Source organism: Raphanus sativus, chromosome 8 (genome assembly GCF_000801105.2).
Source record: "Raphanus sativus cultivar WK10039 chromosome 8, ASM80110v3, whole genome shotgun sequence".
NCBI lineage: Eukaryota > Viridiplantae > Streptophyta > Magnoliopsida > Brassicales > Brassicaceae > Raphanus > Raphanus sativus.
The window spans coordinates 23,210,261-23,271,208 of NC_079518.1; the positions used below are offsets into that span (position 1 = coordinate 23,210,261).

The following is a 60,948-nucleotide window of genomic DNA, read 5'->3' on the forward strand; positions in this document are numbered from 1 at the left end:
TTGAACCAGGAGGAAGCTTGTGTGTGCTTAGAAAAAGTCACAAAATTCTGGAACAGAAAACAGCAGCCTTCAAGCTTGATTTGCAGAGTTCATTCACTCTTAAAGAACAAGATTTGTGGTCAAATCTTTTTGAAGGGAGAGAGGATGGAGTGATCTTAACTAGCTGCAGTAAGCATAGAGGAAGAACAGGAGGCAACACATCCTCTATCAGCTTCATAACTGATCAGAACAAGCTGAGAAGGGATAAACAGGAACTGGTGGTGGTTAAAGAGAAGCCAGAACTGGAGGATGAGTATGGGGACAAAACCACACGACCACCTGACCAGAAGAAGGATAAACTGAGAGTACATGGTCTCATGTTCATGTGCAGGACGTATGTAACATCATCCAGGAGAGAAGAATACAGCTTTAAACTCAACAAAGTGGAGGAATCATATACCTTAGAAGCTACATGCCTTGAGAAAAGTTCCAAGATGTTGTTGAGACATGAAGAAGGATTGCAATACTTTGTGTTTGACCCTGGAGAGATTAGAGAAGTGATCATATCTCCCAAGGCCAAATCATGCAATCTGTTGTTGAGCGATCAAGGTTCCATCATCCTACAGAGCTTGGATTTGAGGACAAATCCTTTTAAAGGAGGAGGGGATGGTGTAGCCATGACCAGAGAAATTGGAGAGCTGAGTGAGTCTGATGAGGAAGTGCTGATTGAACCTGACTTAGAAGAGGAGCTTGAAGCTGATGAACCTGAACTGGACCTGAGAAGAGAAGAACCAGATGAGCTAGCTAGCTTGTGGAATGGACCAGTAACCAGATCAAGGCTGAGAGCACAAGAGGAGAGTCTCCTACACTTCATCAAAATCGTGGGAGATGGATCAGAAGGAGAGAACCAAGATAAACCAGCCTGTTGGGTTTAATTTAATTGCAATGTAATTGGGCTGGGTTTATTTGGCTTTTATTGGTTTTCATTTAATTCAAACCAAAGACAATTAGGATTAGTAAACCAATTTTAATTGGGATTAGAAGGGGATTTCGTTTTTGGCTAACCAAATTGGTTAGGTTAGACCTTGTTTTTGTTTTAAAACTCACGGCAGCAGCCAAGAGAGACACAACTTTGAATCTAATAATTTTACAGCAGCTTTGCTTGCTTTGTCTCTTGCTTTCTCTGTTCAGCTTAAGAACATTGACCTCACTTAAAGGAAGGAATTCCTTGTGAATCCATCTTAGACAATACAGGGTGATTCTGTGTCTTTGAGTAGCAAAACAGCTTCTGAGCAATCCATAGCTCTTTAGCAAAGTTCATCATCAACATCTATCATCTATCCACAAGCCTTGAGGCAGATTGAGTCTTTGATTCTCTGTTTGCAAGGATTATCAAAGCATCTACCCACCTACAAGAGATCCAGGGAGAGACAGCCATTCCAGGGTTGCACCAGGGATGGAGGATATCTCAAGGGAATACAAACTCACATTAAGTCAAAGCTAGGCTTAAAGGAGAAGGAATCAAAGGTCATCAATCTCACATGGACTGAAGGTTTTCAAAGATCACAAGGAATGCATGATGTCTTTGCGAAAGATGATCAACGGATCTTGCAGCTGCACAGGTTGGTTCTGAAGCTAACTTTGGTTGGTTAATCCGATCAGTTGACAACAATGTGACGAAACAGAGGTGATTCTGTTTTGGGTCAGTACAAATCAGGCTCGTGGGTGCATGAGAGGAAAGGTTTTCTGGCTGGTAAAAGAAAGCCAGAGAAGTCACCAAGTCAGTGTGACAGGAATAAGTTGTACCTCCACGAAGAAGAAACTAGAGTATGGGATAAGTGTGTAAAAGCCTACACAAGGGTATGTTGGAGCAAATGGCTATTTGTGGTAACAACATGCAGAAGCTTTAGTGAGTCGTGTGAGTGACGGAGAAAACCTAAAGATAAAAAGGTGATTCAAGGTTAGACTTAGCTTGAAGATTCTGGTCAAAGGCAGAGGAAAATGCGCAGGCGGAATCGGGTTGAATAGGTTGTTACGACAGGTTGTAATCCTGAGGATAAAGGGTATAAGACAACAGTCATCAACACTTGTTCAAGAATCAGAAAGTCGCTACCACAGCTAGGAGAAGCGTGTGTGAGTTATACCTTAGAGGAATCGTCATGGATGTCTGAGTCGGCAATTCCAGATGAATAGACTCAGAGGAGAAGTAAAGGACGCCGGTTTTGGTGTCACGACCACAGTGGTCAAGGTGGAGCTCTCGGATAAGAATTGAAGCTCAAAGGCAAAAGGAGAAATTTGCAGACTTGACCAGGTCGGAACTTCGTGCTTGAACAAGTCAGGGTTCAAGTATAGCTACAGCTTGAGAAACTCGTCATGGGTTCGAGTTTGATACGACATAAGCTGTAAGGGAGTATCTCAAGAGCATCACATGCATGTATGATGAGAGATATGTTCAAGGGCCGACATGAACATTGAACAGTTGCAGAAACTTAGTTACAGAGACATGGTACTTCTAAAGGGTTATTTGATTCAGGTGGAGCCACTGAGATTATATAAGGATTGATGCATCAGGGGTATATATAATCTGATTCTAGGTGGAGTGAGTCACTGGTTTAGAAGATGTCTTGATTGGTTCAGCTGAAAGGTAAAAGTTTCGGGTTAGCAATTTCGTCAGCTCAAGGGAGTAAGAGCTGAAAAGAAAGGTTATCCATGATAAGAGGCTCGTGGATATGTTCAGAGTGTCACGGCCAGGAGTGTCAGGATCAGTTAACAAGTACAAGGCGCATCATCAGGAGAGTTGTAAGGGGAGTCTTACATAAGTAACTTGTAGGCGAGACAAGTGAAATCGGCATATGTATCAGGAATACACTGCAGTGAGGTTGATACAGAGGACCACGAAATCTGAGCCGAGTAGGATGCAGGATAATACGTGGTGAGGTACTTAGTTAAACTGAAGGGAAGCAAGTATCAAGAGATACTGAAGTATTGAGCAGTGAAGATGAAGATTGGTGAGATGAAGCAAAGTAAGAAACTGTTAGAAGACATCGCAGGGATTGCAGGGAATTGTCTTACAGTTTGTTCATCTCAGGAAGGGTAAGACTTGTTCTCCACAAGCAGGCTCATCTTAAGCTCAAGTCGTGGAACTGAAAGAAGTTTCATGAAGGTTTAAATGCAAAGAAAATCCGATTGCATTTAAGGGAACATAACAAGTGCAGTTCTGGAAATATGGTCGCATCACATGGAGTACTGAGGAAGTTTTCTTCAAGGAAGTCCATTGGCTAATGGCAGGTTCAATGACTAACAGGCGTGTTCAAGTCGTTGATGGTGATGCACAAGTTTCGGTGTTGGATACATCTCAGTACAAGAAGGGTATTGAGGAAAGTAATTCACAGCTGAGGGACAAGGGGATATCAGGCATTCTAGATAAGATATCACAGGTAGCTAGTGAGGAGAGCCAAGGCGTATCATGGATTGGATGGTATGAGGCTCAGTTCATTTAACTAGCAGTGGGGTCTAAATCTGTTAGTGGGGTTCTGTTGTTGCAGAACAGGTTGATCAGATGGTGGAGCAAAGATGTTTGTGTCGAAAGTCTTCCTAATCAGGTGGTGTTAGGCGGCGTGTCCTGCTTGTGCAGCGGTACAAAGTGATGCTCAAGTGCAGTCTGTTCAAGAACATCAAGGGTAAGTCAAAGACTGTTTCAGAGATATGGAGCATGAGTGACTTCAAGGGTTTGCAGTTGATTCAAGGAGGACTATGTGGTAGCAATGTTTGTTAACAACATAAAGGGTGAACCAAGGTTGTGTCGAAAGTCTGTCCAGCAGTGATAGTTGGATGGCGGGTCCTGTTCAGAGCAACAGCGGTACAAAACGTGTTCAAGGCTGGAGTGTTTTAAACAAGTAGAGAATCTGAGGTTGTTTCAGGTTTGAAGCATATATGGTTCGAAGGTAGCTGCACAGAATTCTGGCAATTTTGGTTCAAGGCTCAGTCCACATGAGTGGAATCGAAAGGCCAAGGAGAAAATCAATTTGCAGAAAGATGTTCAGGTTTCTTAGGTACTACATGCACAGGACTAACCCACTTACTATCAGAGATCGCATAGATCACACCTGCTTCTAGAAGTTTTATTATCTCTTTCTTTACAACATCTTTTAGATTTGGGTTTAACCTCCTCTAATGTTCTACAGAAGTCATCGATTCATCTTCCAAGTGTATTCTATGCATGCACAGATCATGTGAAATGCCATGTATGTCAGCTAGAGAATAACCCAATGCCTTGCGATATTTTCTCAGTTCACACAAAAGCAGAGCAGTCTCTGCATTGTTCAGGTCAGCATTCACAATGACAGGATATGTGGAGTTGGGTCCAAGAAACGCATACTTGAGTCCCTTGGGAAGGGATTTGAGCTCTACCTTTGGAGCTTTCAGCTCGCTCCATGAGTCGTCGGTCTGAGCTGCCGGAACAGAGGGGTTCTGAGACGCGGTTGTTCCAGCCGATATGCTGGACTCACTGTTCTCCCCCAGACTTAGATTTGCCACCATCCTTTCGATACTCCTGGCTGAATCCAGGAATTTGGCATAGGCATCAGCATCAACACTCTCTAAGCTCTGCTCGGCTTCAGCTCTGACTAAGGCGAGTTCAAGTGGATCCTCGGTGAGAATCTCCTCGATCATTCCCTCATGCGGCTCTAGCGGATCACCATCTTCTTGGACAGTGAAAGTTTGTCCATCCAGCATCGGTTTCTTGAGCATCTGATCCATCTCAAACTTCATCACAATATCTCCAAGGTGGAGATCGATCTTCCCCTGTCGGACATCAATGATAGCTCCAACAGTGCAGAGGAATGGTCTGCCTAGGATCAGGGGATCATTGGAATCTTCCTCGACTTCCAGAACAACGAAATCGGCAGGAACAAGTGTGTTCCCAACCAGAACTTGAAGATCTTCGAGGATTCCAACCGGTGACTTCACAGATCGATCAGCAAACACTAGTGACATCATGGTAGGCTTGAAGTCCATGTATCCAAGGCGCTTAGCCACTGTATATGGCATAAGGTTTATGCTTGACCCTAGATCGACCAGTGAGCATGAGAAAACTGTTCTCCCAATCTGAACCGAGAGGACAAATTTTCCCGGATCACCCAACTTCTTGATCCTTCTGTTATGGAGCACCGCACTGCACTCCTTAGAGACAATCATGAACTCGCTGTCATCAGATATCTTCCCAGAGATCAGTCCCTTAACAAAGCTACGCATGGATGGTATCATCTGGATCGCACTCATTAGAGGGAGCTTGACAGTTAGGTCTTCCAGCATCTTCCTGCACTTCATCTCTTCCTTATCCTTGCGTGTAGCCTTAGCTGGAACAGGGTAAGGTACTTTTGGTACATACTGACGAGCAGGAGAAGGTGCTGCAGTCGGTGGAACAACCCCAGCGGGTCGCTCTGCTTCAGTCGGAACAGTCTCAGTAGGTTGTTCTGCCTCTTCCTCATCTGTGGGTACATCTTTAGGTGGCTGATCCGACTCCTTCTGTTTCCCTTTCTCAGCCGATGTGAATCTCCTGGGGTCTAGATCAGGCAATTGCTTTCCACTCCTTAGACCTACTGCATTGCACTCCTTGGGGTTCTTGTCTGTTTTTCTAGGGAGAGTTCCCTGCTGTCTCTTCACACTCTCAGCAGTCTGAGCAATCTAAATATCCATCTGTCTCATATGGCTTGAGACATTGTCATATTTGGCACTCAGGTCATTGAACATATGATTCATCCTGGTGTTGATGTCGCTTGTGACCTGGTTCAGTGCCTTCCCTTGGATCTGCTGTCCTTGGAGCAGTTGGCTCATCATATTGGCGAGGCTCTTCATGTCATCATGCAGAGCAGTCTGAGCCGGTTGTGCAGCCTGCTGATTAACCGGCTGTTTCTGGCTGTGGAACTGGGCATTCTGAGCTGGGTTGAGGACAAAGGTTCTTCCCTGATTGCCATAAGGCCTTCGGTATCCACTGTTCTGATCCTGATTTCCTTGAGCTTTATCGTCTGGTTTAGGGGCATTGAACAGGTGGGGATTGTTCCTCACGTTAGGGTTCGGGTGATAGTTCTTGAACTGCCATCCTTACCCATTCACATAGCTCACTTCATGCTGATCATCAGCCGACTGATCTGCCTCTGATGTGCCTTCCGCGGTAGCTTTATCCTGAGGGGATTCTTCCATGATGAAGATATAGTTCTGGTTGCTCTTAATCAGCTGATCGACCTTGGCAGAGAGCTCATAAATCTTGCTGTTATCAATGCTCTTCACTTTTTGAGTGAGATCAGTCTCGCGGTTATTATCAGCTGAGCTTGAGGCCATGTTCTCAATCAACTCGAAGGCACCTTGAGTGGACTGGGTCATGAAATCACCCTTACTGGCTGAGTTCAAAGTGTTCCTGTGCTCCCAGCCTACTCCATCGTAGAACACTCCCAGCAGATAGTCTTCCTCAAAACCGTGATGCGGGCACTCTCTGTGGTAGACGTTGAATCGCTCCCAAGCATCGCAGAATAGCTCGTCCACCAGCTGTTTGAAGGTCACGATCTTCTGTCTCAGAGCTGCCGTCTTCGATTTCATGTAGAAGTGGCTTAAGAAGGCCTCTCGGACTTGTTCCCAAGTGGTGAGTGATCCCGTGGGTAGTGAATCAAGCCAGCGAGCAGCTTTCCCATCAAGAGAGAAAGGGAACAAAGTATACTTGATGTAATCGGGTGGTACTCCATTCGCTTTAGTGAAACCACACATCTTCTCAAAGTGCTCGATGTGGTCCATCGGTATCTCAGCAGGAAGTCCATTGAAGATCTTCCTTTGCACTAGACTTATCATTATCAAGGCTGGCTTGTTCTCGAAGTCTTGCCTAGTGCACGGTGGAGGGGTTATGGCAGATCGCGTAGCAGGCAGATTGCGCAGTAAGTTTCTCTAGCCGATCTGGACAACTTCCTCATGTTGGTTCTGCTGGTTCGCAGCATTCAGAGCAGCTTGCTCGGCAGCAGCTTGCTGCGCTTGGATCCTCTGCTGCATCTGCTGTTGCATGAGTGCAAACGCAGCAGTGAGATCATCTGGATGATCACCCATGTTGGTGTTCGTTGATCTCGGCTGTTGGCGGTTCTGTCGTTCCAATCTCGCCAGTTCCTCGTTGGTAAGCTGATGCAATGGTCCTTGTGCGTTGCTCCGAGTATGTCTACTGGTCATGCACCTGGATCATCAGCTGCAACAAAGAAAATAACACGAGTTAGATATCTTAGACTAGATATGAAACCGAAAATTAGAGGTAAAAAATCTGGTCCCCGTCGCAACGGCGCCAAAATTTGATACACTAAAAATGAATACTTGCTACTGCCAAGTTAACAGTTGTAATTGTAGTACTTGAGATTCAAATCCAGAGGACCAGTCTACACTCTAGTTCTATAGGTTCCGAAATCAAGCTAAAAGGAAGATATGGATTTGGTTATAAAGTGACAATAGTAAACAAGCAAACTAACACGAGATTGATTCAATTAAACAAGAGCTAGCCTAGGGTATTTCATTGGGTGTTGAATTGGAGCCAAACAATTATTCAAGCGCGATGAAGTGCTTTCTAGAACTCGGATCACTCAGCTGGAACACTCCACTGTCGTGGCAGTGATCGCTTTGCAGATCGATCTCACCACCTAACTGTCGTTGGGGTGAGGATCGATTGCAAGCTTTAGAGAACAGGTCCGATCAGTTCACTTACCACCCTAATATCTACTTTCGCTGATTAGGGATACTAAGCTCATTCAATACATGTCAAGTTATCTCCTAAGCGGTTAACTAGGCGATGAACTAGTGATCTAACATCAAGTGATCAGGTTAATGAAAGCAGTAAGAACAGTATGAATGAAGAACAATTATGGATCGCTTATCTATGTTTAGCTCATGTCTCAACACCCTAAAAATCCTAGGCGAGCAAGGTCACTACTCGATCATGATGCAAATAAACAAAGACATAAATCCTGAATAAAATTGCATAAGAACAGAGTATGAAACAATAGGGTTCAGATGATCTTCTCTATGAGAGGATGGGTTCTTCTCCCATACAAGTTGCAGATCGTAAAATACTCAGTGTTCTCTTGTAAAACTAGCGTTAGAAAAAATAGTAAAAGATAGATGGTGTTTTATATGGAGGCGCCAATCAGAAGAAAAGAGATTAGGGCAACAGGGCTTTAATTCCCGAAATAAAGAGTTTCCATATTCGTCGGGAACAATCTCCGGATCACTCCGTCTGCTTGTTCCGCTTGAGAGAGAACAGTCTCGGGACTGTTCTACTTGAGTGTTCTCCGCAGGATTGCTCCAAAAGGACATCTTTTCATCAGGCACCTTCTCTTCTCTCTTCTACTAACTCCAGACCTGTAAAAGGTCAAAAAGGACTAGACTGACACGAATTAGTGACTTGAAACAAATGAAAACATATATACAATGATGTGAAAAACACCATATATCAATAGCGACCGAGCCTCGGGTACGGCTCGGTCGCTATAGCGACCGAGCTCCGAACAGAGCTCGGTCGCTATAGCGACCGAGCTGCGGACAAAGTTCGGTCGCTATAGCGATCGAGCATTCGTATATCGATCATTCTCCGAAACGTCCGAAGTCTTCTGAGACGATGATACGACGTAAAACTATGCATTCTCGACCATCCGTATAGCCGTTCTCCGCAACGCATGACTATCCGTTTCTTGATCTCTCGATCAAATGGAATCGTTCGTTTGGTTTACGATAAAACCTCAGAAACTTAACCTTATCGGAGAAATCGTAAAAACGTCTCAAATAAAAAAACACGGCCCAATGAGGTCCTAAACTTGATTCGAGGCCCACTTACGATTTCTTAAAAACCCATAAACCTTATGATGGTTTATGCTTGGAGGATAAGCATCAGTTTCCGTGGATAAATGGAAACTTTCTGCAGATAATCATGAAGATCGGAAAAATGGAATATTCTCATTATTCGACTATGACGGCTTAAGGGCAAAAGGGGGAAGCGTAAACCGACCTTGGAGAGAGTATATAAGGAGTTCAAGGCGAAAGGCATAGAGGGCATCACTTCTCCAGAGCAACTTAGCACTTAGAGCATTTTAGGCAACTTTCTGTTTTTTTTTCGAGCTGCGACTCAATTAGGTTTAGCCACCTTTGGGTATTAGAACTAGGGATCTCCCCGACAGCTCTCGTAGCCGAAGCACGTTACCTTGTTGTTGTTACGCTCATACGCAGATTCGAAATAAAATCCTTCTTACTCTCTTTTTACGATTTTTATTTTTATTTTCCGTTATTGTCGTGTTCTGATTGCTTGACGTGTGGTTTCTCAGAAATACGGGACCTCTGGGAAATTAGGGTTTTCCTACTTTCCTAAAATATACGAAATATTGACGGTGCGAATTTCGATTCCCACAATTAACATGTACAGCTCATAAATTTGTTACATGTATCTGTTCATTGTATATAACAAAGGATAAGCATATAAATGCATTACATATAATTGTTCAATGTTTACTTAGATGATATGTCTGCCGGTGTACAAGTGTTAAATAGAATCTGAATGTACACATAAATCTTGTTGTCCACATGTACATCGGGTCACATGTACACTGGTTTATGTTAGCATGTTATCCATGGCTTCTTGTCCAGATCTGTTTATTGCATCAAATGGAGCTTCTTGGTCTCGTGAAAATAGAATCACCAATTGTAGTGAAAACTTATTAAGAAATTTAGTACAACAACACTAGAAGTATTGGGGTAAATTTGTGAATCAATTTGATCAGATTGGAAGTTAGAGACATATTGTGAAAGAAGCATGAAACTAGAGGACCAAATTGAAAAAGATGATACTCCTCCATTGATATTGCAGATCGCACTTCTCGCCGGATCTCATTGTCATCAACGGCGAGTCGGCTACGACGGAGAAGAGACACAACAATGAAGGTGTAGAACACGATCTGGAGATGGAGAAGTTGTGGACATGAGACGTGGAGAAGCCGATGTTGATGCGACGCGACGAAGAACGATGACCACCAGTTGACGAGACCTCAAATCGACGGCATTTTGGACGGAGGAACTGAGCACAGAGAGGAGACGAACTGGAACTCTCCGACTTCACACCTCGTTGGAGAATAAACCACAAGCTTCTTCACCACTCCACAAATTGTCTTGATTCTTATTTTGTTTTGTTTTCACGAATTATTGTTCATCAGAGAAGAAACCTGGGCAGAACCATGGTTGAATTCGTTAATCTTCTATTATCGGAGCTGTCAGAAAAAAAATCTATCAGATTTTTTGTCAAAAACCTAAACGTTTTTTAATCTATTAAGAAAAAAGAAGAGATTTGAGAAAGAAGATAAATATTGAAAAGAGATGGGACCCATTAATTACAATTTAGGTTTGTTTTAATGATTAAGTTAGAAAAAATATTTTAGGAATGCAAAGTGTCAGATTGGACATTTAGTCGTAAAAATACAGACGACTTTTCTCTCTCGGACATTAAAGTAGATCTAAAGCTTCTCCTCCGATCTGGCACCGCGTGAGCGCGCGTCCAGCATCGGCGGGGCCTCCTCTTCCCCTCCTTCGTTTTCTCTTTAGATGCTCGTCGTGTCCATGTCGGTCTCTTCCGCCTTGCTCGTTTTCTCTGGGTTTCTAAGAGCTCTCTCCGGCGAAGAGCCTGTGCGCAAGGCTCGTCTTTCCGGTTGGTATTCACGTTCTCTGGAGGAACGGCGCTGTTAGCAGCGGTAACTCGTGGGTTGTCGGCTTTTAGGGAGGGAGTAGATCGATTGTCTCTATTCGATTTTCTCCTTGTGTTTTAGTCGTTGTCAGGGTCTCTGGTTCAGTTTTCCTTCTGGCCATGGTGGTCTCTGCCGTGTCTGGTTGTTGATAGTTGCTTTTCTTCTGTTTTTTTTTTGGATCGTGGGCTCGGCATTTGGAGTTTTATGCCTTTTGGTTGCTTGTCGGATGACAAGGCTTCTTCCTTTTTAGTGATTGGGTGAGATTCTTCCTTTGTTTGTAGAGTGCGGACCGAGTTTCGTATTCCCCTACTCGAGGTATGAAGTCTCTGGTTTTGAGTGATTGGATGGGTTTCCTTCATAGATTGTAGAGTGTGGATCGAGTTGCGTGTTCCCCTACTCAAGGTTGGAAGTCTCCGGTTCTTGGTCTTATCGTTTGGCGGACAAGGTAGCTTCGATAAGGTTGGTCTCGGTGTTTGAGTGGAAGGTTCCGGGTGTTGGCTTTAGGCAGCAGCAGCGTTCTTCCCAATCATTGGCGTTTTCTCCTTTCTTAAGTCTGCTAAGTTTTATTATATGGTTCTTTCGTAACTGGTAATCGTTTCAGGTATTATTGTTGATTTTTCTTGTGTTTGTATTTTTTTTGTTTGCTTTAAGTCACTCATGTGTGGGTTTGAGTTGCTCCAGTGTGGGCCTATGCAGCCACTTCTTATGGGCTATGTTGTTGTTTTAAAAGCGCCCCCGTGTGGGCTTTTGTTTCCTTTCCTATAGGCTTTTGGTTCTAGAACCAGTTCGTTTGGCTGCCCGTTGTTGTATGGTTTTTCGGTGTTGGCAATAAATAATTTTCAATTTGGGAAAAAAGGAATGCAAAGTGTCATATAGTGGATCTGGATGAGATCTCGGGCTCGACTCGGTGAAGCTCTCCGGTGATAAGAGTGCAAGCGAGGGTTATGGATGCGGTGGTATGATTTCGGCGATATCTGGCGAAACAGCGGTTCGCTTCATTTTCTCCAGCAACAGCCTCGTAGGTTTGGATCACAAGGTGGGATCGATTGACGCATGTCTTGTGGATGGGCGGATGTCAACACGTGGGTGGTCATGCAAGAAAGATGGCACCGCACGATTATGGTTTCCTTAGGGTTCCTTGGTTTTAGACCTTGTGCTGGATTTTTGTTTTGTTATTATGTTTTAGTGTATGTTGGTTTTGTTTGGATTCTAATCCATTTATAAAACAACTTGATGGAAAAAAAAGTCAAGAGTGAAGAAAAAAAGGAATGCAAAATGTTATATAGTGTAATATAAGTTATAGAAAGTGATTCTGAATGTAAATCTTTCTTGGTTATAACATAATGGAATGAGTTAAAGAAATTGTTTTAGGAACATAAAGTGTCCTATTGTGTAATGAAAACTGAGAAAATGATCCTGAGTGTAAGTCATTTTTTTATGATAGAGAACCTCAAAAAGTGATTTAAACGGTTAATAACTCTACATCAAAACTCAAAAGCGATCCTAGATGTAAAATTAATTTTGATAGAGTTAAAGGGTAATAAGGGTATTTGATTAAGTCTGCCAACTAATGAGAGAGAGAGGTTTAAAAAAAGTGATCATCATCCTCTAAAAAGGAGACGTCGAACCATTTACCAAAGCTTAAACACTAAGCAGAGATATAGCAATTTCAAAAATTCTCTCTCTCTCTCTCTCTACTTTCCCAACTTCGTCGCCAAACAGGTACTCTCTCATGCTTCTTCTTCCTCCTCCTTCGTACAGAGTTTCCATCTTGATACCACCCTGAATTAAAGAACTCTCTCTCGAGGGAATTCCGAAACTTATCTCGATTTTGATTTATTAAACGGAACCCTAAAATAAGTTTATTGCTTCCTCCTTTCTTAGTTCTAATTCCGTTTCCTTGGATTGACTTGCGGTCACTCTTAGCTCTACAAAACCTTATTCTGATTGTCTTCTTTTTTTTGGTAATTCAGTTAACTTGTCGTGTAATAGAAGAGTTAGTTGTTGTAATCATGAGCTGTTTCGGTTGGTGTGGGAACGATGATGGTTTCCGTAATGCTGATGATACTAGACCAATGCCAACCCTCATCCCTGCAGGTATCTATCTCTCCACTTCCTAATATCATTACTCTCCACTCCTTTTTGGCTTCATGTGTGGATTATTATTTTTGATTCTCCTAAAAGGTGACAGTGGAAGCCACTATCTAAGATCTGATCCACCCATGAATCAGCCTGTTCTTCAGATGGAGCCTATTGCTGTACCAGCCATTCCTGCTGATGAGCTGAGTGATGTAACCGATAACTATGGTTCCAAGGCCTTGGTCGGTGAGGGTTCTTATGGAAGGGTGTTTCACGGTGTTCTTAAAAGCGGTGTAACATCTGCAATTAAGAAACTTGACTCTAGTAAGCAGCCTGACCAAGAATTTCTTTCCCAGGTATAGTAGTGGTTACTAAAAGCACATTATGTTGGTCCTTTGAGAATGTTCTGTTTAGTTTTGTTTTGTTAATGAAGTAGATTTTTTTTTTTTTTTTTCAAAAAAAACAGATATCAATGGTTTCGAGATTGCGACACGAGAATGTTATTGCACTTGTGGGTTATTGTGTTGATGGCCCTCTCCGTGTTCTTGCTTATGAGTATGCTCCTAACGGATCTCTTCATGATGTTCTTCATGGTGAGTAATTCACGTTATATGATGGATTAGTCTCACTGGAGAGAGTTGAAGATATTGAAACTATGGTACCTTTTTTTGGTGGTGCAGGCCGAAAAGGTGTGAAAGGAGCGCTGCGGGGTCCTGTTATGACGTGGCAACAGAGAGTCAAAATCGCTGTTGGTGCAGCCAGAGGACTCGAGTACTTGCACGAGAAGGTGAACCCTCAGGTTATCCACCGAGACATCAAATCCAGCAACGTGCTTCTGTTTGATGATGATGTTGCCAAGATTGGTGATTTCGATCTCTCTAATCAAGCGCCTGACATGGCTGCTAGGCTTCACTCAACTCGTGTCCTAGGAACCTTTGGCTATCACGCTCCTGAGTAATCCCCCTTTTGTATATATTAGTTCATTCAAACAAATCAGCTTGGTTGTCTTGCTCAAACGCTGTTTTCTACTTGCCTCTTTTTCTCGCAGTTGAATTCTAGAGCTTAAACAATGTTGGGTTATGTGTTTTCAGGTATGCAATGACTGGAACATTGAGCACAAAGAGCGACGTGTACAGTTTTGGCGTTGTTCTGTTGGAGCTCCTTACTGGTCGTAAACCAGTCGACCATACCTTACCTCGTGGACAACAAAGTCTAGTGACATGGGTAATGTTTAGTGCTGGTTTGCTTTTATTGATAAACGAAGGTTTTTAGAAGCCCAATTTGACTCGAAAATATCAGAAAATTTGTTGAAGGTTTTAAAGAATAAAAGTCTAGTTATTGTTACCTAAATAGCATCGATTTTGTATGTTTGTCTCAGGCAACCCCTAAACTGAGCGAAGACAAGGTGAAGCTATGTGTTGATGCAAGACTACTTGGAGAGTACCCCTCCAAAGCTGTTGCCAAGGTATTAATAATCATAACATTGCTTTCTCATCTCATTGTTTCATTGCAGCATATAAAATACTTCGGTTATAACTTAGAAGCCTAGTTTTCTCTGTTGAGATTAAAACTTAAGGAAATAGGGAGAAAACCACATTCTTTTTTTTCTTACCTTGTACTTGAAAATGCCAAATATAAAAAAAGCAATAGTTGTTGTGGTCCACATTCATCTCTATGACAATTGAGTCTGTGGTCTTATATTTTTGCCATATGATGGATGATCAGCTAGCTGCGGTGGCTGCCCTGTGCGTGCAGTATGAGGCAAATTTTAGACCAAACATGAGCATTGTGGTGAAGGCACTTCAACCTCTTCTAAACCATCCTCGTTCTACTCCACATAGGAACCCTTATTGATCATCAGGTCTCCAAACCACATCTCAGCTGCTGCTTCACAATGATTAATCAAATGTGTATTCATTTTGGTTTTGCATTTAGGTCCCACTTTTGAAGAGTTGTGTATGTATTTCTCAAAATTATCTGTATTCTGTTATGTAATTTCGAGGTGGGAAGACAAAACCAAATTATACTTTGTTTATTGTTAACTTAATAATGATTTCACAAATCTCACTATTAAATTTTGACTAGAGATTTTCTTTTTAGGATGAATGTAAAAGATTGAAACAGATTACATTATTTAGAAGATTTATCTTACATCATTTTGGCTCTGTATACACGGCATAGAAGGAACCACCGTATAGAAATCTTGTGTAAGACTAATTTTAATGATTTCTATAATGAAATCTACCCAAGACCAAAACTAGATTTATCTTAATTCAACGCTAATAGTGTACTAAGAGTAGAAGAAAGAAATACCAACCTTGATCCATGCTTAGTTAGGCTTAGTATGGATAAAACTCCACCAGTTGGTCTTCTCTATCCATAATCTTTCACTTTTTAAGATTCCTTTGATGGAGAGGAATCAAACCTGCCTTTCTCTATTTGATATTGTCACGTGAATTAATTACCAAAGGAAACATGTGGTTTATATATTTATGTTAATGGTTGTGATGGTTCACGACAATTACCATGTAATGCGGGTATAATATAGTTACAAACAATTATTAGTTCATGTTTTATTAATTCAAAAATCTATATAAAAAAAATAATTATTTATGTTTTAGCATAAATTTTAAATAGAACACTAAAGTACTTATATATTAGAAATATTTTAGAAAATATTTTATACAAATATGTTTTATTGATTAATATTTAATTATAATTTTTCTAAATCTTAATGTTTTATAATAAAAAATATTATTTCAAGATAACAACAAAGTATATATATATATATATATATATATATATAAGAATTATCTTTATTTTTTTAAACATGTTTCTATTTTGATGATTTTATTATATTAGTTTATATTCAATTAGCTAATATACCTTATAATCTAATATTATTGAATATACAATTATTTTTAATTATATAATATGCAAAATATCTAAATTTTTCCATGATATATAATCAAAATCACTTTTTATTGACTAATATTTAACTATAATTTTTTCTATGTATTAATCTTTTATAATAGAAAGAATTATTTTTCAGATAACCAGATATATATATATATATATATATATATATATATATATATAAATTAGATTTTTTAAAATATAGTTTTGATGACTTATCATATTAATTTATAATCAATTAGTTAATATAAAATATAACCTAATATTATTAATAGAATTTCTTTTAATTATATAATATGTTAAATATCTAAAATCATAGAGAACATGGCACATAAAACAAATTCACTTCTCAAATTATTTTTAACATATAATAAAAAAATATCTAAAATCATGGAAAACATGATATATAAACAAAATCATTTTTAGATTGATTAATATCTAATTATAAATTGTTCTAAGTCTTAATCTTTTATAATAGAAAATACTTTTTTTCAGATAACAACAGTATATATATATATATATATAATATAAAAATTATATATTTTTTGTAATAGAAAATATTATTTTCCAGATAACAATATATATGTAAGATATAAAAAATATTTTTTAAAAAGTATATTTCCTAAAATCATGGAAAGTTGACACATCAGCCAAATCACTTCATAAATAATAGTATAGATAAATAAATAAATATAAGATATAAAAATTATTTTTAAAAAAAATATTTCCTAAAATCATGGAGAAGTTGACACATAAGATAAATCACTTCATAAATGATAGTATAGATTAATCACCTTTCTAGGGCTGGGCAGATAAACCAAACCCGAAAACCCAGACACGTCTTTTATGGTATTTCGGGTTATGGATATTATCCAAATCGAACCCGAACATAAATAGATATCTGATAGAACCTGAAATATTCAAAATCCAAAAAATAACTTATACCAAACATGAGCTCATTAAAGCTAGTGGCTATAATACATAAATGTTGATGGTTGAAGGTGACCATTGAAACTTGAAGTTTTTAGATTTTGGTTTTGCTTCAACTGAATAATGTTTCTCATTTTTTGATAATTTTGTTTTCATTTTATACTTTTAATTACTGGGTTTTCTTTTTATCAATAGTTATGTTTACTTTTTGTTTTATTTTGAATGGTCACATTTGATGTTCTTTTCTTATTTTTGAATCGATTTTACTTATTATTTTTATAAAATAGGTGCAAAGCAGATACTTTAAAACCGAAAAACCAATTGTAGAACCGATTAGGACCCAAATCCGAAGGTACATCGGGTTGTACTGGTTATTTGAAGATTTATTAACTCGACCCGAACCTGATAGAACCCGAACCGGTCCGAACCAAAATTTCATATAATACTAGTGAAGATGATTTTGACAAACCCAAAAACCAAAATCCAATTAGACAAAACCGAAACCCGATTGGAACCCCGAATACCCATGTCTACACCTTTCTATGTAACACCCTTTTATGTAACCACCATTTATATGTATTTAGTAGCATCTTTTTTTTTTTGAATGAATGCTAAATTTATTCATCAAAAAACCCTTATTATATCAAGTGTTGACTGTTAAAATGAGAAAAAACAAATACTTCTAACTCCTTTTCGAATTTTCTAAAACTTTTTAAAGTCTAGTGCTGAACCAAAATTGTAAACCATTCTCCCACCCTTTTGCTCCTTTTGATTTCATCACACTCAACTTGTTCCTTACACCTTTCTCTACCATTTTCATAACTGCCCCAACTGGCGTTGGCTTCTCCTCATGCTTTATCTTATTTCTCTCCCTCCATATAACATGTAACGCAGACTGCAGAGCATATCTCAAACAGAACCTCTTCTTCTTCTCCATACTCTCATCAGAAATGATCTCCAATATATTTGCCCAGACATTTGTATAGTCACAAAGCAATATCCCTTTCGTTAGGTACTCCCAAACCTGAGATGAGAAAGAGCACTAAAAAAATAAGTGGTTCCTAGACTCTGGTTCCCTCTTGCAAAGCACACAAGTCGCTACTGCACCTGGATCCCACTGGATTATCATATCCATAGTTGACAGTCTGTTACTAGCAGCAAGCCAAGCAACAAAAGCAAATTTAGGAGTTGCCCCCGGGAACCAGATACTTCGTGACCAAGTACATCTCTCCCTCGTATTTCTTAACAGCCACCAAGTTTCATGAGTCGAGAATTTTTGTTTGTACCCTGAACCGCACCTCCATATGTTTACGTCCTCCACATCCACTCTCAACTTCTTTTTTTTGAGCCTCCATTTCTGTTTCAACCTCATTTAACACCCTTGAACGATAGCTTCTCCTTCTTTTATCCCTCATGAGAGCTTCCTCTACCGTGGCCTCTCTTTTTATGCCCATATCTACAATGCCTCTCTCACCCAACAGATTGATTAAAACACCTTTCCCAGACCAGTTGTCAAACCAGAAAGATGTTTGTCTACCATTACCCAGCTCTTTTTTATGAAATATTCTAGCAACTTCTCTCATTTTTATCATCTTTTTCCACATCCAAGACCCTACTTGGGTTTCCTCCTTAATTTCCCAGAAGTTCTTCTGCTTTAGCAAGTTGCCCTTAACCCATTTTCCCCATAATGAAGAACCCGAAAGAAACCTCCATATGATCTTAAGAATATTTACTCTGTTCACAATCTTAAGCTCTCTGATTCCCAAGCCACCTTCCTCCTTTTCCCCACAAACCACACTCCAAGCTACCTTAGCTCCTGTAGCTTTTAGTTCCGGGCCCGACCAAAGAAAAGCACCACAAACCTGTTCTATCTCTTTTATACATTTACTAGGAAGGAGATAGACTGAAGTCCAGAAATTTACCAAGCTCATTATCACAGACTTGATCAACTGTAGGCGTCCAGCATATGACAGAAACCGACTGGTCCACGTGCTAATTCTGCATCTGATCTTTTCCACCAAAGGAAAATAGTCCTGCTGTCTCATAGCCTTAGTCATTAATGGCATTCCCAGATAGCAAACTGGTAACTCACCTCTAGCAAAGGGAAAGTTTGATAAGATTCTGCTCTCTTCTAACTCAGAAACCCCTGATAGATATAGTGTAGACTTCTCAATACTTATCTTCAACCCTGACCACTCTGCAAACTCATCGAAAACTGATAGCGCTCCTTGAACTGATTCTTTAGAACCTTCCACAAACACCATCAGATCATCCGCAAAGCACAAATGGGTAAGAGCTAAAGACTTACAACGAGGATGATACTTAAACGCCCTTGCCGCTGCTGCACTATCAATCTTTTTTGAAAGCACATTCATGCACCGAACAAATAAGTATGGAGAGAGCGAGCAGCCTTGGCGCAACCCTCTTGAGCTTTGAAAGTATCCCGCCAGGTCCCCATTAACTTGTATTGAGAATGAAGCCGTTGATATACACAGTTTGATCAGACTAATAAACTTCTCAGGGATTCCCAATGCTTCTAAGCTCTTCAACACAAAGTCCCATTGAACTGAGTCAAAGGCTTTAGAAATATCTATTTTCATCACTCCCCTTGACGAGCCCAAATCCTTATGATAGTCTTTCACTAACTCCGAAGCCAGCAGAACATTCTCCATTAATAAACGCCCCTCAATGAACGCAGATTGGTTCTCAGCTATTATCACAGGCAGAATCCTCTTCAACCTATTAGCCAGTATCTTTGATACCACCTTATATAGCACGTTACAGCAGGCTATAGGCCTATAATCCTTCATCTCCAAATAATCTTCTTTCTTCGGGACTAATGCAAGGATAGTAGAGTTAACACCTTTTGGTAGAAAAGCGAACCTGAAGACTGACTGGACAGCAACTATAAAATCATGTCCAACCACTGGCCAAGCTGTGCGGAAGAATTCACACGGGAACCCATCAGGACCTGGCGACTTATGAGAAGGCATGGAGAATAGTACCTTTCGAATTTCCTCACCAGTAACTTCTGCATCGAACAATCTGCTATCCTCTTCAGAACATCGATACTGCAATAGCTCTTTAAGCTCATCCACAGTCACACCTTGATAGTCTACAGGACACTGGTTTAGAAACTCCGAAAAATGCCTTTCTGCCTCTTCTTTAATCTCCCCATGAGTTACTACCCTCCTACCATTGGAACATCTGATTTCTCTAATGGCATTATGTGCTCTCCTAGCTCGAATAGAACTGTGAAACGTCTTATTATTAAGGTCTCCCACTTCCAACCAATGCAATTTGGCTTTTTGCTTAAGATGATCTTCTTCCAAACCAGCTACATACATCCACTTCTCATAAGCTTCTGCTTCCTCCTGAACACTCACATCTGTAGCTTGCGCCATTGTGTTTTTCTGCTTCTCACAAAGTATATCATAGGCTTCTTGAGCTCTCTTTGTCAAATTTCCCAGCTTCTCTCTACCCAGCTCCCGGATAAGAGGTTTCAGACTCTTTAACTTTTTTGAGAACCTGAACATGGCAGATGTTGAGTGAAAGAGCACCTCAGTCGACTCCCAGTACTCCCTTAGCATAGGAATGAAACTTGGCAGACTTCCAATAACATTCACATATTTGAATGGCTTCCTTATTTTCTCCTCAGGTGGCAGCAACTGAAATTTACATCTTAGATGATCAGAACAGCCCCCCGGCTCAAAAGTAGCAAAACCATTCGGAAACCTGTTCAATGCAACTCCATTCATTAGGACTCTGTCGAGCTTTTTGCAAATCAAACCTTCCTCCCTCTTGTTGCACCACGTATAGAGCGGACCCTGGTAACCCATATCTGATAAATCACAACGCAAAACCATCCGTTGGAAGTCTCTCATACCACTTGGAGGCCTGCTTAAATTCGAGAACCCAGAGCTTTCATCACCTTCAAGTATCTCATTGCAGTCTCCCATTAACACCCAAGCTTTGTCTTTAAACATCGGAGATGAATTATGGTCATAAAGATCTTCCCATAACAACTTTCTTTCCTCCACCGCATTGCTTGCATAAATGAATGTACAGAAAAATTCTTCTTCATTATGCAAACCCACCGAGCATGTAATAAACTGATCCGACTTACACACTGGAGTCATTCTCACCGAGTCTCTCCAGAGTAGCCAAATCCTTCCCCCTTGACTGTATTCATAATTCGTCATTGCTGACCAATCCCGAAACACTGTATTTAGAATCTCCCCGCTTTACTCTCCTTTACTCTTGTCTCCAACACACAACCAAACAACATACTACTATCACGAACCCATTCTTTTACCACGGAATGCTTCAATAACTTGTTAAATCCGCGCACATTCCAAAAGAACCCTGCCATATTTTAGTTATGAAGACGAGAAGACCTTTTGCTCACAGGATTCTCATCCCGAGCTCTTGCCTTCTGCCCTTTCTTCCTCCCTCTCTGACCCACTACTTTGTTTTTCCCTCTACTCTTCTCTATCAACCCATCTTCAATCTTATCTTCTTCCAATATCTCCACTTTCTCATTCTCATTACCCTCATCTTCTTCGTTACCTTTCTCTTCTTCCACTATTTCACCTTCCTCCTCTTCATTTGTACTCAGAACAGTATACTTTGATGAAGAGATTTGTATCTCATTCACTGTATGCTTCGGAGTACTTGGTTGTGAGCGACCAGTTTTCCCTTGTGGAACCTGAGCCCAATCTTCTAAAGCCTCTTCTCTAACTCCCACCTCTCTTCCAGCATTCATATCATCTCCATCTTTAGGACTTGATCCCTCTCCATCCTTCCCATCTCCTATCTCTGTACTTGCCTCCTTATTTTCCCCCATTTCTTTACTTTCTTCCACTACTTTTGAAACAGAATGAACTTCCTTTTCTTTACCTTTCTTCTTCATAGCACAGACCTTCTCCGAGTGCCCCCATTTATCACAATGCTTGCACTTTGAAAGAAGCCACGGATAATCAAATTCTACTGTGAATTCCTCTCCTCCTCTTGTGAAATTCATCTCCTTAGGCAACACTTTCGTAACATCCACTTTCACAAAGATCTTCGCAACTTCAAAACTTGTGCACGCAAGTGTTTCAGGATGAAGCTTTACTGGTATACCCACAGGACTTGCCAGTAGACTCAACCCCTCCCAAGAAAACATATGCAGCGGGACCTTTGTTAGATGGATCCACATGGGGATCGAATCCTCCTCTTGCTTCTCTTCCTCTGCGCGCGGAGTCCATTTGGTAACAACCATCGGAATCCCCACTATATTCCACATACCTCTCCTGATAATCTTCTCTCCTGCTTTAGGATTTGAGACCCTGAACCTCATCATCGTTTCATTAACTTCAAACACTTCAATCTTAGCTGCTAAATCACCATATTTCCAGATCTTATTGAGAACCATGTGGACTTTTGCAACATGTGGAGCTTGATCCAAAAACTTCCCAACTAAGAAATCATCCCAAATCGGAGTCGACTTGGTGATTACCTCCTCCGGAATCTCTACCGTTTGTTTCCCTTCCTTGTTCAAGATCTCAACATCGTACCTCTTCAAAGTTTTCTTCTCCTGCGCCACCGAAGCCCAACTTTGATTCAATTTCTTATCGATCAAACCCTTATCCTCCTTCACAGACTGCTCCCCCGACTCCCCTCCCGGAGAATCTGGCCGATCCGGCGGATCAACCATCGTCATCGGATCAAAATCTCTACGTCTCAGTCGCACTCAGAATCGCCCTTTTTCTCTTACCAAAACGCACTATTTTTCTTTTCCCGTAAAAACACCTCATTTAGTAGCATCTTACCAAAACGCACTATTTAGTAGCATCTTTATATAGTTATTATTAATTAACTATAATACTATACACATATAAATAAATATTAGAGAAATAATAAAGTAAGGAAAGGGGTTATCAACACACGAGAATTCTAATGGCTTTAATCAAAACCAAATCATCATAATATCATCTTTAAATTAGTACTAGTTTTGACCCACGCTTCCGTGCGGATATCATTTTCTTTAAATAAGACATATATATATTTTTAATCTTATAGATATATACATTTGTTATCTATTTATATAAAATAGAGTTTTTTCTCTCCTAAGGTGTACACATGGGATGCCATGTCACAAATTAGTGTATCCTGCATCTGACACGTCTCCCGATCTTTGAAGAGAAATTCCTAAAAATACCATTTTCATAGTACCACTTTTCATGTTTACACTAACCACTTTTACCACCACTTTTAATGAAGAGTTTAGATTTGAAGGTTTATGATTTAGGGTTTATGATTTAGGGTTTAGATGTTTTAGGATTTAGGATATATAGTTGAGGTTTTAGGGTTTAGGGTTTTGAGTATTGAATTTAGGGTGTAGAGTTTAGGGTTTAGGGTTTAGAGTTGAGGATTTGGGGTTTAGGGTTTAGAGTTGGGGATTTAGGAATTAGAGTTTAGAGTTAGAATTTTGAAAATCATATAAAAACAAAGATATAAGAGTTTTTAACCTTTTAATAAATAAGGTATTTTTGAAAATGTGTCTTTAGTAGTGGTAAAGATGAATGGGGAATTTTCAAAAATACCACTTTCAAGGTACCATTATTCATCTTTACCACCACTAAAGACATATTTTCAAAAATACCTTATTTATTAAAATGGTATAGACTTTTATATCTTTGTTTTTATATGCTTTTCAAAATTCTAATCTCAAATTCTAAATCCTAAACCTCCAATTCTAAACTCTAAACCCTAAACCCTAAACTATATACCCTAAATTCAATATCCTAAACTCTAAACCCTAAAGTCTAAACTATAAACCCTAAATCCTCAACTCTAAACCCTAAATCCTAAACCCTAAACCCTAAATTATATACCTTAAACCGTAAAACATCAAATCTAAACCCTAAATCCTAAACCTTCAAATCTAAACTCTTCATTAAAAGTAGTGGTAAAAGTGGTTAGTGTAAACATAAAAAGTGGTACTATGAAAATGGTATTTTTGGCAATTTCTCAAGATGAATAATGATACCTTCAAAGTGGTATTTTTGAAAATTCTCCATCTTTGAAACTCAAGTTATGCTCCGAGTTTAAAACTAACCAAAGGTAACATGCATGTGACTGTTAGAATTAGACTATCAACAATAGTTTGGTTTATTCAACACCCTATTTTTCTTTTTTTCACACCTCACATCATATTCTCTCTCTTCCACCTATTATTCAACACCCACTTCATTTTTATACTCTACAACAGTTTTGTTTAATAAAATTCAACACCCTACTTTATTATTTTTATTCATACTTATATCAATTATAATTTGATAATTACGTATTGATAATTATTTAAGATATTAAAATATTATAATGAATACATATTTAACAAAAAAAGTTTTAAAATACCAAAACAATTGATTAAAATAAAATAAAAAGAAATCATAAAGAAAAAGTGAAAATTTTAATACATATCCAAATTAAATGAAACTAATCTCTAATGATAGGTTACAAGAAATGATGAATTTTGCTATAATTTTTTTTTAAGTTTTGTTTTATAAAATAATTAAGTTCTAGGAATTTGGTGAAAATAAAAAACACTAAAATGTAAACAACCAATGAGAAGTGAGTATACAGCAACATGGGTCCCATCTATTTTTCTTCAACATGTTGAAGTTATTCAACTAGTGTTTACTCCCACGTATACTTTTTTCTTAATTCAACACCCTATTACAATGGTTTAAACTGTTGAATGATTTATTCAACATGTCCATTGTAAGTAGTTAGGTGAAAGAAAAAAATTTCAGTTTCTTCTTTTTCTCTTACAATTATGACTATTTATTATGCATTATGAAATAGACTACTTCATCTTCTCCTCTATCTGCTCCTTTTGGTCTTTCTTCTTTTAGTCTTGAAAATGAGTTTCAATATATTTGAATCTCCATTGAAGTTTTTCAATAATAATTATAATGAAAAATCTTATGGGGAAAAAGTACTCTACACAAAATAACAACAAAGAAAAACTATACACCGTGTAACCATCATCATATAAACATTACCTTATAACACAAGGAAATTGACATATTCTGTGAAACCTTGGTTAAATTACATAGCATCTAATTGGTTGACGTTACAACTTAAATTATTTAACTTAAATTAATATGTTCTACGTAGCAATCACTTACTAAAACACAACCGTCAAGATCATGAATACTAAATCTTATCATATAATCTCAAAAAACCCAATCATTCTTAAACAACCACAAACGTTATTATACATTTCTTTTAAAAATCCAACGTAAAACACACCCAATGAGAAGTATACTCTTTCATTGATGTATAAAATACTATTTTAAAACAATATTTTAAAATAGCATGAGAAAAATTCCAAACACATGATTTTGTTACTAAACATAGTTCAACAAAAGCTGGAATAAGTTACAAAACATAACCAGTAAAACACTAAAATTTCATTAATATTTCATTCCAGATATAACTATGATCCGACAAAAATATATTCAAAAACATCTTTTCCTGTTAATTTTTTATTTATGATATAATTAAACTATATATAGTGTTTTAGAATTGAGATTTAACAGTAAAACACTAAAATTTCATTAATATTTCATTCCATATATAATTATGAACTGTCACAAATATATTCAAAAACATCTTTTCCTGTTATTTTTTTATTTATGATATTATTAACTAGCATTTTAAAATTGAGTTTTAATTATTTTATCAATTATATTTTAAATGATTAACTTGGAGGTAAACTAATTTGTTATCATGAAGGAAATAATTCGTGTAAAAGTTTTTTTAAACTTAGATCTTCTTGAAATAAATTTAGTATTATTTATTTAAATTTTATTTTTATATTATATAAACTGAAATATAAAGAATAATAGTTTATATATTATTACATTTTCTGAATTATTTTTTTGCTAATTTTTCATTCTCTAAAAATAGAGAATAACGAAGGTTACTGTCATTTTAATTTAAATCAAAATATTTATTAAAAATAAAAATATGATCTCAGAATTATTTTTATTATTTGTTTGTCTACATTATCGTCTTTTATAATGATTTTAAATGCTTCATAAGTTAATATTAAAAAAAAAATATTTTAACTTCCCGCCCGTAGGGCGGGTCGACCCTAGTATTACATATTTGTTTCATATGACATGTATACTGTAGGTGATGCGCCTCGGATCGTAGACCCATATCAGGATGGTGCACAACTCAAACCAACCGAGGTTATCCCATTGGAGTGTACCGATCGGGTTGTCTACCGTATCGACCCATAGACGTCTGGAATGGAGCTAAGGCCGGAACTCCGACCTGACGATGGAATAGACAGACCCACAAGACTTATTCCTTGATCAACTCGACAAGCTAAGACTGATGCGTCTAAGGAGATGAAACAGCTCGTACCAGAACTCAGGAAGTCATTGAAACAACTTTGGAGATGCAACTGAATGGATGCAATTCAGTGGATGCAATTCAGTGGATGCGACTGAATGCATTCAACCTAGCGGATGAAACTTTGTGGAAGCAAATAAGTGAATGAAACCCCATGGATGCAACTCCATAAATGAACCTGGATAGTAGGCGAAGGTTCACCTTGACCAGATCGCATGGAAAATGGAGTCTTTGACTATCTTTAATATTTTCAGTCAATCTTTATATTTTTTAGATATGTTTTTTTCCACAAAATATTTATGTCTTTCTTTGACAATTGCTAATATAAATATGTAATCACATTCTATGAATAAAGCAATCAATTTTATTCTTATGCTATGTTTCAGCTTATATTTAATCGTCAAAAAAATTTCTCACTGAGAATTATGTTGCAATGGGTTCTCGTGTTATTGTGAAACTCAGTGGGCTTACACTTTTTCTATAACTAGCCCAAGTTGTTTAGGGTTTCTTTCAATTCGATGTTGGAGATCTCATCAAATTCGAGAATACGTCTTTGTAAGGACTTCAATTATCATTTATCTCACGGGAAATATGCCAATTCATACATCAAAAGAGAGTCGTAGTCCCGATCAGTACATAAACTCGAACTATGTACTAAAACATACATCAACATATATATTCAAATGTCATGAATAAAGATATTTAGGTTTATTCATACATTGTGTCTCCGATAGTCAAATGGTAACAGATACTAACATGACGGTAACGGATGCTGACATGACTTTAAATTTTAATTAAATAATAAAAAATAATACAAAATAACTTTTAATCGCTGGTTGGGGGCCGTCGAACCTGGGTTTGGTCCATTTGTACTAAACTTGAATATTGATTGTACAATCTAGAATATTGATTGGTCCATAAGTAATTTTTAATCACTCAACCATTGTGCCAAACTAGAATATTGATTGTACAATCTATTATGTCTTATTTATATCTAATATGTTTTGTTCATATATTTATAATTATCTAGAATTAGTTCCACAAAATTTATAAATTCTAAGTAATTGTGTTTAAATACATTAATTGTTGTTTATTGTGTTTTAAAATAAAAAATAAAAATTACAAAAAATTAGAAAAAAAAATTCGAAATTTAAAAAGAAAATATGAACTTTTTTTCTTATAGTTGAATAAAAATTCGAAAAGTTATTATAAAAGTTTGAATTTGAAAACATATAAGTTGACACTATTCAAAAATATATGTTTTAAAAATTTTATTTGATTAGTTAATTTTAAGGTAAATAATTTTTAAGTCCTGTAATGAAGCTGTACATGTTTAAGCTGCTTGGGATTTTTAAAATTTTTAACCTAAATACCGTTGTAGTATTAACATTAAAAGGTTTGAAACTTCCAGGGCAAAATCATCGGTTAATACTTGAGTTATTTACCTTGAAAACAAAAAAATTAACTAATATTTTTGGTGTTGTAATTTGAGTATAAAATAGGTGAGAATTCCAAAACCACAATCTTTGTGAAACATAGTGAAACATATGCACTATAAGGTTTCACTTGTGAACACTCAAGACTTATCTTGGTACATGTTTATCTCTATGTTGAATTGTACATTTACTATCTAAATCAGAGGAAGCATATAGTTATATAGAAGAATATTTTATTTTGCAATATGTGTTTTAATAACTAAATTGTTTCTAAATGTTTTTTTTTTTTAAAGAATTCGCCACCTAAAGGAGCCAATGTAGTTAACCTGTTTAAATGGTTATTTCTACATAATTATACTCAAAACCATATTATTAAATGTTGTATTATCATGTTCTCTCTCCTCAAAAAATAATTTATTTTGATAATTGAAAAATAGTTTAGAGTTTAAGCATATAGAGAGCCAAAATACCATCAAGATTCTAGAAATTGGTAGATTACCCCTGGCTTCAAAAGAGAGCGAGAAAGTTAGCTATTTAGCTTAGACGGGAGATGATTTGAAACAATAGTATTGAGGCAAAACAAAACTGTATACTTTAGACTAATCTGATCAGTTTTTTTCATGACTTAAGAGTCCATCAGTTATATTTAATAATGTTAGTCTCATCGGTTTCTGCTTTGTATTATTTGAAAAAAAGGTAATTAAGTTTCACATAAAAGTACAAAGACGTGTCTATAGCTTCTTTCCTTTCAATATAAATAGACAAAGGATTATACAATATGTTCATTAGTCAAAATACAAACACGATAAAGTTTCATATATTTGAAGAAATATTTATTCTTTTTCCCTTTTCTCATAATGTCTATTAAACATGTCTGGTTCCTAATGTTGGTTGTGGGATTTGTTATCTCTGCCAATGCTCAACTGCCCCAGTTTCCCATCCCATTTCCTTTTCCACTCCCATTCCAACCAAGTCCCGGTATTCCAGGATTACCTGATGTAGCAAAATGTTGGTTTTCAGTGATGAATGTTCCAGGATGCATTATAGAGATCTATACATCCATACTCACAGGAAAATTCGGATATATAGGCCCCGCTTGTTGCAAGGCATTCTTGGAAGCCGAAGCAAATTGCTTGCCAAAATTTCCAATCTATCCACTTTTTCCTCTCAAAGAACAATGTTCAAGAGTTGGTAGTGCAGCTCCTCCTACGACAAAAGAGATTTTACATTAATAGAAGTAATAGCTATGTCATTTTTATTTTACAGCTGATTTTCATATTTTAGCTAAATTCTACGGTGTTACACTCCAAATATATGATTCTATAAAAAGCATTTTAGAAGTAATAAATTTCCCAAATTTCCTTTTAAATTAACCATGTGGTTCATGCCTCTGAAATTTCAAAACTAATCCTTACTACAAAACATACTTGAATTAAACTACAAAATAAAACAATACTATTTAATATATTGGGAAGTACATGGGTTGCATCTAAAAATAATTATAAATAACAACAAAGGGGAGAATCATTACATATTCAGGTCTAATTTTACAACAATTTGAGGGAAATCAATTCATCATTTTCCCTAAAGCTAAATAATATTCCTTTATTTTGTCTTTTTTTGTTTCATAATTTTTTTGTTTTCAAGGTAAACTTATTACTTATGTGCTCATTTAACTCATCTATCTTATCTATTACACTACTAAAAGGAAGATATGAAGTTCTATGAGAGCATTCACGTCATTTAATTAATTCAGCCAATCAGAGAATCACTTCATGCCATGTCAAATCTAATTAACCCATTTTAAAAATCGTAGATCTAACATTCCAATATTCATTATTGTATCTCTCTAAAGTTGTCGTCTCCTTTTCCTCTTAATTTCTGTTACCAAACCTCCTCTCCTATCAAACAATCATGTTCTTCAATCATTCATTAATGAATTCGTTTCAACTCTTCTCTTTCTCCTTCTATATAAACTGCTTCGTATTAACTTGCTTCCAATGAACCCCTAATTCCTCCTCTCAATAAGCTGAATCCATGGTGATGAACCCAACGGCAAGTCCCCTGACTCAACCGGCAATTCCCCCTTCGCTTTGTATTTTTACTTCTCCCCTTCAACACAGTCCCGAAAATAAATTCTCAGAGCTATTAATAACAACCCAAACGGCTAAATCAACCGGAAAGGCCCCACGGCTCTCTTCTTCAATGACGTCGTTCCTGGATTAGGACAGTCTGAGATGGTTTCGGTTAATTCATTCTAAGAAGCGAGAAACACAGTGAAAGATGCCTTTTTGATTGGCCTGGAGCTCCTTCTTTATGTTGAACATGTATGAACTCTTTTTCGCTGTTTGAAACTAAACGACAGGGTTGTGTGATCCTGTCTATACTGAAATATGTTCATCTATGTTGATTTAGTTTCCTGTTTTTTTCCACACCAGGATTTGTGTAAGGGATTGAGTTTGGGAATACTTTTCTTCCAGCGTAGCTTCTTGGCTCCTGTTGAGGTAATGCAAGTCTTTGCTAGATTTGATTTAAGGATATTCTGAGGCCCTATTTTTGTTGCATATGGTATTTTTCTGGCCAGATCGACTGAGCTTAGAATCATAATTCTCTTTTCTCATTTGTATTTTCTGTGAATGAATGAGATGGTTTTTAATGAAGAAACCTTATGGAATCATCTGAATACATGTGAGAAGTAACCAATTCTCTAGCGTAACTAATTTTCTTAAGGAACTCTAATAGGGCTTCTTGATCAGTCGAGCATGAGATATTCTTATATGTTGCATTATCAACACTTTGAAAACATAGTTTTTATAGTTTATCTCTTTTTAAAAGATCTTTACTTCGTTTTACTTATGTTGTGTGACAGATTATGGAAGTGATGATCCTGAGTTCAAACAGGAGATGGAGAAGCAGTTTCTGGGAAGTTTCAGAAGAACATAGTCACTCATCATATGGATTTTACATTGGCCGAAGCTAAAAGGGTTGCTTTACAGTACCAAAAGGAGGCTGAGAAGTGTAGAGAGCTCAAGCATTGTTGCTCAAAGAGGGGAAGGTCACTTCTTTGTGGGAGCGGAGGGCTCGGCAATTAGGTTGGAAAGGTGAGTAAGCATTTCGCTGTTTTGTGACTTCTTCTCAGTGTGCCCTGATCGTCTGAGCTTAGTAAACATAGTTTTTATAGTTTATCTCTTTTTAAAAGATCTTTACTCTGTTTTACATATGTTGTGTGACAGATTAAGGAAGTGATGATCCTGAGTTCAAACAGGAGATTGAGAAGCAGTTTCTGGGAAGTTTCAGGAGAGCATAGTCACTCATCACATGGATTTTACATTGGCCGAAGCTAAAAGGGTTGCTTCACATTGGATGTTATATACTTCCTCATTCATAATAAGTCAATATAATGCGTATTGCTTTGGTCTACTAACAAGTGTGTACAGTTAGCTGATGGATATCAGATGCCTCTCCAACTTAACCCGAACCCAGAAGATCATCACCACGTTAAGTACGGTCGCCATCAACAAGTACATGAACACTCTCAGCAAGCTTTCTTCCATCCTTTAATAATACATTGTTATGTTAGATTTGTTCATTTGTATTTTTCATGATACTATTTTTATTAAAGAATGTTAGTTTCGATTTGTGTTCCAAATATGTTTATATCAGTGACATTATAAAATGATTTTTCAAAAAAAAAAATTAGGTATGCAGATGGATTAATTCTCAGAGAATGTGGACAGTATGGGTTGGAAATAAAATACTAGATGACGTTGGTCTAGGCTATGATTTTTAATAATTTTAAATTCACAGAATTTGATTTGCAGTCCTAAAATCATACAGTTTCATGAATGTGACACCAAGTTTTAAATCACAAAGTTAATTATTTTACTTAGAGTATAACGGTAAGTTTTTATGTTCCAACTATAGATTCTATTGATACAGTATATAGATTTATACCAACAACTTTGAAAACACTAAATATGAAACTATAGGAAAGTTAGTTTCCATATATTTTCTAATTTAAATTTTGTGCTGTAGGTTTAAATTATTTTCTTAGAGCATGAATGGTAAATGAAAATGATCGTGAAAAGAAATGCACTGTGAAAATCATTCAGAGCACTTAGCAATCACCTTTGAAAATAATTGTATTTTTCTCAACATTAATGAAATTCCAGAAAAATATTCAATAAACAATTAAATGTTTCCTTTTATCAAGGTACTTACAAAAACTATTTATTAGTAAATTTCAATTTTTTTTTTATTTTTCATGTAGATTTATAGAAAGATTAGTTTTCTTTGCAATAACTTAAAATTCTAGCCACTAATTATATAATAAAAATATAAATGACAAAATATAATGAACAAAAGAGTTAGGTAATCAAAATCTTAAACAATTAAAAAATGTAACCTATGTTTTTACTGTAATAATATTTTAAATAATATATTATGTATTTTGTATCATTATATATATATTGGATTCTAATAAGTTAGACTTCATTTTAATAAATTACACTTTTCAAAAATTTAAATATATACTACATATTCAAATATAATAACATAATATTTTAAAATGAATTAAAAAAATTTCTTTGATGAAACTTCATATATCAGGTATTTATGAAAATGTCTATTAAAATCAGGTAAACATGAATGATCATACTAAAAATTAAAAATTAAGCAAAATTAGAATTCCCTAAATATTTTATAAAAATATTCTTAGATAATTTACTATGATTATAAAATATAACTATGTAGTTAACATAAATCCGTGGGTAGTTGACGAACATTATCTGCCATTTTTGCAAAGCTATCCTCCACAAACTGTGTAGGCTAAATACATTTATAACTTAACATTTTTAAAAGCTAATATATTTACCATAGAACGCACATGTAAATATGTAATCTCCTGCACCATTCCATACAAAAAGAAAAATGTATTTGATGCGTCCAAATTTATTTCTATTAGATGAATGTGTTTCCAATTCTTTTTAGCTAAGGTATTGAAATATACAATCAAAAATAGACCATAATATATTTTTTTAGTGATTCGGTTTATGCCTATCCCTGGACACTTTTATTATACAATAATTTAATTTGGTTTAGATAAACTATTAAACTATTTAAAATAAAATATAAAATTAATGAAATAAACATTTCAATATGAGGTTCATATCAACAAAATAAATCAAGTATATAATATTAATTATATTATATAATTTACATGTATTTATGCTATTAAATTTTAATTGATTGGTTTATTCGGTTTACTCAGTTTGAACGGTTTAAATATCAAAGCATATCCATATGTCTCAAATTCTACAAAAGAACGGTATATTCGGTATCACCAAATTAAATCCACTTTCTCTAACTCGGTTTGGTTCAATTTTAGTGGGTTGGTTTTACCGGATTAAAACACCGCTTAATAATTCCAATAGCACGTACAATTAGAAAATCAAGTTTATTACATAATCTACTCTTTTTATTTTTAACCAATTGATGTTCACCAACTTTTCCATTGTTTTAAAAATACAAAGCTCCAATTACAAAAAAAAACATTAAAACATACGATCTATAAATAAACTATCAACACATTTTTCCGCGCGTAGCGCGGATAAAGACTCTAGTTAAAGTAGAAGTACTTTAAGCTTTTGTTTGCAAACAAAAATAGTAGAATAAATGAGATATATTTGGAAACATGAATAGTAGAATAAATGAGATATGGTTGGAAACATGGATAATAGAGATGTGTACTTTCTTTTATTTACACATTTAGCCATTGTATTTTCAATAAATTAATAACAAATGAGAATTGTTTAAAAACATGAATAACATATTTAATACTTCTTTTTATTTAAACATTTAGCCATTTTTTTACAATAAATTAAACAACATTCTTTCTGTATTTCTTTTTATTTACAATTCTTTTTATTTATAATTCTTTATGGTGAAAATAAAAATACAAACTGAAATATAAATATATAAAAACAATTTTAAAAACAGTATTATTACCTTATTTAGTTTAGTCAAATATAAAAATTTCAAGAGTTTAATTTAAAAAAAATCATAAAATTAATAATAATTCATAGAAAAATAATGCAAAAAAAAATAAAATTTTGAAACATGGATAAAAGTATATCAGTTTTAAAATATATAAAATGGACTAATCTAATTACCTAAAAACATTGTTTTGTCTAAAATAATCATAAAATAAAATTTAATTTTATATACATATTTCAAATCAAAATAATAATTTAAAGTTGATTTATATCAAAAACAGATTTAAAATATGCATATATACAAAATTTTATTTTTACTAAAATATTTTTCAATAACCATTATTAAAAAATGTTTTCAATATATATAAGAAAAATACAACAAAAAGATTAATTTCATATACCAACTTAAATTATGGCTTTTATATTTCACATTAAATTTTAAGAATATATTATATGTGATTATTTATAAGATGGTACATATAAAATACTATTAATTATATGATTATTTATATGATAGACAAATACAATTAATTATATGATGACATATATATGATACATAATAGTGACTAGGGCTGGCCGTTGAGGTATCAATTCCGGTTCGTTTCGGATCTGTTTGGGTTTTGGGTTTCCGGGGTCAAAGATTTCAGCTCCATTCATATATTTCTAAATTTCGGTTCGATTATGACTAGGGTTAGATGTTCAGGTATCCATTCGGGTCCGTTTCGGATCTGTTTGGGTTTTGGGTTTCTGGGGGTCAAAGATTTCAGCCCCATTCATATATTTCTAAATTTCAGTTCGAATTATATTCGGATCTTTGTGGGTTTAATTCGGGTTCAGATAACCCATTTAATTTTTTTTTTAAATTCATTATATATTTTGAACTTCTTCAAGTCTATAAATAAAATAATATATTGTATATAAATCTGAATAAAATATGTCAGAATACCTAAACTTAACATATAAATTGGTTTGGTTTAAATTTTGGATCAAAAATCAATTATTATTTTAAATATTTTTGGTGTTTTGAGTGTACTTCCACTATGTTAGATATTTATATTTAACTATTTTTATATATTTTCAAGTATTTAAACCAACCTAAAAGTATAATATATATTCTGGATGTTTTTATATACATTAAAACTAGAAATAATTAATATATAAATATTTTTCGGATACATTTTGATATCCAAAATACTTCGGTTCGTATTGGTTATGGTTTCGGTTGTCTAAATATCAAAATTTTGAATAATTTAGATATTTAATCAATTTTGGTTCGGGTTTGGTATTACTTTTTCGGATCGTGATCGGTTCGGTCCTTCAGATTTGAATTTTTTATCCAGCTTTGACATTGACATGAAAAATAAATAGAAATATATTTTTAAAATATAAACCCGCACAGGCGTCCGGGTCAAAATCTAGTATTAATTAAGATAACTACTATATATATTAGTTTCCTTTTGTATACTATATATCAAAACATGATTTTTTTTTGTGTTGTAATTTGAGTATAAAATAGGAGAGAATTCCAAAACCACATTCTTTGTGAAACATAGTAAAACATATCCACTATAAAGTTTCACTTGTGAACACTCAAGACTTGTCTTGGTACATGTTTATCTCTATGTTGACTTGTGCATTTACTATCTAAATCAGAGGAAGCATATAGTTATATAGAAGAATTTTTTTATTTCGCAATATGTGTTATAATAACTAAATTTTTTATAAATGTTTTTTTTCTTTTTAAAGAATTCGCCCTCTAAAGGAGCCAATGTAGTTAGCCTGTTTAAATAGTTATTTTCTACATAATTATACTCAAAATCATATTATTAAATGTTGTATTATCATGTTCTCTCTCCTCAAAAAATAATTTATTTTGATAATTAAAAAATAGTTTAGAGTTTAAGCATATAGAGAGCCAAAATAGCAACAAGACTCTAGAAATTGGTAGATTACCCCTCGCTTCAAAAGAGAGCGAGAAAGTTAGCTATTTAGCTTAGACGGGAGATGATTTGAAACAATAGTATTGACGCAAAACAAAACTGTATACTTTAGACTAATCTGATCAGTTTTTTTCATGACTTAAAAGTCCACCAGTTATATTTAATAATGTTAGTCTCATCGGTTTCTGCTTTGTATTATTTGAAAACAGGTAATTAAGTTTCACATAAAAGTACAAAGACGTTTCTATGGCTTATTTCCTTTCAATATAAATAGACAAAGGATTGTACAATATGTTCATCAATCAAAATACAAACTCGATAAAGACTCATATATTTGAAGAAATATATCTTCTTTTTCCCTTTTCTCATAATGTCTATTAAACATGTCTGGTTTCTAATGGTGGTTGTGGGTTTTGTAGTCTCTGCCAATGCTCAACTGCCGCAGTTTCCCATCCCATTTCCTTTTCCACTCCCATTCCAACCAAGTCTCGGTATTCCAGGATTACCTGATGTAGCAAAATGTTGGTCGTCAGTGATGAATGTTCCAGGATGCATTATAGAGATTTATACATCCATACTCACAGGAAAAATCGGACATATAGGCCCTGCTTGTTGCAAAGCATTCTTGGAAGCCGAAGCCAATTGCTTGCCGAAAGTTCCAATCTATCCACTTTTTCCTCTCAAAGAACAATGTTCAAGAGTTGGTAGCGCAGCCCCTCCTACCACAAAATAGATTTTACATTAATAGAAGTAATGGATATGTCGTTTTTATTTCACAACTGATTTTCATATTTTGACTAAATTCTACGATGTTACACTCCAGACATATGATTCTATAAAAGCATTTTAGAAGTAATAAATTTCCGGAATTTCCTTTTAAATTAACCATGTGGTTCATGCCTCTGAAATTTCAAAACAAATCTTAACTACAAAACATACTTGAATTAAACTACAAAATAAAACAATACTATTTAATATACTGGAAAGTACATGGGTTGCATCTAAAAAGTAATTATAAATAACAACAAAGGGGAGGATCATTACATATTGAGGTCTAATTTTACAATAATTTGAGGGAAATAAATTCATCATATTCCCTAAAGCTAAATAATATTGCTTTATTTTGTCTTTTTTGTTTCATAAATTATTTTTTTTTTGTTTTCAAGGTAACCTTATTACTTATGTGCCCATTTAACTCATATTAATTAAGATAACTACTATATATTAGTTTCCTTTTGTATACTATATATCTAAACATGATTATTTTTTGGTGTTGTAATTGAGTAAAAATTAGGTGAGAATTTCAAAACCACAATCTGTGTGAAACATAGTGAAACATATCCACTATAAGGTTTCACTTGTGAACACTAAAGACTTGTCTTCGAACATGTGTATCTCTATGTTGACTTATGCATTTACTATCTAAATTAGAGGAAGCATATAGTTATAATTAAGAATATTTTCATTTCACTATATCTATTTTAATAACTAAATTGTTTCTAAATAATGTTTTTTTTCCTTTTAAAGAATTCGCCACCTAAAGAAGCCAATGTAGTTAGCCTGTTTAAATGGTTATTTTCTACAAAATTATACAAAACCATATTATTAAATCTTGTATTATCATGTTCTCTCTCCTAAAAAATTAATTTATTTTGATAGTTGAAAAATAGTTTAAAGTTTAAGCATATAGAGAGCCAAAATACCATCAAAACTCTAGAAATTGGTAGATTACCCCTGACTTCAAGAGAGAACGAGAAAGGTAGCTATTTGGCTTAGACGGGAGATGATTTGAAAGAATAGTATTAAGGAAAAATAAAACTGTATACTTTAGACTAATCTGATCAGTTTTTTTCATGACTTAAGCGTCCACCAGTTATATGTTATTAATAATGTTAGTCTCATCGGTTTCTGCTTTGTATTATTTGAAAACAGGTAATTAATTTCACATAAAAGTACAAAGAGGTTTCTATGGCTTATTTCCTTTCAATATAAATAGACAAAGGATTGTACAATATGTTCATCAATCAAAATTCAAACTCGATAAAGACTCATATTTTTGAAGAAATATATCTTCTTTTTCCCTTTTCTCATAATGTCTATTAAACATGTCTGGTTCCTAATGGTGGTTGTGGGTTTTGTAGTCTCTGCCAATGCTCAACTGCCGCAGTTTCCCATCCCATTTCCTTTTCCACTCCCATTCCAACCAAGTCCCGGTATTCCAGGATTACCTGATGTAGCAAAATGTTGGTCTTCAGTGATGAATGTTCCAGGATGCATTATAGAGATTTATACATCCATACTCAGCGGAAAATTCGGACATATAGGCCCCGCTTGTTGCAAAGCATTCTTGGAAGCCGAAACCAATTGCTTGCCGAAAGTTCCAATCTATCCACTTTTTCCTCTCAAAGAACAATGTTCAAGAGTTGGTAGCGCAGCTCCTCCTACCACAAAATAGATTTTACATTAATAGAAGTAATAGATATGTTGTTACACTCCAAACATATGATTCTATAAAAAGCATTTTAGAAGTAATAAATTTCCGGAATTTCCTTTTAAATTAACCATGTGGTTCATGCCTCTGAAATTTCAAAACAAATCTTAACTACAAAAATACTTGAATTAAACTACAAAATAAAACAATACTATTTAATATATTGGAAAGTACATGGGTTGCATCTAAAAAGTAATTATAAATAACAACAAAGGGGAGGATCATTACATATTGATGTCTAATTTTACAAAAATTTGAGGGAAATCAATTCATCATATTCCCTAAAGCTAAATAATATTGCTTTATTTTGTCTTTTTTGTTTCATAAATTTTTTTTTTTTTGGTTTTGAAGGTAACCTTATTACTTATGTGCCCATTTAACTCATATTAATTAAGATAACTACTATATATATTAGTTTCCTTTTGTATACTATATATCTAAACATGATTATTTTTTGGTGTTGTAATTGAGTAAAAATTAGGTGAGAATTTCAAAACCACAATCTTTGTGAAACATAGTGAAACATATCCACTATAAGGTTTCACTTGTGAACACTAAAGACTTGTCTTGGAACATGAGTATCTCTATGTTGACTTATGCATTTACTATCTAAATTAGAGGAAGCATATAGTTATATTGAAGAATATTTTCATATCACTATATCTATTTTAATAACTAAATTGTTTCTAAATAATGTTTTTTCCTTTTAAAGAATTTGCCACCTAAAGAAGCCAATATAGTTAGCCTGTTTAAATGGTTATTTTCTACAAAATTATACTCAAAACCATATTATTAAATATTGTATTATCATGTTCTCTCTCCTCAAAAATTAATTTATTTTGACAGTTGAAAAATAGTTTAGAGTTTAAGCATATAGAAAGCCAAAATAAGACTCTAGAAATTGGTAGATTACCCCTGACTTCAAGAGAGAGCGAGAAAGGTAGCTATTTGGCTTAGACGGGAGATGATTTGAAAGAATAGTATTGAGGAAAACAAAACTGTATACTTCAGACTAATCTGATCAGTTTTTTTCATGACTTAAGAGTCCACCAGTTATATGTTATTAATAATGTTAGTCTCATCGGTTTCTGCTTTGTATTATTTGAAAACATGTAATTAAATTTCACATAAAAGTACAAAGACATTTCTTTAGATTCTTTCCTTTCAATATAAATAGACAAAGGATTGTACAATATGTTCATCAATTAAAATACAAACTCGATAAAGACTCATATATTTGAAGAATTATATCTTCTTTTTCCCTTTTCTCATAATGTCTATTAAACATGTCTGGTTTCTAATGGTGGTTGTGGGTTTTGTAGTCTCTGCCAATGTTCAACTGCCCCAGTTCCCATCCCATTTCCTTTTCCACTCCCATTCCAACCAAGTCTTGGTATTCCAGGATTACCTGATGTAGCAAAATGTTGGTCTTCAGTGATGACTGTTCCAGGATGCATTATAGAGATTTATACATCCATACTCACAGGAAAATTCGGACATATAGGCCATGCTTGTTGCAAAGCATTCTTGGAAGCCGAAGCTAATTGCTTGCCAAAATTTCCAATCTATCCACTTTTTCCTCTCAAAGAACAATGTTCAAGAGTTGGTAGCGCAGCTCCTCCTACCACAAAATAGATTTTACATTAATAAAATTAATAGCTATGTCGTTTTTATTTCACAACTTATTTTCATATTTTAGCTAAATTCTATGGTGTAACACTCTAAATATATGATTCTAGAAAAAGCATTTTAGAAGTAATAAATTTCCCGAATTTCCTTTTAAATTAACCATGTGGTTCATGCCTCTGAAAATTCAAAACTAATCTTAATTACAAAACATAGTTAAATTAAACTACTACAAATTAAAACAATACTATATAATATATGGGAAAGTACATGGGTTGCATCTAAAAAGTAAATATAAATAACAACAAAGAGGATGATCATTTTCATATTCAGGTCTAATTTACAGTAATTTGAGGGAAATCTATTCATCATTTTCCCTAAAGCTAAATAATATCCATGAAATAATAAAAAAATCACAAATATTAAAAATATAAATATTTGATCTAGGCAACTCACCCTAGCTAGGGCCATGGTAAACTCAGCTCCAACTATAGTATTAGGAAGGAGTTATTGTTGACCCAAAAAAAGGAAGGAGTTATAATACTAAAAAAATATAAAATCAGAAGAATAAGAGAGACAATTGGTAAAAGTTCTACAATATAAGTTTTTAGGACCTCTTAAGAAATTAAAGTAACAGATGTCACTTTGTTAATTTAAAAAAAAACTAACAAATAAATCCTCTAGACTATATTTGCGAAGTGATTTTGCTACATGTCTTTTCTACAATCAATTTCACAAAACAAATATGACATGGCTACTAAAATTGACGACATGGCTTCCGGAAAAATATGACATGGATAATTTCATTTAATGTTGATTTATATTTTTGGCAAACTTATTAGAATATGGTAGTAACTCATATATTACATTTAATATTAATATTTCTTTTTGGTAAAATTTTTTTAACTATGGTAATAGCTTATACATCATCTATAAAATAAATATATTCATATATAACATTTCAAATTTTGAAATATTTTTATTTTGTATAATTATACACGTATTACTAAAACTTTCAAAAATTTCTACAATTTTTTTAAAAAATTAAATATCTAATAGATTATTAGTTTCTTATATATCAAAAAAATTTATAAATATTTTTAGGCTATTTTTTATAATTATACAATTTTATATCATTTTTATTAGTTTTATACAAATTTATTTAATATATATCAAATATATATTAAATATTAGTAAGAAAATTGTAAAATTTATAATATTTAATAAAATATATTTTAAATATAAGTTAGATTTAAAAAATTCCGTACTGCACATGGTGTAGGAAAACACCTAGTATATAAATTATATGATTAGAATATTAATTTTCTTTTAGGACTCTTCACCATTTTTCACGGTTAATGGTGTTTGTGAAATGTATACCCGTTGCAAAACAAATAATCGAATTTTGAAAAAGAACGAAAAAGGCTATAGAGCGGGTCCCATTTGTAGATCAAAAACAAAAAAAAGAGAGGTCCCACTTTAACAACATCAGCTTTCCTATATAAACACATTGACTTGAGCCTACGGAAATAATTTTGGGGAATAATTTTTTGGGAAATTGCATTGTATATACAACAAAAAAATTATAATTCATTATGTAACCAATTACCCTAACTTACCAATATACCAAGTGACTTTTATATAATATTGCCATTTTGTCCTTGTCTCCAACCGGCTAAACCTGTAAAGAAAAACAATTTCAATTAATAATTATTAAAAATAAAAGTAGCTCGTGGCCCTTCAACATTCACACCCATCTTGCAAGCTACTTTTTATTTGGTAATTTGTAGTTTCATTCTCAGATTTGAGCGACCGCGTGACCCCGTCATCACTCCCATAGCAGTTTTAATGGAGGAGAAAACCGTTTGCAAGGCCATGATGGTGATGGATGGGAAGTACAGAGGTGACAACACTGTAACAGATGGCGGCGACACCGTAACAGTTGGTGGGGATGACACTGTCGGCGGCAATGTGACTGAACTCTTGTTGATTTAACTTCACAGCAGCGTTTTGTGGAAGATACCGTCAACTACTGTAAGTCACAGTTGTCATCTTCTTATCTCTGAATCTGGAATTTTTTTTTCCATTTTTGTCACCGTTGAAATGTTTTGAATAGAGTTGAGAAATATGAAAATTCATTTTTCGTTGCACGTGGGATTAACAATTTAGAAATCTGAGAAATCTTAGAAGTTCTTATTCTTAGTTTACTTTCAAATCGTCTCTGTTACTTGAATAAAATAGTATAGATTAACGAAATATGCACATTGTATACCATGCGATATATAGTATACTACTTTAAAAGGTTAAATAGAATAGAAAATGTATTTTGTAAATATAATGCATCCATATTTTTCTATGCATTTAATTATGGGTTACTTGGTTTTTGTTATATAATATCCTTTCATGTATGGTACCTTGACACAATACTTCAACTTATATATAAAAAACAATAGACTTGTTGGTCCTTGAAAACAAAATAGACATAAGAATTATCGTAAATAGAATAGTAGTATTTGCTCACATATAGAATAGTCTCAATGTGATCTTGAATGCTTTCACTTGTTTGCTTATGAATAGAATAGTATTTGTTCACATATGAATTATCCTAACAGCTTTCCCATTCAAATGTGTCTCTCAGCTAACCATTGGATGACTTAGGGATGCCATCGATTGTTTCGTTGCTGCCACCGTCCTCTCCTCCTCCACCTCGCCACCCATAGTCCTTCCACTTCTTCTTACTGTTTTAATTTATTGTTTTGTTTTGTTATATGTACCAAACTTAGACGAGAAATGTGATTTTACCGCGAAAATTTGTTGTTGTATATGAATCTTGTTTATGTAATTATTTGATAAATTCATTTTTAAAACATTTTAATACACAAGTATATTTTATTTTTGGGTTTTAATTTTATCTAAAACATATAAATACATACTATAGTTTATATTTGGATTTGGGTTTACTGATTACAGTTTAGGGTTTAGTATTTACATATTAAAATTGGGTTTAATATTTAGAGATTGTGGGTAGGGTTAGAATTTTATACTATTTCGGTGATATGATATTATCAGCTTTATCACCTATACTATTTATGTGATAAATGTTGTTTTTCTCCTTATCATGCGCTCCACTAAAAATACTTAACAGTTAATAACATATTCATGATCGTTAATTTCTATTCCATCTGTTTTAAATAGAATAGTTTTGGGACCAAGTAGTTCTATACTACGCCAGCTATATGGAATAGCACATTCATAAACTTCCAAATCATGTGTTTGTACCTTTAGGTTCTGTGTGGTTTTCGGTTCATTTCAGACAAAGTTAGTGGAGTCTCAGACATCCCAAACTCGTACCATTCATCATCTAAGTTGCCACCATCAGCTCCTTCACATGTAATACGTATACGGTAATTAAGAATGTTACGTGGTGGTTTTACTGTTTTTATATGGTGAATAGTGCTCATTAATTTTTGTCCATATCTCTCTTTGTAAACGTCATCCCCTCTTTCATTTATTAACTGGAAACTTGTAGATAAGAGGGGCATAACCGGTTCACAAGTGGTATAAATGTTAGTTTCTTAAATATGTCAAAATCAGTGACATAGACTTAATTTCCATCTCTATTTTGGTTACTGAGCAAATTGTCCCTAATTCTACTTGCCTCTTTTCTCACAGTTGAATTCTAGAGCTTAAACATTGTTGGGTTATGTGTTTTCAGGTACGCAATGACTGGAACATTGAGCACAAAGAGCGACGTGTACAGTTTTGGCGTTGTTCTGTTGGAGCTCCTTACTGGTCGTAAACCAGTCGACCATACCTTACCTCGTGGACAACAAAGTCTAGTGACATGGGTAATGTTTAGTGCTGGTTTGCTTTTATTGATAAACGAAGGTTTTTAGAAGCCCAATTTGACTCGAAAATATCAGAAAAATTGTTGAAGGTTTTAAAGAATAAAAGTCTAGTTATTGTTACCTAAATAGCATCGATTTTGTATGTTTGTCTCAGGCAACCCCTAAACTGAGCGAAGACAAGGTGAAGCTATGTGTTGATGCAAGACTACTTGGAGAGTACCCCTCCAAAGCTGTTGCCAAGGTATTAATAATCATAACATTGCTTTCTCATCTCATTGTTTCATTGCAGCATATAAAATACTTCGGTTATAACTTAGAAGCCTAGTTTTCTCTGTTGAGATTAAAACTTAAGGAAATAGGGAGAAAACCACATTCTTTTTTTCCTTACCTTGTACTTGTAAATGCCAAATATAAAAAAGCAATAGTTGTTGTGGTCCACATTCATCTCTATGACAATTGAGTCTGTGGTCTTATATTTTTTCCATATGATGGATGATCAGCTAGCTGCGGTGGCTGCCCTGTGCGTGCAGTATGAGGCAAATTTTAGACCAAACATGAGCATTGTGGTGAAGGCACTTCAACCTCTTCTAAACCATCCTCGTTCTACTCCACATAGGAACCCTTATTGATCATCAGGTCTCCAAACCACATCTCAGCTGCTGCTTCACAATGATTAATCAAATGTGTATTCATTTTGGTTTTGCATTTAAGTCCCACTTTTGAAGAGTTGTGTATGTATTTCTCAAAATTATCTGTATTCTGTTATGTAATTTCGAGGTGGGAAGACAAAACCAAATTATACTTTGTTTATTGTTAACTTAATATGATTTCACAAATCTCACTATTAAATTTTGACTAGAGATTTTCTTTTTAGGATGAATGTAAAAGATTGAAACAGATTACATTATTTAGAAGATTTGTCTTACATCATTTTGGCTCTGCACACGGCATAGAAGGAACCACCGTATGGAAATCTTGTGTAAGACTAATTTTAATGATTTCTATAATGAAATATAACCAAGACCAAAACTAGATTTATCTTAATTCAACGCTAATAGTGTACTAAGAGTAGAAGAAAGAAATACTAACCTTGATCCATGCTTAGTTAGGCTTAGTATGGATAAAACTCCACCAGTTGGTCTTCTCTATCCATAATCTTTCACTTTTTAAGATTCCTTTGATGGAGAGGAATCAAACCTGCCTTTCTCTATTTGATATTGTCACGTGAATTAATTACCAAAGGAAACATGTGGTTTATATATTTATGTGAATGGTTGTGATGGTTCACGACAATTACCATGTAACTAGGTGTTTTGTTCGCACATGCGGGTATAATATAGTTACAAACAATTATTAGTTCATGTTTTACTAATTCAAAAATCTATATAAAAAATAATTATTTATGTTTTAGCATAAATTTTAAATAGAACACTAAAGTACTTATATATTAGAAATATTTTAGAAAATATTTTATACAAATATGTTTTATTGATTAATATTTAATTATAATTTTTCTAAATCTTAATGTTTTATAATAAAAAATATTATTTCAAGATAACAACAAAGTATATAATATATATATATATATATATATATATATATATATTAATAAAATCATCAAAATAAAAAAATAAAGATAATTCTTATATATATATATATATATATATAAGAATTATCTTTATTTTTTTTATTTTGATGATTTTATTATATTAGTTTATAATCAATTAGCTAATATACCTTATAATCTAATATTATTCAATATACAATTATTTTTAATTATATAATATGCAAAATATCTAAAATTTTCCATGATATATAATCAAAATCACTTTTTATTGATTAATATTTAACTATAATTTTTTCTATGTGTTAATCTTTTATAATAGAAAGAATTATTTTTCAGATAACCAGATATATATATATATATATATATATATATATATATATATATATATATATATATATATATATAAATTAGATTTTTTAAAATATAGTTTTGATGACTTATCATATTAATTTATAATCAATTAATTAATATAAAATATAACCTAATATTATTAATAGAATTTCTTTTAATTATATAATATGTTAAATATCTAAAATCATAGAGAACGTGGCACATAAAACAAATTCACTTCTCAAATTATTTTTAATATATAATAAAAAATATCTAAAATCATGGAAAACATGATATATAAACAAAATCATTTTTAGATTGATTAATATCTAATTATAAATTGTTCTAAGTCTTAATATTTTATAATAGAAAATACTTTTTTTTTCAGATAACAACAGTATATATATATAATAAAAAATTATATATTTTTGTTATAGAAAATATTATTTTCCAGATAACAATATATATGTAAGATATAAAAATTATTTTTTAAAAAGTATATTTCCTAAAATCATGGAAAGTTGACACATCAGCCAAATCACTTCATAAATAATAGTATATATATATATAAGAATTATCTTTATTTTTTTATTTTGATGATTTTATTATATTAGTTTATAATCAATTAGCTAATATACCTTATAATCTAATATTATTGAATATACAATTATTTTTAATTATATAATATGCAAAATATCTAAAATTTTCCATGATATATAATCAAAATCACTTTTTATTGATTAATATTTAACTATAATTTTTTCTATGTGTTAATCTTTTATAATAGAGAGAATTATTTTTCAGATAACCAGATATATATATATATATATATATATATATATATTAGATTTTTTAAATATAGTTTTGATGACTTATCATATTAATTTATAATCAATTAATTAATATAAAATATAACCTAATATTATTAATAGAATTTCTTTTAATTATATAATATGTTAAATATCTAAAATCATAGAGAACGTGGCACATAAAACAAATTCACTTCTCAAATTATTTTTAATATATAATAAAAAAATATCTAAAATCATGGAAAACATGATATATAAACAAAATCATTTTTAGATTGATTAATATCTAATTATAAATTGTTCTAAGTCTTAATATTTTATAATAGAAAATACTTTTTTTTCAGATAACAACAGTATATATATATATATATATATATATATAAAAATTATATATTTTTTGTTATAGAAAATATTATTTTCCAGATAACAATATATATGTAAGATATAAAAATTATTTTTTAAAAAGTATATTTCCTAAAATCATGGAAAGTTGACACATCAGCCAAATCACTTCATAAATAATAGTATAGATAAATAAATAAATATAAGATATAAAAATTATTTAAAAAAAAATATTTCCTAAAATCATGGAGAAGTTGGCACATAAGATAAATCACTTCATAAATGATAGTATAGATTAATCACCTTTCTAGGGCTTGGCAGATAAACCAAACCCGAAAACCCAGACACGTCTTTTATGGTATTTCGGGTTATGGATATTATCCAAATCGAACCCGAACATAAATAGATATCTGATAGAACCTGAAATATTCAAAATCCAAAAAATAACTTATACCAAACATGAGCTCATTAAAGCTAGTGGTTATATTACATAAAGGTTGATGGTTGAAGGTGACCATTGAAACTTGAAGTTTTTAGATTTTGGTTTTGCTTCAACTGAATAATGTTTCTCATTTTTTGATAATTTTGTTTTCATTTTATACTTTTAATTACTGGGTTTTCTTCTTATCAATAGTTATGTTTACTTTTTGTTTTGTTTTGTTTTGAATGGTCACATTTGATGTTCTTTTCTTATTTTTGAATCGATTTTACTTATTTTTTTATAAAATAGGTACAAAGCAGATACTTTAAAACCGAAAAACCAATTGTAGAACCGATTAGGACCCAAATCCGAAAGTACATCGGGTTGTACTGGTTATTTGAAGATTTATTAACCCGACCCGAACCTGATAGAACCCGAACAGGTCCGAACCGAAATTTCATATAATACGAGTGAAGATGATTTTGACAAACCCAAAAACCAAAATCCAATTAGACAAAACCGAAACCCGATTGGAACCCCGAATACCCATGTCTACACCTTTCTATGTAACACCCTTTTATGTAACCACCATTTATATGTATTTAGTAGCATCTTTATATGGTTATTATTAATTAACTATAATACTATACACATATAAATAAATATTAGAGAAATAATAAAGTAAGGAAAGGGGTTATCAACACACCAGAATTCTAATGGCTTTAATCAAAACCAAATCATCATAATATCATCTTTAAATTAGTACTAGTTTTGACCCACGCTTCCGTGCGGATATCATTTTCTTTAAATGAGACATATATATTTTTAATCTTATAGATATATACATTTGTTATCTATTTATATAAAATAGAGTTTTTTTCTCTCCTAAGGTGTACACATGGGATGCCATGTCACAAATTAGTGTATCCTGCATCTGACACGTCTCCCGATCTTTGAAGAGAAATTCCTAAAAATACCATTTTCATAGTACCACTTTTCATGTTTACACTAACCACTTTTACCACCACTTTTAATGAAGAGTTTAGATTTGAAGGTTTATGATTTAGGGTTTATGATTTAGGGTTTAGATGTTTTAGGATTTAGGATATATAGTTTAGGATTTAGAGTTGAGGATTTAGGGTTTATAGTTGAGGTTTTAGGGTTTAGGGTTTTGAGTATTGAATTTAGGGTGTAGAGTTTAGGGTTTAGGGTTTAGAGTTGAGGATTTGGGGTTTAGGGTTTAGAGTTGGGGATTTAGGAATTAGAGTTTAGGGTTAGAATTTTGAATATAAAAACAAAGATATAAGAGTTTTTAACCTTTTAATAAATAAGGTATTTTTGAAAATATGTCTTTAGTAGTGGTAAAGATGAATAATGATACATTCAAAGTGGTATTTTTGAAAATTCTCAATCTTTGAAACTCAACTTATGCTCTGAGTTTAAAACTAACCAAAGGTAACATGCATGTGACTGTTGGAATTAGACTATCAACAATAGTTTGGTTTATTCAACACCTTATTTTTCTCCTTTTCACACCTCACATCATATTCTCTCTCTTCCACCTATTATTCAACACCCACTTCATATTTATACTCTACAAAAGTTTTGTTTAATAAAATTCAACACCCTACTTTATTATTTTTATTCATACTTATATCAATTATAATTTGATAATTACATATTTATAATTATTTAAGATATTAAAATATTATAATGAATACATATTTAACAAAAAAGTTTAAAAATACCAAAACACTTGATTAAAATAAAATAAAAAGAAATCATAAAGAAAAAGTGAAAATTTTAATATATATCCAAATTAATTGAAACTAATCTCTAATGATAGGTTACAAGAAATGATGAATTTTGCTATAATTTTTTTTTTAAGTTTTGTTTAATAAAATAATTAAGTTCTAGGAATTTGGTAAAAATAAAAAAACACTAAAATGTAAACAACCAATGAGAAGTGAGTATACAGCAACATGGGTCCCATCTATTTTTCTTCAACATGTTGAAGTTATTCAACTAGTGTTTACTCCCACGTATACTTTTTCTTAATTCAACACCCTATTACAATGGTTTAAACTGTTGAATGATTTATTCAACATGTCCATTGTAAGTAGTTAGGTGAAAGAAAAAAATTTAAGCTTCTTCTTTTTCTCTTACAATCATGACTATTTATTATGCATTATGAAATAGACTACTTCATCTTCTCCTCTATCTGCTCCTTTTGGTCTTTCTTCTTTTAGTCTTGAAAATGAGTTTCAATATATTTGAATCTCCATTGAAGTTTTTCAATAATAATTATAATGAAAAATCTTATGGGTAAAAAGTACTCTACACAAAATAACAACAAAGAAAAACTATACACCGTGTAACCATCATCATATAAACATTACCTTATAACACAAGGAAATTGACATATTCTGTGAAACCTTGGTTAAATTACATAGCATCTAGTTGGTTGACGTTACAACTTAAATTATTTAACTTAAATTAATATGTTCTACGTAGCAATCACTTACTAAAACACAACCGTCAAGTTCATGAATACTAAATCTTATCATATAATCTCAGAAAACCCAATCATTCTTAAACAACCACAAACGTTATTATACATTTCTTTTAAAAATCCAACGTAAAACACACGCAATGAGAAGTATACTCTTTCATTGATGTATAAAATACTATTTTAAAACAATATTTTAAAATAGCATGAGAAAAATTCCAAACACATGATTTTGTTACTAAACATAGTTCAACAAAAGCTGGAATAAGTTACAAAACATAACCAGTAAAACACTAAAATTTCATTAATATTTCATTCCAGATATAACTATGATCCGACAAAAATATATTCAAAAACATCTTTTCCTGTTAATTTTTTATTTATGATATAATTAAAATTGAGATTTAACAGTAAAACACTAAAGTTTCATTAATATTTCATTCCATATATAATTATGATCTGTCACAAATATATTCGAAAACATCTTTTCCTGTTTTTTTTTATTTATGATATTATTAACTAGCATTTTAAAATTGAGTTTTAATTATTTTATCAATTATATTTTAAATGATTAACTTGGAGGTAAACTAATTTGTTATCATGAAGGAAATAATTTGTGTAAAAGTTTTTTAAAACTTAGATCTTCTTGAAATAAATTTAGTATTATTTATTTAAATTTTATTTTTATATTATATAAACTGAAATATAAAGAATAATAGTTTATATATTATTACATTTTCTGAACTATTTTTTTGCTAATTTTGCATTCTCTAAAAATAGAGAATAACGAAGGTTACTGTCATTTTAATTTAAATCAAAATATTTATTAAAAATAACAATATGATCTCAGAATTATTTTTATTATTTTTTGTCTATATTATCGTCTTTTATAATGATTTTAAATGCTTCATAAGTTAATATTAAAAAAAAAATTTTAACTTCCCGCCCGTAGGGCGGGTCGACCCTAGTATTACATATTTGTTTCATATGACATGTATACTGTAGGTGATGCACCTCGGATCGTAGACCCATATCAGGATGGTGCACAACTCGAACCAACAGAGGTTATCCCATTGGAGTGTACACCGATCGGGTTGTCTACCGTATCGACCCATAGACGTCTGGAATGGAGCTAAGGCCGGAACTCCGACCTGACGATGGAATAGACAGACCCACAAGACTTATTCCTTGATCAACTCGACAAGCTAAGACTGATGTGTCTAAGGAGATGAAACAGCTCGTACCAGAACTCAGGAAGTCATTGAAACAACTTTGGGGATGCAACTGAATGGATGCAACTCAGTGGATGCAATTCAGTGGATGCGACTGAATGCATTCAACCTAGCGGATGAAACTTTGTGGAAGCAAATAAGTGAATGAAACCCCATGGATGCAACTCCATAAATGAACCTGGATAGTAGGCGAAGGTTCACCTTGACCAGATCGCATGGAAAATGGAGTCTTTGACTATCTTTAATATTTTCAGTCAATCTTTATATTTTTTGGATATGTTTTTTTCCACAAAATATTTATGTCTTTCTTTGACAATTGCTAATATAAATATGTAATCACATTCTATGAATAAAGCAATCAATTTTATTCTTATGCTATGTTTCAGCTTATCTTTAATCGTCAAAAAATTTTCTCACTGAGAATTATGTTGCAATGGGTTCTCGTGTTATTGTGAAACTCAGTGGGCTTACACTTTTTCTATAACTAGCCCAAGTTGTTTAGGGTTTCTTTCAATTCGATGTTGGAGATCTCATCAAATTAGAGAATACGTCTTTGTAAGGACTTCAATTATCATTTATCTCACGGGAAATATGCCAATTCATACATCAAAAAGAGAGTCGTAGTCCCGATCAGTACATAAACTCGAACTATGTACTAAAACATACATCAACATATATATTCAAATTTCATGAATAAAGATATTTAGGTTTATTCATACATTGTGTCTCCGATAGTCAAATGGTAACAGATACTAGAGAAATTGCCAAAAATACCATTTTCATAGTACCACTTTTCATGTTTACACTAACCACTTTTACCACTACTTTTAATGAAGAGTTTAGAATTGAAGGTTTAAGATTTAGGGTTTAGATTTAATGTTTTAGGGTTTAAGGTATATAGTTTAGGGTTTAGAGTTGAGGATTTAGGGTTTAGAGTTGAGGATTTAGGGTTTATAGTTTAGACTTTAGGGTTTATGGTTTAGGATATTGAATTTAGAATTGGAGGTTTAGTATTTAGAATTTGGGATTAGAATTTTGAAAAGCATATAAATACAATGATATAAGAGTTTTTACCATTTTAATAAATAAGGTATTTTTGAAAATGTGTCTTTAATGGTGGTAAAGATGAATAATGGTACCTTGAAAATGGTATTTTTGAAAATTCCCCCAGATACTAACATGACGGTAACGGATGCTGACATGACTTTAAATTTTAATTAAATAATTTAAAATAATACAAAATAACTTTTAATCGCTGGTTGGGGGCCGTCGAACCTGGGTTTGGTCCATTTGTACTAAACTTGAATATTGATTGTACAATCTAGAATATTGATTGGTCCGTAAGTAATTTTTAATCACTCAACCATTGTGCCAAACTAGAATATTGATTGTACAATCTATTATGTCTTATTTATATCTAATATGTTTTGTTCATATATTTATAATTATCTAAAATTAGTTCCACAAAATTTATAAATTCTAAGTAATTGTGTTTAAATACATTAATTGTTGTTTATTGTGTTTTAAAATAAAAAATAAAAATTATAAAAAAATTAGAAAAAAAATTTCGAAATTTAAAAAGAAAATATGAACTTTTTTCTTATAGTTGAATAAAAATTCGAAAAGTTATTATAAAAGTTTGAATTTGAAAACATATAAGTTGACACTATTCAAAAATATATATTTTAAAAATTTTATTTGCTTAGTTAATTTTAAGGTAAATAATTTTTAAGTCCTGTAATGAAGCTGTACATGTTTAAGCTGCTTGGGATTTTTAAATTTTTTAACCTAAATACCGTTGTAGTATTAACATTAAAAGGTTTGAAACTTCCAGGGCAAAATCATCGGTTAATACTTGAGTTATTTACCTTGAAAACAAAAAAATTAACTAATATTTTTGGAGTTGTAATTTGAGTATAAAATAGGTGAGAATTCCAAAACCACAATCTTTGTGAAACATAGTGAAACATATGCACTATAAGGTTTCACTTGTGAACACTCAAGACTTATCTTGGTACATGTTTATCTCTATGTTCAATTGTGCATTTACTATCTAAATCAGAGGAAGCATATAGTTATATATTTTATTTCGAAATATGTGTTTTAATAACTAAATTGTTTCTAAATGTTTTTCTTTCCTTTTAAAGAATTCGCCACCTAAAGGAGCCAATGTAGTTAGCCTGTTTAAATGGTTATTTCTACGTAATTATACTCAAAACCATATTATTAAATGTTGTATTATCGTGTTCTCTCTCCTCAAAAAATAATTTATTTTGATAATTGAAAAATAGTTTAGAGTTTAAGCATATAGAGAGCCAAAATACCATCAAGACTCTAGAAATTGGTAGATTACCCCTGGCTTCAAAAGAGAGCGAGAAAGTTAGCTATTTAGCTTAGACGGGAGATGATTTGAAACAATAGTATTGAGGCAAAACAAAACTGTATACTTTAGACTAATCTGATCAGTTTTTTTCATGACTTAAGAGTCCACCAGTTATATTTAATAATGTTAGTCTCATTGGTTTCTGCTTTGTATTATTTGAAAACAGGTAATTAAGTTTCACATAAAAGTACAAAGACGTTTCTATAGCTTCTTTCCTTTCAATATAAATAGACAAATGATTATACAATATGTTCATTAGTCAAAATACAAACACGATAAAGTTTCATATATTTGAAGAAATATTTATTCTTTTTCCCTTTTCTCATAATGTCTATTAAACATGTCTGGTTCCTAATGTTGGTTGTGGGATTTGTTATCTCTGCCAATGCTCAACTGCCCCAGTTTCCCATCCCATTTCCTTTCCACTCTCATTCCAACCAAGTCCCGGTATTCCAGGATTACCTGATGTAGCAAAATGTTGGTCTTCAGTGATGAATGTTCCAGGATGCATTATAGAGATCTATACATCCATACTCACAGGAAAATTCGGATATATAGGCCCCGCTTGTTGCAAGGCATTCTTGGAAGCCGAAGCAAATTGCTTGCCGAAATTTCCAATCTATCCACTTTTTCCTCTCAAAGAACAATGTTCAAGAGTTGGTAGTGCAGCTCCTCCTACGACAAAATAGATTTTACATTAATAGAAGTAATAGCTATGTCATTTTTATTTTACAGCTGATTTTCATATTTTAGCTAAATTCTACGGTGTTACACTCCAAATATATGATTCTATAAAAAGCATTTTAGAAGTAATAAATTTCCCGAATTTCCTTTTCAGTTAACCATGTGGTTCATGCCTCTGAAATTTCAAAACTAATCTTCACTACAAAACATACTTGAATTAAACTACAAAATAAAACAATACTATTTAATATATTGGAAAGTACATGGGTTGCATCTAAAAATAATTATAAATAACAACAAAGGGGAGAATCATTACATATTCAGGTCTAATTTTACAACAATTTGAGGGAAATCAATTCATCATTTTCCCTAAAGCTAAATAATATTCCTTTATTTTGCCTTTTTTTGTTTCATAATTTTTTTTTTCAAGGTAACCTTATTACTTATGTGCCCATTTAACTCATCTATCTTATTAAAGTAGAAGTACTTTAAGCTTTTGTTTGCAAACAAAAATAGTAGAATAAATGAGATATATTTGGAAACATGAATAGTAGAATAAATGAGATATGTTTGGAATCATGGATAGTAGAGATGTGTACTTTCTTTTATTTACACATTTAGCCATTGTATTTTCAATAAATTAATAACAAATGAGAATTGTTTAAAAACATGAATAACATATTTAATGCTTCTTTTTATTTAAACATTTAGCCATTTTTACAATAAATTAAACTACTTCCTTTCTATATTTCTTTTTATTTACAATTCTTTTTATTTATAATTCTTTATGGTGAAAATAAAAACACAAACTGAAATATAAATATATAAAACAATTTTTAAAAACAGTATTATTACCTTATTTAGTTTATTCAAATATAAAAATTTCAAGAGTTTAATTTAAAAAAAAATCATAAAATTAATAATAATTTATAGAAAAATAATGCAAAAAATTAAAATTTTTGAAACATGGATAAAAGTATATCAGTTTAAAATATATAAAATGGACTAATCTAATTACCTAAAAACATTGTTTTGTCCAAAATAATCATAAAATAAAATTTAAATTTTATATACATATTTAAAATCACAATAATAATTTAAAGTTGATTTATATCAAAAACAGATTTAAAATATGGATATATTCAAAAATTTATTTTTACTAAAATATTTTTCAATAACCATTATTAAAAAATGTTTTCAATATATATAACAAAAATACAACAAAAAGATTAATTTCATATACCAACTTAAATTATGGCTTTTATATTTCACCTTAAACTTTAAGAATATATTATATGTGATTATTTATAAGATGGTACATATAAAATACTATTAATTATATGATTATTTATATGATAGACAAATACAATTAATTATATGATGACATATATATGATACATAATAGTGACTAGGGCTGGCCGTTGAGGTATCAATTCTGGTTCGTTTCGGATCTGTTTGGGTTTTGGGTTTCCGGGGTCAAAGATTTCAGCTCCATTCATATATTTCTAAATTTCGGTTCGATTTATGACTAGGGTTGGATGTTCAGGTATCCATTCGGGTCCATTTCGGATCTGTTTGGGTTTTGGGTTTCTAGGGGTCAAAGATTTCAGCCCCATTCATATATTTCTAAATTTCAGTTCGAATTATATTCGGATCTTTTGCGGGTTTAGTTCGGGTTCAGATAACCCATTTAAATTATTTTAAAAAAAATTCATTATATATTTTGAACTTCTTAAAGTCTATAAATAAAATAATATATTGAATATAAATCTGAATAACATATGTCAGAATACCTAAACTTAACATATAAATTGGTTTGGTTTAAATTTTGGATCAAAAATCAATTATTATTTTAAATATTTTTGGTGTTTTGAGTATACTTCCACTATGTTAGATATTTATATTTAACTATTTTTATATATTTTCAAGTATTTAAACCAACCTAAAAGTATAATATATATTCTGGATGTTTTTATATACATTAAAACTAGAAATAATTAATATATAAATATTTTTCGGATACATTTTGATATCCAAAATACTTCGGTTCGTATTGGTTATGGTTTCGGTTGTCTAAATATCAAAATTTTGAATAATTTTGATATTTAATCAATTTTGGTTCGGGTTTGGTATACTTTTTCGGATCGTGATCGGTTCGGTCCTTCAGATTTGAATTTCTTATCCAGCTTTGACATTGACATGAAAAATAAATAGAAATATATTTTTAAAATATAAACCCGCACATGCGTCCAGGTCAAAATCTAGTATTAATTAAGATAACTACTATATATATTAGTTTCCTTTTGTATACTATATATCAAAACATGATTATTTTTTTGTGTTGTAATTTGAGTATAAAATAGGTGAGAATTCCAAAACCACAATCTTTGTGAAACATAGTAAAACATATCCACTATAAAGTTTCACTTGTGAACACTCAAGACTTGTCTTGGTACATGTTTATCTCTATGTTGACTTGTGCATTTACTATCTAAATCAGAGGAAGCATATAGTTATATAGAAGAATTTTTTTATTTCGCAATATGTGTTATAATAACTAAATTTTTTATAAATTTTTTTTTCCTTTTAAAGAATTCGCCCTCTAAACGAGCCAATGTAGTTAGCCTGTTTAAATAGTTATTTTCTACATAATTATACTCAAAATCATATTATTAAATGTTGTATTATCATGTTCTCTCTCCTCAAAAAATAATTTATTTTGATAATTAAAAAATAGTTTAGAGTTTAAGCATATAGAGAGCCAAAATAGCAACAAGACTCTAGAAATTGGTAGATTATCCCTCGCTTCAAAAGAGAGCGAGAAAGTTAGCTATTTAGCTTATACGGGAGATGATTTGAAACAATAGTATTGACGCAAAACAAAACTGTATAGACTAATCTGATCAGTTTTTTTCATGACTTAAAAGTCCACCAGTTATATTTAATAATGTTAGTCTCATCGGTTTCTGCTTTGTATTGTTTGAAAACAGGTAATTAAGTTTCACATAAAAGTACAAAGACGTTTCTATGGCTTATTTCCTTTCAATATAAATAGACAAAGGATTGTACAATATGTTCATCAATCAAAATACAAACTCGATAAAGACTCATATATTTGAAGAAATATATCTTCTTTTTCCCTTTTCTCATAATGTCTATTAAACATGTCTGGTTCCTAATGGTGGTTGTGGGTTTTGTAGTCTCTGCCAATGCTCAACTGCCGCAGTTTCCCATCCCATTTCCTTTTCCACTCCCATTCCAACCAAGTCCCGGTATTCCAGGATTACCTGATGTAGCAAAATGTTGGTCTTCAGTGATGAATGTTCCAGGATGCATTATAGAGATTTATACATCCATACTCACAGGAAAATTCGGACATATAGACCCCGCTTGTTGCAAAGCATTCTTGGAAGCCGAAGCCAATTGCTTGCCGAAAGTTCCAATCTATCCACTTTTTCCTCTCAAAGAACAATGTTCAAGAGTTGGTAGCGCAGCCCCTCCTACCACAAAATAGATTTTACATTAATAGAAGTAATGGATATGTCGTTTTTATTTCACAACTGATTTTCATATTTTAGATAAAAATATTACGTTGTTACACTCCAAACATATGATTCTATAAAAAGCATTTTAGAAGTAATAAATTTCCGGAATTTCCTTTTAAATTAACCATGTGGTTCATGCCTCTGAAATTTCAAAACAAATCTTAACTACAAAACATATTTGAATTAAACTACAAAATAAAACAATACTATTTAATATACTGGAAAGTACATGGGTTGCATCTAAAAAGTAATTATAAATAACAACAAAGGGGAGGATCATTACATATTGAGGTCTAATTTTACAATAATTTGAGGGAAATCAATTCATCATATTCCCTAAAGCTAAATAATATTGCTTTATTTTGTCTTTTTTTTGTTTCATAAATTGTTTTTTTTTTGGTTTTCAAGGTAACCTTATTACTTATGTGCCCATTTAATTCATATTAATTAAGATAACTACTATATATATTAGTTTCCTTTTGTATACTATATATCTAAACATGATTATTTTTTGGTGTTGTAATTGAGTAAAAATTAGGTGAGAATTTCAAAACCACAATCTTTGTGAAACATAGTGAAACATATCCACTATAAGGTTTCACTTGTGAACACTAAAGACTTGTCTTCGAACATGTGTATCTCTATGTTGACTTATGCATTTACTATCTAAATTAGAGGAAGCATATAGTTATAATTAAGAATATTTTCATTTCACTATATCTATTTTAATAACTAAATTGTTTCTAAATAATGTTTTTTTTTTCTTTTAAAGAATTCGCCACCTAAAGAAGCCAATGTAGTTAGCCTGTTTAAATGGTTATTTTCTACAAAATTATACTAAAAACCATATTATTAAATCTTGTATTATCATGTTCTCTCTCCTCAAAAATTAATTTATTTTGATAGTTGAAAAATAGTTTAGAGTTTAAGCATATAGAGAGCCAAAATACCATCAAAACTCTAGAAATTGGTAGATTACCCCTGACTTCAAGAGAGAGCGAGAAAGGTAGCTATTTGGCTTAGACGGTAGATGATTTGAAAGAATACTATTAAGGAAAAATAAAACTGTATACTTTAGACTAATCTGATCAGTTTTTTCCATGACTTAAGAGTCCACCAGTTATATGTTATTAATAATGTTAGTCTCATCGGTTTCTGCTTTGTAGTATTTGAAAACAGGTAATTAAGTTTCACATAAAAGTACAAAGAGGTTTCTATGGCTTATTTTCTTTCAATATAAATAGACAAAGGATTGTACAATATGTTCATCAATCAAAATACAAACTCGATAAAGACTCATATATTTGAAGAAATATATCTTCTTTTTCCCTTTTCTCATAATGTCTATTAAACATGTCTGGTTCCTAATGGTGGTTGTGGGTTTTGTAGTCTCTGCCAATGCTCAACTGCCGCAGTTTCCCATCCCATTTCCTTTTCCACTCCCATTCCAACCAAGTCCCGGTATTCCAGGATTACCTGATGTAGCAAAATGTTGGTCTTCAGTGATGAATGTTCCAGGATGCATTATAGAGATTTATACATCCATACTCACAGGAAAATTCGGACATATAGGCCCCGCTTGTTGCAAAGCATTCTTGGAAGCCGAAGCCAATTGCTTGCCGAAAGTTCCAATCTATCCACTTTTTCCTCTCAAAGAACAATGTTCAAGAGTTGGTAGCGCAGCTCCTCCTACCACAAAATAGATTTTACATTAATAGAAGTAATAGATATGTTGTTTTTATTTCACAGCTGATTTTCATATTTTAGCTAAATTCTACGGTGTTACACTCCAAACATATGATTCTATAAAAAGCATTTTAGAAGTAATAAATTTCCGGAATTTCATTTTAAATTAACCATGTGGTTCATGCCTCTGAAATTTCAAAACAAATCTTAACTACAAAACATACTTGAATTAAACTACAAAATAAAACAATACTATTTAATATATTGGAAAGTACATGGGTTGCATCTAAAAAGTAATTATAAATAACAACAAAGGGGAGGATCATTACATATTGAGGTCTAATTTTACAACAATTTGAGGGAAATCAATTCATCATATTCCCTAAAGCTAAATAATATTGCTTTATTTTGTCTTTTTGTTTCATAATTTTTTTTTTTTGGTTTTCAAGGTATGTGTTCATTTAACTCATATTAATTAAGATAACTACTATATATATTAGTTTCCTTTTGTATACTATATATCTAAACATGATTATTTTTTGGTGTTGTAATTGAGTAAAAATTAGGTGAGAATTTCAAACCACAATCTTTGTGAAACATAGTGAAACATATCTACTATAAGGTTTCACTTGTGAACACTAAAGACTTGTCTTGGAACATGTGTATCTCTATGTTGACTTATGCATTTACTATCTAAATTAGAGGAAGCATATAGTTATATTGAAGAATATTTTCATTTCACTATATCTATTTTAATAACTAAATTGTTTCTAAATAATGTTTTTTTCCTTTTAAAGAATTCGCCACCTAAAGAAGCCAATGTAGTTAGCCTGTTTAAATGGTTATTTTCTACAAAATTATACTCAAATCATATTATTAAATGTTGTATTATCATGTTCTCTCTCCTCAAAAAATAATTTATTTTGATAATTAAAAAATATTTTAGAGTTTAAGCATATAGAGAGCCAAAATAGCAACAAGACTCTAGAAATTGGTAGATTACCCCTCGCTTCAAAAGAGAGCGAGAAAGTTAGCTATTTAGCTTAGACGGGAGATGATTTGAAACAATAGTATTGACGCAAAACAAAACTGTATACTTTAGACTAATCTGATCAGTTTTTTTCATGACTTAAAAGTCCACCAGTTATATTTAATAATGTTAGTCTCATCGGTTTCTGCTTTGTATTATTTGAAAACAGGTAAATAAGTTTCACATAAAAGTACAAAGACGTTTCTATGGCTTATTTCCTTTCAATATAAATAGAAAAAGGATTGTACAATATGTTCATCAATCAAAATACAAACTCGATAAAGACTCATATATTTGAAGAAATATATCTTCTTTTTCCCTTTTCTCATAATGTCTATTAAACATGTCTGGTTCCTAATGGTGGTTGTGGGTTTTGTAGTCTCTGCCAATGCTCAACTGCCCCAGTTTCCCATCCCATTTCCTTTTCCACTCCCATTCCAACCAAGTCCCGGTATTCCAGGATTACCTGATGTAGCAAAATGTTGGTCTTCAGTGATGAATGTTCCAGGATGCATTATAGAGATTTATACATCCATACTCACAGGAAAATTCGGACATATAGGCCCCGCTTGTTGCAAAGTATTCTTGGAAGCCGAAGCCAATTGCTTGCCGAAAGTTCCAATCTATCCACTTTTTCCTCTCAAAGAACAATGTTAAAGAGTTGGTAGCGCAGCCCCTCCTACCACAAAATAGATTTTACATTAATAGAAGTAATGGATATGTCGTTTTTATTTCACAACTGATTTTCATATTTTAGATAAAAATATTACGGTGTTACACTCCAAACAAATGATTCTATAAAAAGCATTTTAGAAGTAATAAATTTCCGGAATTTCCTTTTAAATTAACCATGTGGTTCATGCCTCTGAAATTTCAAAACAAATCTTAACTACAAAACATACTTGAATTAAACTACAAAATAAAACAATACTATTTAATATACTGGAAAGTACATGGGTTGCATCTAAAAAGTAATTATAAATAACAACAAAAGGAGAGGATCATTACATATT

General features: G+C 32.7%; 8 protein-coding genes, 1 long non-coding RNA gene and 2 pseudogenes across 9 annotated transcripts; all 11 read left to right on the top strand.

The window, feature by feature from the left end:
* The first annotated feature begins 12,414 nt into the window (after nt 1-12,414).
* LOC108818925 (receptor-like cytoplasmic kinase 1) lies at nt 12,415-14,870 on the top strand. The gene is made up of 8 exons (XM_018591880.2): nt 12,415-12,446; nt 12,698-12,821; nt 12,909-13,159; nt 13,270-13,396; nt 13,484-13,757; nt 13,895-14,027; nt 14,182-14,268; nt 14,529-14,870. Exons 2-8 carry the CDS (start codon nt 12,737-12,739, stop codon nt 14,655-14,657), a joined length of 1,086 nt encoding a protein of 361 aa, XP_018447382.1. The 5' UTR covers nt 12,415-12,446; nt 12,698-12,736; the 3' UTR covers nt 14,658-14,870.
* Nucleotides 14,871-28,356: 13,486 nt separating this feature from the next.
* On the top strand, nt 28,357-28,731 carry LOC108820282 (uncharacterized). Its single transcript, XM_018593246.1, has one exon. The coding sequence runs from the start codon at nt 28,357-28,359 to the stop codon at nt 28,729-28,731; it is 375 nt and encodes a 124-aa protein (XP_018448748.1).
* A 761-nt stretch (nt 28,732-29,492) lies between these two features.
* On the top strand, nt 29,493-30,594 carry LOC130499171 (uncharacterized). Its single transcript, XR_008938021.1, has 3 exons — nt 29,493-29,826; nt 29,938-30,003; nt 30,369-30,594. It is a non-coding gene; the product is annotated as an uncharacterized LOC130499171 (long non-coding RNA).
* A 5,208-nt stretch (nt 30,595-35,802) lies between these two features.
* On the top strand, nt 35,803-36,165 carry LOC108820280 (uncharacterized). Its single transcript, XM_018593245.1, has one exon. It carries the CDS (start codon nt 35,803-35,805, stop codon nt 36,163-36,165), a length of 363 nt encoding a protein of 120 aa, XP_018448747.1.
* A 1,359-nt stretch (nt 36,166-37,524) lies between these two features.
* LOC108820279 (uncharacterized) lies at nt 37,525-37,887 on the top strand. The gene has a single exon (XM_018593244.1). The coding sequence runs from the start codon at nt 37,525-37,527 to the stop codon at nt 37,885-37,887; it is 363 nt and encodes a 120-aa protein (XP_018448746.1).
* Nucleotides 37,888-39,196: 1,309 nt separating this feature from the next.
* Nucleotides 39,197-39,558, top strand: LOC108820278 (uncharacterized; annotated as a pseudogene).
* Nucleotides 39,559-43,264: 3,706 nt separating this feature from the next.
* LOC108821077 (receptor-like cytoplasmic kinase 1) lies at nt 43,265-44,195 on the top strand. The gene is made up of 3 exons (XM_018594122.2): nt 43,265-43,397; nt 43,552-43,638; nt 43,898-44,195. The coding sequence occupies exons 1-3, from the start codon at nt 43,272-43,274 to the stop codon at nt 44,024-44,026; spliced, it is 342 nt and encodes a 113-aa protein (XP_018449624.1). The 5' UTR covers nt 43,265-43,271; the 3' UTR covers nt 44,027-44,195.
* A 9,122-nt stretch (nt 44,196-53,317) lies between these two features.
* Nucleotides 53,318-53,679, top strand: LOC130499172 (uncharacterized; annotated as a pseudogene).
* Nucleotides 53,680-56,825: 3,146 nt separating this feature from the next.
* Nucleotides 56,826-57,188, top strand: LOC108820311 (uncharacterized). The gene has a single exon (XM_018593269.1). The coding sequence runs from the start codon at nt 56,826-56,828 to the stop codon at nt 57,186-57,188; it is 363 nt and encodes a 120-aa protein (XP_018448771.1).
* A 1,371-nt stretch (nt 57,189-58,559) lies between these two features.
* On the top strand, nt 58,560-58,922 carry LOC108820312 (uncharacterized). The gene has a single exon (XM_018593270.1). It carries the CDS (start codon nt 58,560-58,562, stop codon nt 58,920-58,922), a length of 363 nt encoding a protein of 120 aa, XP_018448772.1.
* A 1,343-nt stretch (nt 58,923-60,265) lies between these two features.
* LOC108821794 (uncharacterized) lies at nt 60,266-60,592 on the top strand. Its single transcript, XM_018594788.1, has one exon. The coding sequence runs from the start codon at nt 60,266-60,268 to the stop codon at nt 60,590-60,592; it is 327 nt and encodes a 108-aa protein (XP_018450290.1).
* Nucleotides 60,593-60,948: the final 356 nt, after the last annotated feature.

What these genes read in the sequence shown, in the direction of transcription:
- LOC108818925 (XM_018591880.2), top strand. Translation starts at nt 12,737, where the DNA reads ATGAGCTGTTTCGGTTGGTGTGGGAACGATGATGGTTTCCGTAATGCT. An exon ending in GCCAACCCTCATCCCTGCAG is followed by an intron (nt 12,822 to 12,908) that starts GTATCTATCTCT and finishes TTCTCCTAAAAG; the next exon opens with GTGACAGTGGAAGCCACTAT. An exon ending in ACCAAGAATTTCTTTCCCAG is followed by an intron (nt 13,160 to 13,269) that starts GTATAGTAGTGG and finishes CAAAAAAAACAG; the next exon opens with ATATCAATGGTTTCGAGATT.
- LOC108820282 (XM_018593246.1), top strand. Translation starts at nt 28,357, where the DNA reads ATGTCTATTAAACATGTCTGGTTCCTAATGTTGGTTGTGGGATTTGTT.
- LOC108820280 (XM_018593245.1), top strand. Translation starts at nt 35,803, where the DNA reads ATGTCTATTAAACATGTCTGGTTTCTAATGGTGGTTGTGGGTTTTGTA.
- LOC108820279 (XM_018593244.1), top strand. Translation starts at nt 37,525, where the DNA reads ATGTCTATTAAACATGTCTGGTTCCTAATGGTGGTTGTGGGTTTTGTA.
- LOC108821077 (XM_018594122.2), top strand. Translation starts at nt 43,272, where the DNA reads ATGACTGGAACATTGAGCACAAAGAGCGACGTGTACAGTTTTGGCGTT. An exon ending in AACAAAGTCTAGTGACATGG is followed by an intron (nt 43,398 to 43,551) that starts GTAATGTTTAGT and finishes TGTTTGTCTCAG; the next exon opens with GCAACCCCTAAACTGAGCGA. An exon ending in CCTCCAAAGCTGTTGCCAAG is followed by an intron (nt 43,639 to 43,897) that starts GTATTAATAATC and finishes ATGGATGATCAG; the next exon opens with CTAGCTGCGGTGGCTGCCCT.
- LOC108820311 (XM_018593269.1), top strand. Translation starts at nt 56,826, where the DNA reads ATGTCTATTAAACATGTCTGGTTCCTAATGGTGGTTGTGGGTTTTGTA.
- LOC108820312 (XM_018593270.1), top strand. Translation starts at nt 58,560, where the DNA reads ATGTCTATTAAACATGTCTGGTTCCTAATGGTGGTTGTGGGTTTTGTA.
- LOC108821794 (XM_018594788.1), top strand. Translation starts at nt 60,266, where the DNA reads ATGTCTATTAAACATGTCTGGTTCCTAATGGTGGTTGTGGGTTTTGTA.